This window comes from Xenopus laevis, chromosome 1L (genome assembly GCF_017654675.1).
Source record: "Xenopus laevis strain J_2021 chromosome 1L, Xenopus_laevis_v10.1, whole genome shotgun sequence".
NCBI classification, from domain to species: Eukaryota; Metazoa; Chordata; class Amphibia; order Anura; family Pipidae; genus Xenopus; species Xenopus laevis.
Window position 1 is genome coordinate 224,949,544 of NC_054371.1, and position 72,089 is coordinate 225,021,632.

The window sequence follows — 72,089 nt, forward strand, 5'->3', positions numbered from 1 at the left end:
GTGCTGGGTTTGCTGCCGGGTGCTGACTTTCCCAGGGACACTTTACTTACTGGAATGATGAGACACTTAAAGGGGACCTCATGTGTTGAAATATTTTTACCACGTCAATGTGTATATTAAATGAAGTGTATGGTCATTCTAAATGCAGTGTCTGTATGTATTTATTTTGGGCATGTTTGGGTGCCTCCATAACCCCAGGGGTCATTGCTAAATGCCAACAGTAATCCCCTTACCTGTCTTTCCTGCAGGAAAACTGGCAGGGGCAGTATGTCTTCTTTCTTCAACATGAGTGCAAAGAATAAGGCTTGTGCCGAAAATATTTTATACCTATTATTTTAGTCACCAAAAAAAAATTATTTCTTGAGCTGAATAGGGAAACGGAAGCTCCTCCATGTCAGGTCCTTGCGATGTAGATAATTAACATTCACAGCATACAAGCCCCATCCTTTCTCTTTAAAGGAAAACTATACCCCCCAAACAATGTAGGTCTCTATAAAAAGATATTGCATAAAACAACTCATGTGTAAAACCCTGCTTCATGTAAATAAACCATTTTCATAATAATATACTTTTCTAGTAGTATGTGCCATTGGGTAATCATAAATAGAAAATTGCCATTTTAAAAAATAAGGGCCGCCCCCTGGGATCGTAGGATTCACTGTACTCACAAACATACCAACAAACCATACATGTTAGGTCACATGAGCCAATTAACAGACAGAGTTGTGTCTTTTGCTTCCACACTTCTTCCTGTTACAGTTAGAGTTGAAGTATTTCTGGTCAGGTGATCTCTGAGGCAGCACAGAGACCATCACGAAATGGTGGCTCAAGGCAAGAGATGTAAAAGGGCAATATTTACTTAAATATATATTCCAGTTTGGTAAGATTCTTTAATATGCCACTTAATATGATATGAACTATCTGTTGCTTAAGTGTTTATTTTGGGGGTATAGTTTTCCTTTAATTGAGATTTGAAACTAAGACAGAGAAACTTCATAACTCAATTAAAATCGCCTCTAACATTCAGTTTACTGCACGGCTCCACTTGCCCGCAACTGAAAATTTTTATTATTAGAACCTGCACTGAACCTAGTAAGAGAAAAAAACTAAAGAAACCTATAAAACAAGTAGGTCAACTGTATATTCAGCCTTCTGATTAAGACCTCAAAAGCTAATTTCTGAATTAAACCCACCTCACTTGGTTGGAAATTCCATAGGTTTTCAGGTCTTTGGTCTCCTTCTGAACTGAAGGCCTTTCAGGTCAAAAGCTTAAATACACCCTTTTGAACTTTTTTTTTTTAATCATTTTGAGTTAAAGTCCCTTTCAGAGATCCAACCTGTAGTCAGGGCCCTGTTAACTGATAATCAGGTTTTATATATAGAGGAACACAAGGGTGTTCAGTCATTCAGCCTTAGTTCCAAGAACATCTAACAACCCAACCCTCAAGCTTCTCCAGAAGAGCAAATACCCTTTGTAGAAAAAACTCATCACAACTTGCCTTCAGGCTGAGCTTCTTTTCCAAGACCCCACCAGGAGGCACACAGTTTGGGAACTACTGATCTAAATATATAGAAATAATATTGGCTTGTTCTGATGGTGAACCCTCCTTCTCTCCAGTCTCAGTAGATAATATGTCCATCTGTCCCCTAGTCCTGTCCTACCACTGCTTAAAAATGGATATTTACACGCCTTGTATTAAATTTCTGAATTTTTCTACGTATTTAACATCCCTTTCATAAGAACCTCTTTTCTAATGTAAACAACTCATCCTGACAAGCCTTTCCTCATAGATTCAGTCATCCATTGCCCCAATTTGTTATCTTATATAAGTCTACTCTCCGCCCCTACCCCCTTCTGCTGCAAGAAACAAATTCAGGAGAATATTTTGTTTGCCAAATCTGCTGAGTGTGCAGGACTGAGAGTTCAAATAGAGATGTCCTGGTCACAGCAGTGCAACTTATAGTACAACACTTGTTTAGGGAGTTGCATAGATTTGATGTAGAACTGATAGAATTAGGCCAACGGCATGCGCTTGTTCTGCCAGTATATTTCCACCAGGTTAGAAGCAGCTGAACCAGCATATATTTATATATGTTATAGTTTATTATAGGCCACTACAGACTTATATGCTATACTTAGGGGCAAATTCACTAAGATGCGAAGTTGCGCCAGGCGCAACTTCGCCGCTCTTCGCCGCACTTCGCCAGGCGCAACTTCGCCGCTCTTCGCCGCACTTCGCCAGGCGTAGTTTCGCCAGGGCTCTGCAAATTCACTAAAATCTGAAGTTGCGCACAGGGGTAGCGTAAGGTTGCGAAGTTGCGCTAGCGTTGATTCGCTATATAAAGCGAAGTTACGCTAGCGAAGGCTAATTTGCATACGGCGCGAAATTCAAATTTCAATGGAGGAACACGTATCTGCACTACAAATGCCTAGAAAACCTTCAAATCAGCAAATAAAATTTTTATTTTGCCCTACACATGTGCCCACTGTCTAGGTAAGTTGCCATGAGTCAGGAAATGTAGGGGGGAGGAAGGGGAGCCCCAAAAAATTTTCGATCTTTTTCAGCCTATCAGCCATCATGTAGAAAACACGCCAGCGTTTTTTTGGGACTTAGAAAAAAAATTGACTTTTTTTTAAACAATCCCTATCTACTCTATTGCGCTTCGCCAGGTCTGAGGTGGCGAAGGAAGTCTAGCGTAAAAGGTAGCGTTCAGTACACTGCGCAAGTTAGTGAATTTGCGTAGTTTCGTCGCTAGCGAACATTCGCCTGGCGTAAGGTTGCGAAGTAACACTAGCGAAACTACGCCAGCGTTCGTTAGTGAATTTGCGCAGTAGCGAAAATGCCAAACGCTAGCGAATTAACGCTAGCGTTCGGCGCTTCGCGGCTTAGTGAATTTGCCCCTTAGACTTAGCTGTTAGACTATAGGAGCCCTAAAGCAGTACATGCATTTGTCAAGCCTGAAGGTCAATTATGTGTCCTATTTGGGGTAAGTCTGTATTTAAAAATTGGAATTGCCCTGCACTAAGCACAATTCAGCAGGAACAGTCCCTAAGTTTGCTCATAGTCTGTACAGAGAGATCCCATAAAACTATGGCAGCATAGGTATTCCCCTGTAGTAAGCACAATTCAGCAGGAACAGTCCCTAAGTTTGCTCATAGTCTGTACAGAGAGATCCCATAAAACTATGGCAGCATAGGTATTCCCTGTACTAAGCACAATTCTGCAGGAACAGTCCCTAAGTTTGCTCATAGTCTGTACGGAGAGATCCCATAAAACTATGGCAGCATAGGTATTCCCTGTACTAAGCACAATTCAGCAGGAACAGTCCCCTAAGTTTGCTCATAGTCTGTACAGAGAGATCCCATAAAACTATGGCAACATAGGTATTCCCTGTACTAAGCACAATTCAGCAGGAACAGTCCCCTAAGTTTGCTCATAGTCTGTACAGAGAGATTCCCTAAAACTATGGCAGCATAGGTATTCCTCTGTACTAAGCACAATTCTGCAGGAACAGTCCCTAACTTTGCTCATAGTCTGTACGGAGAGATCCCATAAAACTATGGCAGCATAGGTATTCCCCTGTACTAAGCACAATTCAGCAGGAACAACCCCTAAGTTTACTCATAGTCTGTACAGAGAGAGATCCCAGAAAACTATGGCAGCATAGGTATTCCCCTGTACTAAGCACAATTCAGCAGGAACAGTCCCTAAGTTTACTCATAGTCTGTACAGAGAGAGATCCCATAAAACTATGGCAGCATAGGTATTCCCTGTACTAAGCACAATTCAGCAGGAACAGTCCCTAAGTTTGCTCATAGTCTGTACAGAGAGATCCCATAAAACTATGGCAGCATAGGTATTCCCGTACTAAGCACAATTCAGCAGGAACAGTCCCCTAAGTTTGCTCATAGTCTGTACAGAGAGATCCCATAAAACTATGGCAGCATAGGTATTCCCGTACTAAGCACAATTCAGCAGGAACAGTCCCCTAAGTTTGCTCATAGTCTGTACAGAGAGATCCCATAAAACTATGGCAGTAAGGTATTCCCTGTACTTAGTGTAACTCAGCAGAATGTTATGTATAGTAGCCTTATAGTAAATGAGAACTGGCTTGTGCTGTATCTGGTATTTTTCCACAGTACCAGTGTTTCCCTGTAACAAAATATTTCCTTTAAATCATACCCTTTATGCCTAAACTCAGCTGCACCTTGGCCTCAAAATGAATATTTTTCTCATAGACAAGATAACTTTTTGCTTAACCCGAGGAAGAAATTCCGGAACTTCTAGTCCCTCCTTTGACTGACTGCAAAAGTCTAATAGTAAATTAAAATTTGAATATTTCCTTAAACAGAATAGAATTTATTTGATATTGTGTCAGTTCTAGACATTTCAAATTTAGTCATTCACCAGATCGGACTCCAGCATTTTCTTACTTATGCCTAGTGATATAACAGTGATAAATTCTACATTAACCTACAATTTCTATACCGTGAGTATTTCATACTAATGAAGAGAGTGTAACAAATATATCTATATTGTTTGAAAAAAAACTTAAATTCTAAATTTTTTCTACTTTAACCTTTTCAATGAGCTTAAAAAATAATACTTCTTTAATGTCTAACCTTCAGCCTAAAGTATTTTTTTTTCCACAATGAAAGCCCATATTATTTGCATTAAAATTCAGCTAAATTCCACTGTCTTGTGAGACTTCCCATCCCTAGAGTGTAGACCTTTTCTATAGACAGCAATGGTTTCTTTAATATGTAAATGTATTAAAGGGGGGGCTTGAACCAAAATAATCCAAAATCCTACTAGTTCTGGTTTCATTCCAAGCAGAGATTTCATGTGTTACAGAATGTTTAAACCATGGATACATATTTTCTATTTCCTTATCGATTTCATGTCATTCATAGAGGTCCTTCACAGAAGGTACCCCCATTATCATGCCTTATCTCATGGATGAGTTTTTTGGCTGTTCCTGTGTGCACTGATTATAGTCTTTGGAGCAAATTCCATCAGCGATTGTCCATAGTGCAAAGCAACTGCCATGTCTCTTGGGACTTCTCCTAGTAGGTTGATGGTTTGGAGTCACCAATCAAAGGACTTCGTAGAAGATGAGCCAAGTTCAAGAGTGGAAGGTTCTTCATTCTAAACCTTGGTGTCTCGAATTTCTTTCTTCTCCTTTTGCATGTTGAGATAATAGATCCTGTTTGCCTCGGGGTATGTGACTTTAGACAAGGGCAGTTTGTAAATAGCTCCATTATTTGTGGTTATTAACAAGAAAGTGAGGGCTGACAAGCAAAATGGCCAAGTGCATGAAGGCAAACAGACCTGCAAAGAAGAAATGTATATTTTTTTATGGCAGGCGGCTGATGGAATTTAGCATTTTGACTTTGGTTGGAAGCAGTTAATCCAGCACTGATCAAACCATGGAAGGACCTGATGATGGACACAAACTCCATAATGATGGACATCATCATCATCATGTTTGAGTTACTCAAACACATCAAGTGGAGGTTCCGCTGTAATGTGCTCCCTTTTTCTAATGATTTTTACTTTGATATACAACATATGTACCTGTTGGTGGGCACAAACTGCCAATTTTTTTACCCAGAATGCAGAAATTCTCCACAGATATTCCAGCATAATTGTGGCCATATTCTAAATAGCAACTACAGCCACTTGATTCCAATTAACTATGCTGAAGTCAATTGTGCCTGTTGACACCACCTACTGAAGGAACCATGGAACTAGCCCCAGCCAGGTCCAGGCTGATGTTACATCTGGGCATCAATAATAGATATATCTGTGTGTTGAGATCATCAGAAGAGTCTGAATGGGCACATTAGTGCTTGCTGCAAGTTTCTGGGTGCACATGTGGCCACATTCATTCTGAACTTGCTCTTGCATTCCTAAATAAGTCCTACAGTTTATAGTATAGAGTATAGAGTATATAGAGTTCTGGAGGTGGAAAGGTGGCCTCCGTTGGGATCCATTTAGATATAAATATGAATATTTCATGATATTATATAAAAAGAAAATCTTAACCATTTGGAACTCACACAAAAACATCTCCCCATTTAATACCATAGGGCAGGGGTCCCCAACCTTTTTTACCCGTAAGCCACATTCAAATATAAAAATAGTTGGGGAGCAACACAAACATGAAAAAGTCCCTTGGAATGCCAAATAAGGGCTGTGATTGGCTATTTGGTAGCCCCTATGTGGACTGGCAGCCTACAGGAGGCTCTACTTGGCACTATACTTAGTTTTTATTCAATTAAAAGTTGCTTTCATGCTTGGAATTAAAAAATAAGCACCTGCTTTGAGGACCCTGAGAGCAACATCCAAGGGGTTGGAGAGCAACATGTTGCTCACGAGTAGGGATGTAGCGAACTGCCGTTTATGTGTTCGCGAACGCCGTTCGCGAACACCGGCAAAAAATGCGAACAGTTCGCGAACTTCGAACATCCGCAAATCGTTCGATTCGAATGATCGAAGGATTTTAATCGTTCGATCGAAGGATTTTCGTTCGAATCGAACGATCGAAGCCATTCGATCAAATGATTTCATTCAATCCAATGGCTTCGATCGTTCGATTCGAACGAAAATCCTTCGATTTTAGCGGTCAAAGGAATCGAATGGTCGAATGGTCGAACGATTTTTGTTCGAATCGAACGCAAACGCCTATTGGCGAACGTCGCGCGACGTTCGCGAACATTCGGCGGACGCGAACAGTCAAAGTTCGCGCAAACTAGTTCGCCGGCGAACAGTTCGCTACATCCCTACTCACGAGTTACTGGTTGGGGATCACTGCCATAGGGGATAAATACAGAGTCCACCATGTGTTGTGCCTTATTGGATGATGTAGCAAGGGTTGTCTATCCTCTGATTTATCCCTGGTGATGACTTAATGAGTCAGTAAACCTTACAGATTCTGAGTAAAAGGCCCTTATGGTGTGACAGATGATAGTGTGCAAGTCATTTATAGAGCTCTTATCACTAGGATCGCCAATGAGTCCAAAGGTATCATAACATAGGAACATAATACTCAGAATTTTTGTATAACATGGAACCACTTTTTTCCATTCCCTACCGGCGCGTGCCGCTTACTTTATGCCTTGGTGCCAGTTATGTAGTATATGTTTGTAACATCCAACCCAACTTTACCCTAGTGCTATTATCATTTACAGTAGTTAATCTTCAACTGTTCATATGTTTAAGTTTATATGCAGCAAACGATGTCTTCCAGCTAGATCTGGGTCGGTTTGCCTATATAACCTCCCCTTGGTAAAGATAAGCGAGTTATCCCCGAGTTATGAAACAGCCTCAAACATTTCCCAAAGCAAAGCATTTCGTCCCTCTACTTCTAATGTAAAATACTTACCGCGCTCATCATATTGGCAATGGCCGCCCCAAGGTAGGCACAGAACAAGGCTGCAAGTGGAAGAAGGTGAGAATGGAGAAACATTGAGAATGGAGTAGATCTGCTTATTAAGGTGTCAGAGTACAATACATTACAGTTAGAGAATATGTAAAGGAATACACTGGATATACTAGAAGGTGCATATAGGGTACTATAATCACATACATTATCTTATGATAAGTAGAGTACACTTAAATATGAGCTACTTTATTGTATCTGTCCAGGGTTTAACTACAGAGGAAGTAGACCCTGCAGCTGCAGGTGTGCCCAGGAGGTATAGGGGGCCCCATGAGGCCCTAATTAATGAGCAATTTCAATATATATTGGTAAAAAAGGACAACCTTTGTATATGTTGGAGGCCCTAAAATTAATTTGCTGTGGGGCCCCGTAACATCTAGTTATGTCATTGGATCTGTCCATAGATCATTTCCTGTCCGTATTACAGATGAACAGAGGGCATTCCAGAAGCACGGGAGGATGCCATTAGCCAATCACAGCTCTCACATAGGTTATCCCACTCAAATCTACAGAGTCATTGGTTGCCCATCCATGAGGTGGAAATGTGAGGCATCCTATAGTGCACCTGCCTGCCTGAACAGCTACAATGGCTGGCTAATGACCCATTTGAGCAGGGGTGTAACTATAGAGACTGCAGGGGGCCCTGCAGGAGGCATAGGGGCCCAATGAGACTTTAATTCATATACCGATTCAATAAATAAACATTTTGGGGGCCTGAAAAATAATTTGCTGTGGGCCCAGTAATATCATTTTACTCCACTGTTTACAGGTGTAACGCAATGGCGAATGTTTGATGCTTGATACTCTAAAGGAGAACAAAACCCTATCCCTCTGTTTTAAATTGATGCTCTCCCACTGTTGAGGCCTCCCTGTCCCCAACTGAACTGCATAGTTGCCGTTACTCAAGGGTCCCTAGGCCCCTATACCGGCATTGAATCTGCAGAATTGTGCAATTAAGCTGACACCCCCCATCTAAGGTTGTGTCAGACCTGCTTTTTGCTGTCTTGATGGTGATTGCCAGTCAGGAACATGCAACAAGTCCGCTCACAGCCCACCCGTTATTTTCCTAAGCCCCAGGGTTACTAAAGTTATTGTTATTGCCCCATGGGATGTACTTTTGTATCTGATAGATTGATAATATGGAAGACAAACCACTCTTGGTGAAAACCATTTTGCCATGGGAGATACAGTATAATCATCTTTGGGTTATTGATATATTAATTCATATCATATCCATGCTGTAATTCCCTGATACTATAGAATACGTATGGAAGGCTGCAATGAGAGGTAACACTAAGGTACCTACCACAGGAGACAGCCAGTAAGTGGCTCTGCCAAGTCAGTGCATAGAACATGCCCCCGATTGCAATGCAAGCCAGAACTGAGTTGTACCCCCACAGTCCAAAGTTAATGTTCTCAAATGGCGCTGACAGACTTAGTCCTGGAAAGAAGAATGGATTTGGTTTAATTATTTGAATGTTTTTAGAACTGTTTCTTATGTTTTAGCTCAATATATATATATATATATATATATATATATATATATATATATATATATATATATATATATATATATATATAATACAGTATAACAATACGACAAAAGTGTTAGGTCCTGTGGATGTTGGACATTAGAGTGTTGGTGCGCTCGTGATTCTTGCTCATTGCAACCAGAATAAACTCCACACGCTGATAACTGTTGGTGACATCTGATCCCTTAGCTCTTAAGATACGCTCAACACAGCGACGGGAATCATAGTGCGGCCCACTCATACATACAGATGTTTATAGTGTAAAAACTAATCATGGTGCACCTTGCATTGAAATTAATATGGATCACAGAGCCCAATGAAAGAACACAGGTCAAAGAGAACCTAACTAAGCAATAATAGGGAGCTCTACCAGTATCAGACTGGGTATCTTAAAGGAGAGATAAACCCTAAAAATGAATATGGCTAAAAATGGCATATTTTATGTACTGAACTTATTGCACGAGGCTAAAGTTTGAGCTTGTCAATAGCAGCAATGATCCAGGACTTCAAACTTGTCACAGGGGGTCACCATCTTGGAAAGTGTCTGTGACACTCACATGCTCAGTGGGCTCTGATTGGCTGTTGAGAAGCTAAGCTTAGGGCTCGTCACTAATTATCCAGCAGAAAATGAGCTTCCCTGGCTGTAATATAAGCTGATGCTACAGGTTTGCTGATTATTAAATTCTGATGCTAATTGCACTGGTTTCTGTGCTGCCATGTACAGGGGTGATCCTGGCCCCTCCGCCGCCTGAGGCAGCAGCAGTTGCTGCTGCCCCCCCTCCCCAGGAAATTCGCTCTTAAAGTACTAGGAGCAGCATTTTTGCTGCCCCTGGTACCTATTGGGGCGCTGCCGCCTGAGGCGACAGCCTCAACTCGCCTCATGGGCGAAGCACCCCTGGCCATGTAGTAATTATCTGTATTAATTACTAATCAGCCTTATATTGTGACATTTCTATTCTATGTGTACTGTATATTGTGAGTGGGTCCCTAAGCTCAGTAAGTGACAGCAGCACAGAGCATGTGCAGTGAATCAGCAGAAAAGAAGATGGGGAGCTACTGGGGCATCTTTGGAGACACAGATCTTTACTGCTAAAGGGCTGTGGTTGCCTTAGGCTGGTACAGAAGCTCAAAACATAATGTACAACATTTCTAGCTACTTCTTTAGTTAAGCTTTAGTTCTCCTTTAAGGCCCACCGGAGAACTTCAGACCCATGTTCAACACCATCCGCATGCTGACATTTCTGCAATAGGAAAGTGCTGATGGGATGGTGAATCCATTGCTGGGGCCAGTAGTAATCTGGTAGGTCAGTCCAGGCCGAGGAGCTGAGTGAACCCCCCCCCCATAAACTGTAGAGAACGTTAAATTGGCAACACCAATCAAGTGCCATATGTCTGATATCTGTAATTGACTGGGTAGTCTTCTTGGGCAAGAACAGTGTCCTTACATAGTGAGAGGTTAATTTGTAGCTGCATTTATGCAGGGATCCCCAATCTTTTGTTTACCCATGAACCACATTTAAATGGGGAGCAACACAAGCATGAAAAAAACACTGGGGACAGGGTCAGACTGGGCTGGTGGGACACCGGGAAAAAACCCAGTGGGCCCACAGAGCCAGACCGAACCCCCCAGACTGCTGATCTCCCTCCCCTGATAAGCTGAAGGTAGATTTAATTTACGCACGGTCAGTGGAGGGGAAGTGGTGGCTACCCCTGTAGGGGGGTATGGGAGCATAGTGGGGCCCCACCAGTCCGACCCTGTGTGGGGGTGCCTAATAAGGGCTGTGATTGGCTATTTGGTAGCCCCTATGTGGACTGGCAGCCTACAGGAGTCTCTGTTTGGCAGTTCATCTGGTTTTTATACAACCAAAACTTGTCTCCAAGCCTGGAATTCAAAAATAAGCTCCTGCTTTGAGGCCACTGGGAGCAACATCAAAGGGGTTGGTGAGGAACGTGTTGCTCTTGAGCCACTGGTTGGGGATCACTGTTTCAATGCTTGGGGTATGGCGTAATTATAGGGGGAGGGGCTTTAATAACAACCTATCTGCTTTCCTGACACTGAACCGTTATAATCTTTAATGGTTAATTAGATGCCCCGTACATCACTCATTGAATACGAGGCACTTATGCACTTGTTATGGTTTTAATGATTATCCACAGGGATGAATATGACTGTTACCTGCCAACATCCCCACAGCCGATCCGATTGCTCCATGCAGACAAATAATGGGGGAAGACAAAAACAAAGCCACCAAGAACATTCCCCCGGTCCATGCGTTGTCACATCCATAAACCTGCCCAACGCCAACTGGAATAGACTTTAAGAGCTGCAAGAAAAATATTGGCAACACAATGTTATCTGATGCCTTTTACAATTCGGTGTCAAAGAGTGTCATTTTATAGCTTAGTACTATACAAACTCTTTCAGGAATGAACATTACACAAGAGTTCCTATAGTAAAAACCCAAACATAACATTGCTGCTAATGAAACTAGACTACACTGTACGGTAGGAATTCCTTCAATGATGGCACGTTAGAACTTCACAACCATTCCCTTAAATGAGGCCACTATGTCCCTGAACATGGCAAGTTTCTTAGAAAAGATCACAGTCTGGAGTTAATACTCTTTTTATATTTGAATGAAGCCTTTTCAAGATCAGCATTTATGATCATGGTGTGTTTTCGGCAATCTTTCTTTTTCTATTCAACCTCCCGTTTGCTCCAGTGCTAACTCACTATATATATATATATATATATATATATATATATATATATATATATATATATATATATATATATATATATTTACAGTAGTCATGGATTAGCACACTCGTTGTAGAAGTAAATAAAGTGTTTTATTATCCGACGTTTCGGTCCCACCTGGGGACCTTTCTCAAGGATGGTGGGACCGAAATGTCGGATAATAATGCTGTGTTACCAATAAAACACTTTATTTACTTCTACAACGAGTGTTCTGATCCATGACTACAGCATATTATGAATATTGATCATGCACCTCTACTCTACCTGAGATCGAGTGCGGACACCCAGAGCATTTATATATATATATTCACCCAGACACTGGTGGTGTGTGCCTCTATATATTATTATTATTATTATTCTTGTGTATTAATAAACTGCAGCAGCACGGCATGAATCAAAGGAGAAGGAAAGCTACCGAAGCAGTTTATTGCCAATAGATTAGCCACAATAGTGCAAGCTATATTTATTCTGCAGAATGCTTTACTATACCTGAGTAACAGCTCCAGACCCTGTATCTGTTTGTTTAGGATAGCAGCTGCCATATTAGCTTGGTGTGGCATCACTTCCCGTGTGAGTCTCTCCCTGCTCACCCATAGCTTTGGGCTCAGATTACAGCAGGGAGGGAAGGAGGGAGGGGAGAGGGAGAGAGGAACAAACTGAGCATGCTCAAGCCCTAGCCCTGGAGGTTTAAGCTGAAAACAGGAAGTCTGATACAGAAGCCCATGAGTACACAATAGAAGGAAAGAAATGTGGTGTTTCTTTTGACAGAGGACTCAGATCAGCATTACTTTGAGGGTTTACTAGTGTATTTATATAGACCTTTCTGATAAGGCTTACTTAATTTTAACTTTTCCTTCTCCTTTAAGGGAATGGCTATTTAGGATATGTAAAGAATTCATAGGGGTTAATTTATTAACACTGGGCAAATCTGCACCTGGGCAGTATCCCCTAAACAACCAGCAGCATCAGACTGCAGGGTCCAAGACCCACCTGGGCTTCTGCCACAGGGGCCCCTACCCCCTCCGCCCCAGCCATAACCCTCCTCCGGGCCCTCCGCCCCAGCCACAACCCCCTCCATGTACCTGTCCTCTAGTTGCGGCCACGAGTGGGGACAAGGGGGGCAGGGGCAGCATGGACCCATGTGGGCAGTAGATGGTTGCGGGTCAGCTCGGCCCACAAGGGCCGGGGCACACTGGGTTTTTAACCTGGTGTCTTGCCAGCCAAATCCAACCCTGACAACCAATCAGATTTTTGCTTTCACTGTTCTACTTGCAGCTGGCTGGAAAAAAAGCTAATCAGTGATTGGTTGTTATGGGTTACTCCAAATAATATAATAGCACTTATCTGCTGCAGTCTATAAGGCCTGTCTAAAGGGCCAAGGTTGCTGGGATATAGCCCCCAATTTGCAGGGCACATATATCAATTACAAAAATATATCCCAAAAAAACTCTACATTTAAGGTAAAAAGTTAATCTTTATTTAACATAAAGTTAAAAGAATAGGCTACAGACCAATCGGTGTCCCGCCTTACGCGTTTCATACCTATGAATAAGTCCCAGTGAGTATGAAACGCGTAAGGTGGGATACCAATTGGTCTATATGCCTATTCTTTTAACTTTATGTTAAATAAAGATTAACTTTTTAACTTAAATGTAGAGTGTTTTTTTGGGGATATATTTTTGTAAATGCTATGGTTTACTGCCCAGGTGTACATTTGCTCCAAGTTGATAAATGAACCCCACAATGTTCTGATTGCTTTGGAAGGCTGTAGCCTGCATGTGATTGGTTGCATTGGGGGGTTGACTATAGATGTTCATTAGTCTGAACAATCTCCAGAACTGGAATATAGTGGGCACTAATGAAGAATAGAGTTATGCAAGTTGTACAACAGCATGAATACCTGTAGGGTCTACAGTGAGGGACTTGTAGCCGTAGCCATTGAGCATTTTCTGATTCTTGCCCATCAACTGAACAGATATTTTAGCAGATATACATAAACCAACTCACCAAGGGTACATCAATTTCAGACCAAGTTATGTTTGGGACAGATGCAATGGGCTGAAACATCACAGTAGGAAAGAAGACGTTGTAGGGTCCTGTAGCAGCCAAATGCAGGCACACGGCAATATTAAAGGGCAGGGTAAAAACAGGCAAGTCCCATTTGCTGAAAACTGAAGCCAAGGCGCTTGACAAGACTGGGCTGGGAAAAAATTTCATGGAAAAATTAAGAAAGATCGGCCTTCAGGTAAATTATTTTCTATAAATGAACAACTGTTTAATAGGAAACACTGCACATATAAGACATGGAGGAAACCATTATAGGTATAGCTGTGCCCTATTGCTTTAACCTCAGTAATAAGCTTCTATCATCACTGTATCTGTATTTGACTGTTATACACTAATTGCTGATAAGTTTCTAAAAGATTGTGTCTGCATTTTGTTGTTTACCCCTTCATTTTGCTCTGCCACAACTGAATGGAGTAATCCTTATTTATTACATTTCACTCATGCTGGGAACTATTTATCTCGATGGGAAAGAAGATGTGACAGTACGTGCCAAGTATTATAAAGAAAACTTTGCCCTGTCATTAAAACTCCTTCCAAACAGTAGCATTGACAGTCAGATTGATATTTCAGAGTATCCTTGGAGTAGTCTTAATCAGAGAAGCACTACCCATTACTACAAGGCAGTACAATGATTAAGGATATTTAAAATGAATTTTCATTTGCACATTCTTAACCTTAGCTTTAAGGCTGGAAAGTCAAGGACCCATTGAAATGTGTTGGGAAGAACCATGAGTGTGAACTTGCTACCAGTTGATACCACTGAGATACCACTAAGTTGCTTATAGGATCAGACAGAACATTGCATTGGGTTTAAATTATTATTATTAACACATATTTGTAGAGAACCAGCATATTGCACAGCGCTGATTAGCACAAATCCATTCACGTCATATCGTATGAGGAATTATACAGTCTCCCAGGCCTAAAGTCTAGCTCCCTGAGGGCTACATCAGCATAATCCCAGGTACTGGAGTGATATAAAGTAGGTACACTTTCCCTCTATCCTCACTGTCTCTGGATAGACTGCAGGTTTCACTAGGAGGCCATCACTGCTCTCTCCAGGCATCTGACCTCTTCCTCCCACCTGGTTCACTGTGGGCCCTCCTGCCTGTCTCTAGTTCCCCATTCCCTTAGACTTAGGCTTAGACTTAGAAACTGACAGCCTTCCACCCACTTTATGCCACCCTGGTCTTCACTGACCTGCTTACACTTTGGTTGGCATAAACCACTAGGCACTTCCCTAATATCATGGACCATTGGACAAACAACTTTGTTACTATATGACTTGGGAGCAACTCCAGGTACTGGTAGCCTTCCTTCCTTAATACTGACCACCTGCCCCCCCCATCAGTACTGGTTCTGGTACTGGAGCTATATCTGGCTCACAGCTGCCATCACCCTCCCCAGTCTGAGTTGCACTGTCCACTTGGTCCCTACTCTGAGTCCTCACCACCTGCTCCCCCACACTCCTGCACTGACTCAGGAGCCTTCAAACCTCAACTAACGTCTCCCTTCTTATCCCCACCTTGGGACAATACTGATTCAGGCACTGTCTGACACTCTCTTCTGTCTCCCAGTTCTCCCTTGCAGCTAACCACTTGTCCCTCACACTCCTGCACTGACTCCTGAGTCTTGCCTATCTGCTGACCCACACCCAAGACCTTGGGCAGTTTGGGTACAGGACTAGGGATCCCATGCTAGATATCCCATGCTACATGTACACTACCAGACTGCACCAGGGAGATTCCAAGGGGAAACCTTTCCTCCCCCTCTCCCTTCCTATCACCACTTTGGGGCACCACTGGTTCAGGCATTGTTTGGCATTGGCTCCTGTCTCCTGCACTGGTGTTTTCAGAGATGGATTAATACAAAATAGAGTCCTTACCAGGTCATTGACATGACTGATACTGGAAGAAGAAGCCACCAGTACCAATCTCCTTTAGCAGAGAAGACAGCCATGAGCAAGCCCACCAAGATGCCATTATATCCATGGAGTCCGGCAGCAATGGCTGATCTGCAGTTTGGAAAAGAAAATGATGAATGTTTTTGTCTGTTCCAAATTTAAATCGTTATAAAAAGCTGTGTGAACCGCACAGTACAAAGGCAATTATATCTCAGCAGCTGAACTTTTTTACAGTTCTTTGAAAACAGAGATTAGAATGAAGTTTTCAGCAGTATCAAGGAAAGACCTGTTTGGTCTGGAAAGGCTCTAGTAAATGCCAATTTATAGATAGCTGTACATCCCTACAGTCAATGTATTTCAGTTCTAGTTAGGGATTAAAGTCTATTTAGGCTCATAATGAGGAAGAGAAGGTTTGGAATCCAAGTTCTGATCAAGCCGATACTTAATGAAATGATCTGGCTTTGAGCGGACACAACAGACAAAATGATGTCCACCCAATATGACTAGAGAAATTACCTGTCCTGACTGAGAATAAGGGCCGTGAGGGTAGATACGACGGTTCCTAGGCAGCCAGCGATGGCCCACCATGGATTCTGTAGGAAAAGCCCACCGATGATTACGAGTCCACTCAAAGGATTATTCACAAACATGACTTGGGATGTCCCACGTAAGACCCAGTCAATGACCTGGCATGGAAGAGGTTTATCTGAAAGGAAACACAACATAGCCACTTGTGATTACATTCTGTACATATAAAGCACTGAAAACATTCTCTTGGACACTACCAACTCCTTCATCCACTAAAGAAAGGCAATATAAAATGATAGGGAAGACTGTGTGACATCCTTACCTTTCATCCAGTTCCCAAACTCCGTCATCTCTCCAGAAATGCAATGTACAGCTTTGAAGAGGCCTCCTAACCCTTGAGAACATGGATTTCCACCTTCCGCACTCTTCTCTTCCACCTTTTCTGTCATATTCATGGGAATCTTACTCTCCATTGGTCCAAATTTGAAATAATCCTAGAATTCCAAAAGCAAGATTATAGTCTGCATGGGATATATTCTTTTTACGATGCTTACTGTGAAGAGGGGCGTTTGCTGAGCGAGTGTGCAGAGCCATTGCCACCCCTCCTGCATGCTCCGTGTCTCTTGGTGGCTCTATCAAGGTGTTATGGGTGCTAGAGTAGAGAGTGCAATTGTTTAACCCCATGATGCCATTTTACTTTACATAGCAACATAGTTGGAAGTTCATTTGAAGGCTCCCTATTGGTGGATGAGGACAGGGATGTCCTTCTTGCTCTCTTATAGCTGTAAGTAAACACAACTCATAGTCTTTCATAGTCCAGGGGTGCTGGGTATAGAACAATGAGCCAGAGGGCCGTTGGCTCACCATCAATGGAATACAGCATGAACATGATGAAATATCTATTCTTCCCCACAATGCAGTATGAATATCCCTGATATAAAAGAAGATTATGTTGTAAAGGGAGTAGAGTAACCAACAGTACCAATCCGATTTCTGATTCCATCATTCTAAATCTAATCTATTATTAAAATCAAATTTCTGGCTGGTTGCTTTCAGTTACTAGACTGTAAAAAAAGCTTTGCCTGATAAAATGTACCCATCAGCCGGGCCCTCTTTCCAGTTCCCCTGGGGTATTAATCATTTTGATTGGCATGGCCATCCAAATAGATTATTAAAAAAATTCTCATTAAAATAGAGCATACTTAAAGGGGTGGTTCAACTTTAAATTAACTTTTAGTATGTTATAGAATGGCTTATCTAAGCAACCTTTGAATTGTCCTTTCATAATATTTTAATTATTGCCTTCTTCTTCTGACTCTTTCCAGCTTCCAAATGGGGGGCACTGACCCCATTTAAAAAAAAAAAAAAACACATGCTCTGTAAGGCTTTTGTTATTGCTACTTTTTATTACCTATCTTTCTACCAGGTCTCTCCTATTCGTAGTCCAGTCTCTGATTAAAATCAATGCATGGTTGCTAGGGGCATTTGGACCCTAGCAACCAGATTTCTGAAATTGCAAACTTGAGAGCTGCGGAATAAAAAGCGAAATAACTCAAAAACCGTAAAAGAAAATAAAAAACGATTATTCTCAGTATCGTTCTCGAAATCATACTAAGAGTTGATTTAAAGGAGAAGAACCTCTTTGACCACCCTGCTGATCTGCCACAATCAGACCCTCTTATGCCCAAAGATGCCTGTCCTCTTTGTATCTATCCAGGTCTCCCACTACTAAGGGGACCCTGAAAGGACTCCCACCTATCCCCCCTTTGATTATATTCCTGCTACAAGTGCCACTGCTTGTTAATAAATATTCAGATCCCACCCCAACCCTGAACCCCCTATCTCTGTTCTATGTTTTCCCTGTTAATCAAGTATCATTTGCAGTGTCTGGGTCAGTAAATGAGAGTGACAAGCTATTCATTCAGGGACTGCACAGCAAGTGCTCAGCTTTATAACCAGTCCCTTTTATTCTGGCTCTGTTCTATTTCTGACCTACATTCCTGCAGACGGGAGGAGAGAATTATGTAGAATAAGGAATAATGAGACAGGGGCAGGCAGGAGGCAATAAACTCAGCTGAAAGATTTATACTGTAAGACTGGAAAGGGCAGGAAATAATGTTAATTTGCTTTTATATTGCTGCCCAATAGCTGCACCCACCCTGATGCTGGGAAATTGGTACACAGCCCCATTTTTAAGGACATTAATACTGGTCCATTAAGTTTGCTCATTTCAGCACATTTATTGGTAAAGGGAACTGTTTTTGTTTTTCTTTAAACAGGTTACTTGCATTTAATCCAATTGACAACCTCAATAACCGAGTCTTATTTTCTGCCACTAGGTGGCGCATGTAATGACAAATGACCGGAAAACGTCTGCAAAAATCTGAATTATAATCTAGTTTTTATATAATAGTTATTGTACTAGAGCTCAAGGATACTTGTGATGTAGATCAAAATGCTTTCCTAAATGCATGTATTCAAGGGATCAAGACAGTTTGTAATAAGTGGTCCTCTATTCAGAGCTGTGCCCTCCCAAACTCCACCACTTAAGACCCCATAAATGCAATTGTTTTTAGTTTGTCTGAAAATCAGCTTAGCTCAGTGTGTGATCCCATGCTCCCCTCCATACACATTGCTGCAAGGCACAGCCATTTGAGCTTCATTCTATGGGTGCAGAGAGATAGGGTGCAAGCTGCAGGGCAACATGCAAATAAACAGGGAGCTTTGCATTCATTTCTTGCACTTTATTCTTTGCCTCTGGTTTCTAAAATGATGCCTCTGGTGGAAAAAAGTAACATCTGAAGCTAAGCCTAAACCTCTTGTAACTGAGACAGAGAAATGTGTAGAACGGGCCCCTGCCAGATGTCTGTTCTCATTCTGCCATATTCCATAAGGTAACAATAGCCCCTGTGTGAGAGACTCCTATTTCTCACTAATATCCACCTGAACGATTAGCTACTTACTAACAACACTGCCCGACTGAGAAGCAAAAAACACTTCTACTTACCTCTCACTTAACCCCTGTGCATTTTGTCAGCTAAGCAGACACCAATAACGGGCTCTTATCTATATGTTCCATGGTGCTTGCCCCTACCCCACAGCATGTGCCACTGGCAGATAGTGAGAGATAGTGGGGCTTATGAGACTAAACTATAGGGCGGCTGTTTATCTGTGCCCTGGCTGCACTGTTCCACGTTTAGTTTGCTGCTCCATTAGGAATGTGTATGAATAGATGTTTCTGTGACATGAGAAATAAGGCAAGAGGGACAGCTTGGTCTATAACACCCTATGCACTAAGTGAACGAAAATGCCTCGTGCTACATGTGTGGTGTCTGGAATATACAGAGGAGACAGAAAAGGGAGGAAAGAGTAGAGGAGGAGTACAGGGGAGATACGTACAGAGGAGACAGGCAAGAGGAATGAGTAGAGAACTAATACAGGGGATATATGTACAGAGGAGACAGGCAAGGGAGGAACGAGTAGTAGTACAGGGGAGATATATACAGAGGAGACAGGCAAGGGAGGAATGAATAGAGGAGGAGTACATGGGAGATATGTGCAGAGGAGACAGGCAAGGGAGGAATGAGTAGAGGAGGAGTACATGGAGATATGTACAGAGGAGACAGGCAAGGGAGGAATGAGTAGAGGAGGAGTACAGGGGGGATATGTACAGAGGAGACAGGCAAGGGAGGAATGTGTAGAGGATGAGTACATGGGAGATATATGCAGAGGAGACAGGCAAGGGAGGAATGAGTAGAGGAGGAGTACATGGGGAGATATGTGCAGAGGAGACAGGCAAGGGAGGAATGTGTAGAGCAGTGTTCCCCAACCAGTAGCTCGGGAGCAACATGTTGCTCTCCAACCCCTTGGATGTTGCTCTCAGTGTCCTCAAAGCAGGTGCTTATTTTTGAATTCCAGGCTTGAAAGCAAGTTTTAATTGCATAAAAACTAAGTATTGGGCCAAGCAGAGCCTTTTGTAGACTGCCAGTCAACATAGGGGCTACCAAATAGACAATCTCAGCCCTTATTTGGCACCCCAAGGAACTTTTGCTTGCTTGTGTTGCTCCCCAACTCTTTTTACATTTAAATGTGGCTCACGGGTAAAAAAGGTTGGGGACCCCTGGTGTAGAGGATGAGTACATGGGAGATATATGCAGAGGAGACAGGCAAGGGAGGAATGAGTAGAGGAGGAGTACATGGGAGATATGTACAGAGGAGACAGGCAAGGGTGGAATGAGTAAAGGAGTAGTGCCAGGGAGATATGTGCAGAGGAGACAGGCGAGGGAGGAATGAGAAGAGGAGTAGTACAGGGGAGATATGTGCAGAGTAGACAGGCAATGGAGGAATGAGTAGAAGAGTAGTACATGGGAGATATGTGCAGATGAGACAGGCAAGGGTGGAATGAGTAAAGGAGTAGTGCCAGGGAGATATGTGCAGAGGAGACAGGCAAGGGATGAATGATTAGAGGAGTAGTACTGCGGAGATATGTGCAGAGTAGACAGGCAATGGAGGAATGAGTAGAAGAGTAGTACATGGGAGATATGTGCAGATGAGACAGACAAGGGAGGAATGAGTAGAGGAGGAGTACAGGGGAGATATGTGCAGAGGAGACAGGCAAGGGAGGAATGAGTAGAGGAGGAGTACATGGAGATATGTACAGAGGAGACATGCAAGGGAGGAATGAGTACAGGAGGAGTACAGGGGGGATATGTACAGAGGAGACAGGCAAAGGAGGAATGAGTAGAGAAGGAGTACAGGGGATATTTGTACAGAGGAGACAGGCAAGGGAGGAATGAGTAGAGGAGTAGTACAGGGGAGATATGTGCAGAGGAGAGAGTCAAAGGAGGAATGATTAGAGGAGGAGTACATGGGAGATATGTGCAGAGGAGACAGACAAGGAAGGAATGAGTAGAGGAGTAGTACAGGGGATATATGTGCAAAGGAGACAGGCAAGGGAGGAATGGGTAGAGGAGGAGTACATGGGAGATATGTACAGAGGAGACAGGCAAGGGAGGAATGAGTAAAGGAGTAGTACCAGGGAGATATGTGCAGAGGAGACAGGCGAGGAGGAATGAGAAGAGGAGTAGTACAGGGGAGATATGTGCAGAGGAGACAGGCAAGGGATGAATGAGTAGAGGAGTAGTACTGCGGAGATATGTGCAGAGTAGACAGGCAATGGAGGAATGAGTAGAAGAGTAGTACATGGGAGATATGTGCAGAGGAGACAGACAAGGGAGGAAGGAGTAGAGGGGGAGTACAGGGGATATATGTACAAAGAAGACAGGCAAGGAAGGAATGAGTAGAGGAGTAGTACAGGGGAGATATGTGCAAAGGAGACAGGCAAGGGAGGAATGAGTAGAGGAGGAGTACATGGGAGATATGTACAGAGGAGACAGGCAAGGGAGGAATGAGTAAAGGAGTAGTACCAGGGAGATATGTGCAGAGGAGACAGGCGAGGGAGGAATGAGAAGAGGAGTAGTACAGGGGAGATATGTGCAGAGGAGACAGGCAAGGGATGAATGAGTAGAGGAGTAGTACTGCGGAGATATGTGCAGAGTAGACAGGCAATGGAGGAATGAGTAGAGGAGTAGTACAGGGGAGATATGTGCAGAAGAGATTGACAAGGGAGGAATGAGTAAAGGAGTAGTATCGGGGAGATATGTGCAGAGGAGACTACACTGCACTGGAGCTACAGTAAGAGTAGCGGATGAGGACAGGGGAGATATGTGTGAGTATACAGAGTAGAAATAAAAGGGAGATATGAAGAGGAGACAGAGAGAAGATTTGCTGGTTGCAGCCTGAGGCTCCGCTGTGAATGAATGTAGTGAGACTGGAAAACTGGAGCAACAGATGCACTTTATTTGTAACTAGAAAAGCTGCTTGTGATGTGCGAATTTATTAGACAGGCGCAAATTTGCAAATTCGCAAATTCGCAAATTCACAACTTCGCCGCCAGCAAAAATTCACTGGCAAAAATTCGCCACTGGTGACAACTAAACGGATGCCCATTGACTTTAATGCGTCTTCCTGCATGAAGACAGAATGAAGAGAAACAGATGCTGAAAGAGGAATAGTGAAGATAAACTTGATTATTTCAGAAACACTACAGAATATTTAATTGATTGTATTTAGAAAGCTTCTTATTTCAGTATGATGCAGCTTGTATTTCATTTTTGCAGTAGTTCCCCTTTAATGATTTTACTCTTTCTATAACATATTGTGTATCAATAAGCCTATTTACATAGCAGCGAAGGCTGAAAAAAAGACACATGACTATTTTATATATAAATATATTTAGCAATGATGGTTCTGTATCTCCAACACTCTTAGGAGGGGGGAGTGGAAGTTGCAGTTAAATATAATAATATAAAAACTCACCTTTTGAAATGTTCTGATGGGGTTCCCTGAGCCTGTGGATGGGCACTTCTTGCTTGACATCAGGCTCCACTGCTGGAGACTCTTTTGTACCCCATAGAGTTTTTATATCTTTAGTAAAGCAGTGAACTGGCAGCAAGCCCCGCCCCCTCCATTGGAAATGATGTTTAACCCTAATGTCAGGAGTGCTTTCCCAGTTTGGATTGGTCTCCTGCCAGATTCTTCTATCAGTTTCCCCAGCGTATGAACTCCCAGGTACTGCTGCTGCCTCCCTGCTAAACTCTGCAGCCATGCACTGCTATCTGTATCTAGATCAGCGGGCCAGTGATTTATTACTTATAAAGCCACTTCTGAACCCAAAACGTGGGCTCAATGAAAGAAAAGGAATTCTAATTGTAAGTAATGCTGAGCAACTTCCCACTTTATAATCATTTCCATTGGGTTTATAGGTATGTGCCTGAGTTTGTCTGGTTCCGACTCATGAAACAATGTAGCAGTAGTCAGCCTTGAATGCTTCTGCCTGGGTCTGCTATGTGGAAGTCTGGTTGCAAATGAGCAAGTCAGGGCATCTCCAAGTTCCTTTGCATTGCAGTCTGCATCCCAGGATTCCCTCTGTTCCTACCGCTGCTCTGGATCTGTAAGGGTAGGACTACACGGACGATTCCGTTGCGATCCGCCGTGCTGCGCAAAATCGCAGGCATCAAGTCGGATGCGACAAAAATAAGGTAAATAATTGAATTGTCGGATCGTGTCGCATTGTTGATGTGATGTGACACTACTGTCGCATGCAGATGGTGAGCGCTGCATCTGCATCCGACAGTCGTGTTGCGTCGCTTCAACAATGCGACACGATCCGACACTGGCATTACTTACCTTATTTCCAGAAGCGTAACTAGAGGGGGTGGGCCCTGGCGCAGGACGCGCAGCCGGGCCCCCGCCCCCCTCCGTACACCCGGAACTGGCTGGGAATATGCGCCGCACAGCGGTGCGCGGACTGCCGGGGGGCCCTGAGGGGGTGCTGGCCCTGGCCCGCTCGCACCCCCTGCTCCCCCGGAAGTTCCACCACTGCTTATTTCCATCACATCCGACATGATGCCTGCGATTTTGCGCATCACGTTGGATCGCGGCGGAATCGGCCGTGTAGTCCTGCCCTAATTCATAGTGATTGTGGCTGGAGAGATTTAATTCTGAAACAATTCAATCTGCTTAAAATCTCACTTCGCCTTTCCTCCCTCCCCAAACATTGGACAGTCCTACATCTTTAAAGTGAGACTGTCATCCCCTGATTTTCTTTCATTTTGTACCCAAACTGTAACATAAAATGTTTTAAAATCTTTGCTCTTGTCCTTCCCACTTTCCTAGAAAAATCAGCCAACCCAGATAGCAGCTCTGCAAAGGTAAATTTGGCTTTTACACCAACCCTGCCACCTTTGAATTAATTTTTAGTATGTTATAGAATGGCCAATTCTAAGCAACTTTCCAATTGGTCACTGTTATGTATTTGTTATAGTTATAAAATCATTTGCCTTCTTCTTCTCACCCTTTCCAGCTTTCAAACGAGGGTCACCGATCCCATTTAAAAACTCTGTAAAGCTACAAATGTATTGTTATTGCTACTTTTTATTACTCATCTTTCTGTTCGGTCACTCTAATATTCATAGTCCAGTCTCTTATTCCAATTAATGAATGGTTGCTAGGGTCATTTGGACCCTAGCAACCAGATGGCTGATACTGTAAACTGAATAAAAAGCTAAATAAGTCAAAAACCACAAATAATAAAAAATGAAAACCAATTGCAAATTGTCTCAGAATATCACTCTCTACATCATACTAACAGTTAACTCAAAGGTGATCAACCCATTTAACAATAGCTAGAATTCCTGCCATAAAGTAAGGAAGGACTGCTGATTTTTGCTAGAAAGGAAACAAATCAAGCAGTCATGTTTTTGCTTTAGTTGTCTCACTGATTCCAGCAAAGTATTAGCCCAGTGGTGTCCTGCTCCAGCTTTGGGCTGCTCATCTCCCTTATGATCAGAGAATGACAATGTGGGGCTTAATCATATTTAACTCTAATGTGATGTGGGATGCCACCCTGGTGCTAACCCTATCTAAGGACTAATGGACATAAAGTGAGGCCATAAGGAAGTAAAACATCTGCCAGGATCTTGCTGCTGTGCAGTCCCCATCAACCTGTGCCTGGAACCCCCCAGTATAGAAATGCTTTTCCCTGCTGCTGTGCTCTGTGCCTGTCTGTTTAAAGAAATTGTTCAGTATAAAAACCGGGTAAATAGATAGTATGTGCAAAAAAAAAAAAAACTGTTTCTAATATGGTTACTAATTCATACCTCCCAACTGTCCCATTTTCAGAGGGACAGTCCCTCTTTTGTCAGCTCAACCCGCAGTCCCTCATTTGTACTGGAAAGTCCTGTTTTTCTCTGCACTGAACAGCCAGAAAAAGAAACAATGTTTCTAACTTAAGTGGCTTTTGGCAGAGAGCCCAGAACAGCCACAACAGAAGATAAGATACATTTGTAACAATTCAAATGTATCTAGGATAAGCAAATAAGTAATTGTAACAATATAAGATAACAGGTCCCTTGGGAAAAGTTTAAAGGGCAATTCACCTTCATTAGCAAAACTTTTATAACTTAATAAAAAACACAGAAATATGTTCAAACTTTTATAACCTGCCAAATTCTGTAAATTAAACATGGTAATAAGGGGGTGTGGCCACACAAATGGGCGTGATCAAAAAAATTTGCCAAGCTACGCGCAGCAACTTTTTTGTCCCTCTTTTTATTTCCAAAATGTTGGGAGGTATGCTAATATAATTATACATTAGATCAGGGGTCCCCAACCTTTTTAACCCGTGAGCTACATTCAAATGTAAAAAGAGTTGGGGAGCAACAAAAGCATGAAAAAGTCCCTTGGGTGCCAAATAAGGGCTATATGGTAGCCCTATGTGGACTGGCAGCCTACAAGAGGCTCTACTTGGGACTATAATTAGTTTTTATGCAATTAAAACTTCATTTCAAGCTTGGAATTCAAAAATAAGCCCCTTCTTTGAGGTCCCTGAGAGCAACATACAAGGGGTTGGAGAGCAACATGTTGCTCATGAGCTACTGGTTGGGGATCACTGCATTAGATATACATTACAAAAGTGTAATGTATAAAGGCTGGAGTGAGCGGATATCTAACACAACAGAACAGAAAACAATAGGGTTGCCACATTATTGCCCAGTGTAATCCGGGCAGGGGATGGGGCCGTGACGCAACAGGAGTGGGGGCATTACTCGGCGGGGCAATGACATTAGGGGCGGGGCTATGACGCACAATCGGCATTTGGTGTCAACCATAGGAAATCCTACCCGGTTTTTCTAATTTGGAAAACTGGGCAAGCAGTTTTGACCCAGGCAGCCCTTCAAAAAACTAGGCAGGTGGCAACCCTAGAGCACTACTTCCTGCTTTTCAGCTCTCTAACTCTGAGTTAGTCAGTGACTATAAGGGGGGCCACATGAGACATAACTGTTCAGTGAGTTTGCAATTAATCCTCAGCATTCAGCTCAGATTCAAAAGCAACAGTTATGACCCATTTGACCCTCCCTCAAGTCTCTGATTGGTTACTGTCTGGTAACCAATCAGTGGAAAGCAAGAGAGCTGAAAAGCAGGAAGTAGTGTTCTGGCTATTATGTTACACATCCAGTCACTCCAGCCTTTATACATTACATTTTTGGCTAACTAACTGTATTACATTTATTTTGCACAGCCTATTTATTTACCCAGTTTTTATTTTTACACGAACTGTCCCTTTAAGGGGAAATCAGTATTGTTTCAAGCAAGGTATAATCCTGTGTAAGGACACACACCTACGTTTTATCTGCAACAGAGTTGATAAGGCAGAACTCAGAGTTGAGCCTATTGATTTGCTGACACACATAAGAGCAGCGACAGATGGATCTCAGAATAAAAAAGTTTGCTTGTTGGCAGTCACTGTGCAGCAGGCAGTTTTTCCATCATGAGAGGATTCAACAGGAACAGGAACATTCTGACAGTTGGAGGGACTGAAAAGTCCTTGTCCGGCAATGCAATCACGTGACTGCCCCTAAAAAAAAAAAACTACACTTTAATTGCTCCTCACACCATTATTGGCCAATGAGTGGGCACCTTTGCTCCTTCCCTGGAGTTACACTGGTCACAGCACTAACTAAATAAACAGCCACAGACAGAAGTTGTATCATGAAACAGGGCAGCAGGATTGGGGTGAAACTTTGAGGACTTAGTAGTTGGGGGGGGGGGGGTGAGCAGGCTGAAATATTCTGGAACTACAAGGCATATAATCCATATGATATACTAAAAATATGTGTATGTAAACTCTCCAGCTATACTGAAGAGAAATGATGAATAATGTCAGTTAATGAGAGATAGAAATATAGAGGAGATGGTGTGAGTTACAGTCAGTAGGTGGCAGGAAAGAGCCAGAGATAATTATACAGTGATAATATTTCACTCCTACTTTCATTTCACTTTCATTTAATTATCCCATTACATGTTCTTAGGCAAGATTTAATCATTCTGCCTCATCTTACTTACTTATTACATAACAGTCATATAGACTACAAGTAGTAACATAGTTACAAAGACTACAGATAGTTACACAGTTATAAACACTACGAGTAGTTACATAGTCATATAGACTACGGATAGTTATGTATAGTTACTACGGATAGTTACACAGACCATGAGTAGTTACATAGTTAAATAAACTACGGATAGTTACATAGTTATAAAGACAATGAGTAGCTACATAGTTACATCGTTAGATAGACTATGTATAGTTAGACAGTTATAAAGACTACAAGTAGTTACATAGTTATACAGACTACTTATAGTTACACAGTTATAAAGACTTCAAGTAGTTACATAGTTATACAGACTACGGATAGTTACACAGTTATAAAGACTACAAGTAATTACATAGTTATATAGACTACGGATAGTTACACAGACCATGAGTAGTTACATAGTTAAATAGACTACAGATAGTTGCACAGTTATAAAGACAATGAGTAGCTACATAGTTACATAGTTAAATAGACTATGGATAGTTACATAGTGTGGTGAGGTCACTACTAGGATACCTGGGAAAGTCCAGGACGGAGCTTATTTATGCCCCAGGTTCCTAACAGAGTGGTTCCGGGACTGCTAGTCCAGCCCGGGTGTTTTGAGTTGTCCTGAGGTAACTCAGGTGGTTAATTAAACAGGCAGCTCAAGCCAGAGTGGAGAGTTCCTGGCTGGGGAAAAGACACAGGAAAGCTGCCTGTGTGAGAGGGACTGAAATCACCAAAAGAGACAATAAACTGCCAGCAAGAGACTATACTCTCATGAGTTGTGCTTGTGCCGTGGGCTGTGTTACCCCAGGAAAACTGATCCCAGCTACCCAAACTCTTACATATGGTGGAGGATGCGGGCACAAAATAAAGCAACAAAAGGCAGTATAATATTGCAGAGACTGTGAATTAAAGGGGTAGTTATCCCATAAGAACTGTGCAGCATGGAGGAGATTGTGAAACAGTTAATGCTGTCTAATGCCACCCAGCAACAGGCACAGCAGCAAGCGGAAGCCCGCCATAAGGAGCTGGTCCTACAGTTGCAGCAACAGACAATGGTTCAACAACAGGCACAGCAACAGCAGATGATGGCCATGTTTAAAAAGCTGGCAGAAGATGCAGAGGAAGACCGGCAGGTACTGACAGGATTGGTCCAACAGTTGGCACAGAGACCCCAGGAGCCACCTGCAGTAGTACATAGCAATGTACCCAAAATCAATGTAAGCCGCTTCCTCCAAAAGATGACATCAGAGGATGATCCGGAGGCATATCTCACTACATTTGAGCGGACCGCCGAAAGAGAGGGTTGGTTTAAAGAGCAGTGGGCAGGTCTTTTGGCACCCCTGCTAACCGGTGAATTGCAAAAAGCATATTTTGATCTTGACTCTGTTACTGCCAAGGATTATGAGAAACTGAAAAAAGAGATTCTGGCCCGCCTTGGCGTTACCCTGGCGCTTCGTGCCCAACGTGTATACAGCTGGGCTTATCACCCGGAGAAGCCTCCACGCTCCCAGATGTTTGACCTGATCCACCTGGTGAAAAAATGGTTGCAGCCAGAGTCCTTGACTGGACCTGAGATTATTGAGAGGGTGGTACTGGATCGCTACCTGAGGTCCCTTCCTGTTGCCCTGCGCAAATGGGTGACCCATGGAGACCCTAAAACTGCAGATGACCTTGTGGAGTTAGTGGAAAGGTACTTTGCCGCTGAGAACTTTGGCACCCCTCCCGCATCGTTCCGGGCTCCACACCTGAAAGGGAGGTACACCCTGGCAACGGGTAAGACTGTTCATGGGGACACGGGTGGTGGTAAAAGTAAATCACCCTTAAAGGGAGAGAATTTTGGCAAAAACCCGGGAGGCTGGCAATCTAAAACTGGAAAGTCTGAGACTCTTAGGTTTAATTCTGAGACTGTTAAATGTTTTCGTTGCCATGATTTTGGTCATATTGCAGCAAATTGCCCTTTGCTTGATGATCCCATGCAATGTGATTTTTCTTCCAGGAATAGACGTCAGTCCCTGTTTGCTACGGTTGCCTGCACTGCGGTGCCGGTTCAGGAAAAGCAAATGTGTAAAGTGAGTGTGAATGGGAAACAATTGCTTGCATTGCTAGACTCCGGTAGTCTAGTCACTTTGGTAAAGTTAGACTCCGTAGGCCCTGTTAAGTTCCAGTCAAAAAGGGTTGGTGTGGTTTGTATTCATGGTGACACACGGGAGTATCCTGTGGCAACCCTAAAGTTTAAAACGGGCCTTGGTACAGTGACTTACTCTGCAGGGGTAGTACCACACCTTCTGCATGATGCAATAATTGGGAGGGATTTTCCCCAGTTTTGGGATCTCTGGAATCAATCAGTTTCTCCCTGCTCTGATGCAGTGGTTGAAGGACCTGTGCCCATAGAAAATTCAGAACTAACAGGTTCAGAGGATTCTCCTCAGGAAACCCCAGCTTTCCCTTTCTCTGTATTAGCAGGAGACTTGGAGGACCCTGAAGATGGTCAAAACCCTAGTGGGGAAACCAGTGAGTCGGGTATTATTGACAGTGTTGTGGATTTCTCTGATTTGAATGTACACAAAGAGAATTTCGGTACAGAACAGTTAAAAGACCCTGACCTTATAAAAGCTAGAGAAAATGTGAAAATAATTGACGGGGAACCTATTGAGCCAGGGCTCAGGTTATCCTATCCTCACATGGCTTTAAAAGGGGATCTACTGTACCAAGTATCAAAAAAATCAAATGAGGTGATTGAACAATTAGTGGTACCCAAACCATACAGAAGAATGGTGTTGGATCTTGCCCATGGTCATGTAATGGGGGGACATTTGGGTGTGAAAAAAACTACCGAAAGAGTTTTGCAGAGATTCTTTTGGCCTGGTGTATATCAGCAGGTAAAGGATTACTGTGAGTCCTGTCCTGTTTGCCAAATTTCCACTCCAAGGCCACATTTTCGTAGTCCCTTAATCCCATTACCAATTATTGAAATACCCTTTGAGCGAATAGCCATGGATCTGGTGGGCCCTTTGTTAAAATCTGCCCGGGGTCACCAATATATCTTAGTGATCATGGACTATGCCACTCGCTATCCGGAAGCTATTCCTTTGCGCAACACTTCTGCTAAAACCATTTCCAAAGAATTGCTTCATGTGTTCAGTAGGGTTGGGATCCCTAAAGAAATCCTCACCGATCAGGGTACCCCTTTCATGTCCAGAGTAACTAAGGAACTCTGTAAATTGTTTAAAATTTCACAATTGCGAACCTCTGTCTACCACCCTCAGACAGATGGTCTTGTGGAACGTTTTAACAAGACCCTAAAAAGTATGTTGAAAAAGGTAGTGGACAAAGATGGGAAAGATTGGGATTGCCTTTTACCCTATCTTATGTTTGCTATTAGGGAAGTTCCCCAATCCTCTACAGGTTATTCTCCATTTGAGTTACTCTATGGGAGACATCCTAGGGGGCTCTTAGACATAGCTAAGGAAACCTGGGAAGGGAAGTGACACCCCACAGGAGTGTAATTGAACAGATATCACAAATGCAAGACAGAATTGCTTCAATTATGCCCATTGTAAGAGAAAACTTGGCCCAAGCCCAGGCTGCCCAACAAAGGATATACAACCGTAATGCTAAAATACGTGTCTTTTCACCTGGAGACAGAGTACTAGTTTTGGTCCCCACGGTGGAGAGTAAGTTCCTTGCAAAATGGCAGGGACCCTTTGAAATAATTGAGAGAGTTGGGGAGGTAAATTACAAGGTACACCAACCTGGCAAGAGGAAGCCAGAACAAATTTATCATGTTAATTTACTTAAACCCTGGAAAGACAGGGCATCATTAATTGCAGTACCAGCCTATGCTGTTTCTAAGGACACTCACGAGACCCATCTGGTCCCTGAGGTTACCATTGCAGAAACTTTGTCCACCTCCCAAAAACAGGAGGTAAAAGAATTCTTAATGAGGAATAGGGATACTTTCTCTGACCTCCCAGGAAAGACTCCCGTTGTTGAGCATGAGATTGTAACCGAGCCAGGAGTGCGTGTTAAACTCAAACCCTATAGGATTCCCGAAGCTAGACGAAAAGCTGTGGCTGATGAAGTGGCAAAAATGCTTGACTTAGGGGTAATTGAAGAGTCCAATAGTGACTGGTCTAGCCCGATTGTTCTTGTTCCTAAGCCAGATGGTAGCTGGCGGTTCTGTAATGATTTTCGCAAGCTTAATTCAGTATCCAAGTTTGACACTTACCCAATGCCTAGGGTAGACGAGCTCATAGACAGGCTGGGTACTGCTCGTTATCTGACAACATTGGATTTAACAAAAGGGTATTGGCAGATACCATTATCGGAACAGGCCAAGGAAAAAACTGCTTTTGTCACTCCAGGCGGTTCTTTCCAGTACAGAGTAATGCCCTTTGGCCTACAAAATGCCCCTGCCACGTTTCAAAGAGCCATGGATAGAATATTAAGACCTCACCAACAGTATGCGGCTGCATATTTAGATGATGTGGTGATACACAGTACAGATTGGGAGTCTCACCTGCACAGAGTTCAGGCTGTGTTGGATTCCCTCCGTAAAGCAGGCCTTACTGCCAACCCCAAGAAATGTGCCATTGGTTTGGAGGAGGCCAAGTATTTAGGTTACACCATTGGCAGAGGTGTGGTAAAACCCCAGGTAAATAAAACAGCAGCCATTCAACAGTGGCCACGCCCTCTTAATAAGAAGCAGGTTCGAGCTTTTCTGGGTATCACTGGCTACTACCGGAGGTTTATTCCTCATTTTGCCACCTTGGCTGCTCCCTTAACAGACTTAACAAAGGGAAAAAAACTCTGTCATGGTCAAGTGGTCCCCTGAGGCAGAAAAATCTTTTCAGGCCCTCAAAGATGCATTATGTGCACAACCAGTCTTGTATTCCCCAGATTTTTCAAATGACTTTGTGGTCCAGACAGATGCATCAGATGTGGGATTAGGGGCAGTATTATCCCAGCTTTATAACGGGGAAGAGCATCCAGTGGTGTACTTAAGCAGGAAGCTCAATGACTGTGAGAGGAAGTATGCCACAATTGAAAAGGAGTGTTTGGCCATAAAATGGGCCCTAGATGCCTTAAGGTATTACCTCTTAGGCAGAAAATTTGACCTTATTACTGACCATGCACCTCTAAAATGGATGGCCCAAAAGAAGGAGACCAATAGACGAGTGAATCGTTGGTTCCTCACGCTGCAGGACTACTGTTTCACAGTGAAACATAGGCCCGGGTCAGAAATGGGCAATGTTGATGCCCTGTCCCGGGTTCATTCCTGTTGGGCCTCAGTTGTTCCAACCATTGGGTTGAAACAAGGAGGGGGGGTATGTGGTGAGGTCACTACTAGGATACCTGGGAAAGTCCAGGACGGAGCTTATTTATGCCCCAGGTTCCTAACAGAGTGGTTCCGGGACTGCTAGTCCAGCCCGGGTGTTTTGAGTTGTCCTGAGGTAACTCAGGTGGTTAATTAAACAGGCAGCTCAAGCCAGAGTGGAGAGTTCCTGGCTGGGGAAAAGACACAGGAAAGCTGCCTGTGTGAGAGGGACTGAAATCACCAAAAGAGACAATAAACTGCCAGCAAGAGACTATACTCTCATGAGTTGTGCTTGTGCCGTGGGCTGTGTTACCCCAGGAAAACTGATCCCAGCTACCCAAACTCTTACAATAGTTATAAAGACTACAAGTAGTTACATAGTTATATAGACTACGGATAGTTACACAGTTTCAAAGACCATGAGTAGTTACATAGTTATATAGACTACGGATAGTTACACAGTTATAAAGACTACAAGTAGTTACATAATTACATAGACTAAGGATAGTTACACAGTTATAAAGACTACAAGTAGTTACATAATTACATAGACTAAGGATAGTTACACAGTTATAAAGACTACAAGTAGTTACATAATTACATAAATTAAGGATAGTTACACAGTTATAAAGACTACAAGTAGTTACATAATTACATAGACTAAGGATAGTTACACAGTTATAAAGACTACAAGTAGTTACATAATTACATAAATTAAGGATAGTTACACAGTTATAAAGACTACAAGTAGTTACATAATTACATAGACTAAGGATAGTTACACAGTTATAAAGACTACAAGTAGTTACCTAGTTATATAGACTACAGATAGTCAGGGCCGCCATCAGGGGGGCAAAGGGAGTACAAGTGTTCCATGCCCCGGCCTGAAGGGGAACCCGTCAGTGCTGAACTTTTCGAATGAGCCAGGCCCGCTTGACAGCGCCGAAGCTGCGCCGCCTCCTTCCGAAGTTCCGAACAGCTGAAACAGCCGAAGTCCAGAATCGGTGAAAAAACCCGAAGCCATGAAAACAGCCATGATTTAAGTCCTGAAGCACCGAAAAGACCTGAAGTCACGAAAGGAGGCCAAATTTAATTCCTGAAGCCATGAGTTCAATTCCTCTGAACACCAATGTGTGTTTTTTTTAATCCCCTCTATTATTTTAATAATCTATAGGCCCCTGCCTTCAATGTTTTTTGAAAAATATTCTTTGGGGCCCCAATTTTCTTTAAATTGTAAGGGGACCCTGGTGCCAATGTTTTTTTAAAACATGTTCTTTGGGGCCCCAATTTTTTTCAACTTGTAAGGGGGGCCCTGGGACCAATGCTGTTTAAAAACAACTTTTATGGGGGGCCCTGGTGCCAATATTTATTTTTAAGTTATAGGGCCCTGGTCCCCAATAGCTTTTTATAACTTGTGTGTGTGGGGGGGTTACCTTTTTTAGCTCTGATGTCTGTGTGGTCTTTTAACTGTGATGTGGAGTGGGCGGGTGTCTGGGGCGGGGCTTGGAGGGGCCTGGGTAGGCAGGGCCCAGGGGGCCCCAAAAATTTTGTTGTAAGGGGCCCCTGATTTCTAATGGCGGCCCTGCAGATAGTTACACAGTTTCAAAAACCATGAGTAGTTACATAGTTAAATAGTTATATAGACTACGGATAGCTACACAGTAGTTACACAGTTATATAGACTATGCATAGTTACACAATTATAAAGACAATGAGTAGTTACATAGTTATATAGACTATGCATAGTTACACAATTATAAAGACAATGAGTAGTTACATAGTTATATAGACTATGGATAGTTACACAATTATAAAGACCATGAGTAGTAACATAGTTACATAGTTATATAGACTACGGATAGTTACACAATTATATAGACCATGAGTAGTTACATAGTTACATAGTACTATAGACTACGGATAGCTACACAGTAGTTACATAGTTATATATACTATGGATAGTTACACAATTATAAAGACAATGAGTAGTTACATAGTTATATAGACTATGGATAGTTACACAATTAAAAAGACCATGAGTAGTTACATTGTTACATAGTTATATAGACTATGGATAGTTACACAATTATAATGACCATGAGTAGTAACATAGTTACATAGTTATATAGACTATGGATAGTTACACAATTATAAAGACCATGAGTAGTTACATAGTTATATAGACTACGGATAGCTACACAGTAGTTACATAGTTATATAGACTATGCATAGTTACACAATTATAAAGACCATGAGTAGTTACGTAGTTACATAGTTATATAGACCATGTATAGTTACACAATTATAAAGACCATGAGTAGTTACATAGTTATATAGACGACGGATAGCTACACAGTAGTTACATAGTTATATAGACTATGGATAGTTACACAATTATAAAGACCATGAGTAGTTACATACTGTAGTTACATAGTTAAATAGACTATGAATAGTTACACAATTATAAAGACCATGAGTAGTTATATAGTAACATAATTATATAGACGACGGATAGCTACACAGTAGTTACATAGTTATATAGAGAATGGATAGTTACACAATTATAAAGACCATGAGTTGTTACATAGTTACATCGTTATATAGACCATGTATAGTTACACAATTATAAAGACGATGAGTAGTTACATAGTTATATAGACTACGGATAGCTACACAGTAGTTACATAGTTATATAGACTATGGATAGTTACACAATTATTAAGACCATGAGTAGTTACATAGTTACATAGTTATATAGACTATGAATAGATACACAGTAGTTACATAGTTAAATATAGACTATGGATAGTTACACAATTATAAAGACTATGAGTAGTTACACACTTAAACTATAGATAGTTACACAGTTATAAAGACCATGAGTAGTTACATAGTTACATAGTTATATAGACTACGGATATCTACACAGTAGTTACATAGTTATATAGACTATGGATAGTTACACAATTATAAAGACCATGAGTAGTTATATAGTAACATAGTTAAATAGACTATGGATAGTTACACAATTATAAAGACCATGAGTAGTTACATAGTTATATAGACTACTGATAGCTACACAGTAGTTACATAGTTATATAGACTATGGATAGTTAAACAATTATAAAGACTTTGAGTAGTTACATAGTTACATAGTTATATAGACTATGAATAGCTACACAGTAGTTACATAATTAAATATCGACTATGGATAGTTACACAATTATAAAGGCTATGAGTAGTTACAGACTTAAATAAACTATGGATAGTTACACAGTTATAAAGACCATGAGTAGTTACATAGTTATAGACTATGGATAGTTACACAATTATTAAGACTATGAGTAGTTACATAGTTAAATAAACTATGGATAGTTACACAGTTATAAAGACCATGAGTAGTTACAAAGTTATATAGACTACGGATAGCTACACAGTTCTATGAGTAGTTACATAGTTACATAGTTAAATGGTAGTTACATAGGTATATAGACTACGGGTAGTTACATGGTTACATAGTAGATGAGGTTGAAATATTTCCTGGAATCCATACACATTCCTGCTACTAGTAATCATCTATGTGTCAGTGCACTGTGTGTGAGTCCTATATAGTTATATAGACTAGCAGCAGGTGTATCAGTTCGGGCTGCAGATTTCTCGCTCATTTCAGCCTTATTATTTCCTTCAGAAAACATTGAGGATTGGGTTTGGGTTGGAAGGTAATGTTTTAAGGGGTGGTTCACCTTTAAGTTAACTTTTAGTATGTTATAGAATGGCTAATTGTAAGCCACTTGTCAATTGGTCTTTATTATTTATTTGTTATAGTTGTTTTTAATTATTTGCCTTCTTCTTCTGACTCTTTCAAATGGGGGTCACTGACCCCATCTAAAAAACAAATGCGCTTTAAGGCTACAAATGTTTTGTTATTGCTACTTTTTTATTACTTATCTTTCTATTCAGGCCTCTCCTGTTCATATTCATGTTTCTTATTTTAATCAATGGTTGCTAGGGTAATTTGACCCTAGCAACCAGATTGCTAAAATTACAAACTGGAGAGCTGCTGAATAAAAAGCTAAATAACTCAAAAACCACCAATAATAAAAAATTAAGATAATTTGCAAATTGTCTCAGAATATCACTCCGTACATCATACTAACAGTTTAATATAAAGGTGAACAACCCCTTTAAGGCATTTAATGGGAGAATGAATTCTATTTATAAGACACCCACAGCTGCTCATTGGGAAACAGACCTTGTTAGAAAACAATGCGACTGTTCACAAAATGTATCATGTGGTTTTTGTTCCAGTGCCCATGAGGTGGGGGTTTTGAAAGACAAAAATTTGGGATCACCCTCAAGAATGTTTCTTGTTCCGAATGAATTCTTTCTGCACAAGTAACCTTAGTAGTGTCCAACAGACTCCATTTGAGATCAGATAAGGACAAAGGCTGAGGGCACAAAGGGTCCACTTCTCTCAGTCTGAATTTGCTACACAGGTGAGAGAAGAGGATCCAGTCCTGTGTGTAGCTCTGGCAGGTAACTACACGGTCAGGTCTCTGTGTAAGTCTGTCTGATACTTCCAACTTCCATCATCTCAAACCCATTCTGCACTAAACTTTTTATATGGGGGTTTATTATTGTTATTATTTGTTATATTTATATGGCCACCCTGCATAACTCAGCCTGCAGCCTTGTGTCTTAATATGGCCACAGAACCCCTCAGTGACGTCTAATATCCTTATCATTTACAGTAGGGGGGTACATTATCCCTTATAATACATGAGTGATACTCAGAGTTCCCTGTATAACTCAGCCTGCAGCCTTGTGCCTTTATATGGTCACAGAACAACCCCTCAGTGACTTCTAATATCCTTATCATTTACAGTAGGGGGGTACATTATCCCTTATAATACATGAGTGATACTCTGAGTTCCCTGTATAACTCAGCCTGCAGCCTTGTGCCTTTATATGGTCACAGAACAACAACCCCCTCGGTGACTTCTAATATCCTTATTATTTACAGTAGGGGGGTACATTATCCCTTATAATACATGAGTGATACTCAGAGTTCCCTGTATAACTCAGCCTGCAGCCTGTGCCTTTATATGGTCACAGAACAGCCCCTCAGTGACTTCTAATATCCTTATCATTTACAGTAGGGGGTACATTATCCCTTATAATACATGAGTGATACTCAGAGTTCCCTGTATAACTCAGCCTGCAACCTCGTGCCTTTATATGGTCACAGAACAACCCCTCAGTGACTTCTAATATCCTTATCATTTACAGTAGGAGGTACATTATCCCTTATAATACATGAGTGATACTCAGAGTTCCCTGTATAATTCAGCCTGCAGCCTTGTGCCTTTATATGGTCACAGAACAACAACCCCCTCGGTGACTTCTAATATCCTTATTATTTACAGTAGGGGGGTACATTATCCCTTATAATACATGAGTGATACTCAGAGTTCCCTGTATAACTCAGCCTGCAGCCTTGTGCCTTTATATGGTCACAGAACAACAACCCCCTTGGTGATATCTAATATCCTTATCATTTACAGTAGGGGGTACATTATCCCTTATAATACATGAGTGATACTCAGAGTTCCCTGTATAACTCAGCCTGCAGCCTTGTGCCTTTATATAGTCACAAAACAACCCCTCAGTGACTTATAATATCCTTATCATTTACAGTAGGGTGTACATTATCCCTTATAATACATGAGTGATAGATTGTGAGCTAAAAGGAGAGAAACAAAGGGAAAATGAAAAATCGCCGGCGCTAATCACATGCGGCGATTCGTTTTCCGAAGTCACCCGTTCTGGCGACTTCAGAAAGCGAATCGCCGCATGTGATTAGCGCCTGCGATTTTTCATTTTAAGCCAGCGCAGAGTGAGGAAAGGTGTTTGGGGAGATTGGTCGTCGCAAAGACAAGGCGATTAGTCGCCAGGCGACAAAAACTCCCCAAAACGCCCAGTGTGGCCTTACACTTAGATCAACCAGGGAGCTGTTATATTGTATAAGGGAGCTGATATCTGGTTACCTTCCCATTGTTCTGTTGTTAGGCTGCTGGGGGGGAGGGTGATATGACTCCAACTTGCAGTACAGCAGTAAAGAGTGACTAAAGTTTATCAGAGCAAAAGTCACATGACTGGGAGCAGCTGGGAAACTGACAATATGTATAGCCCCATTTTGAAAAATGGATTTTAGTGCAGAATTCTGCTGGAGCAGCACTATTAACTGATGTGTTTTTAAAAAAACATGTTTTCCCATGACAGTATCCCTTTAAGTCCGGGTAGAGCCATATGGGTATTGGACAGATGGGGTGGAAGTTCAAACTTTACCCTCCAGTTTATCCAATCCCTGTGTGGGGACTACAGGGATTTACACTTTGATGAGAAAATGGGCAATATAGAGGGCTCTGTAAGGGAAAGAAGATACAAGGACTTATATCAGTGTAAATTGCCAGTAAGGGGTGGGAATTGGGGGCACACAATATAGAGAGATTGAGAGGGACTGGAGAAAATTGGATAGAATCACGTGTGACAGGTGAGTAAATGGCACCTCCACCAGCGCAGGAAATAACATCCGTAAGATCCCCTACAGAGGTAGAATTAAGAGAGAAGCAGGACAGGCACTATCTGCCACCCAGTCAGCCAGCAACTACCCCACCCAGTTGTGCATAAAACCCCATTCATTATAGGTAGTTGCTTCAAAATGCACTCCTTGCACTTCTGTATCGTTCCAGATAAAGTACTGCTGCACCTAGTGACACCATGGAATGGAATCAATCTGAAGAATTAGCGGCACACTAATCGTTGCAAAGCATTGAACAAATTTTATTTAGTCTTCCAAAATGTAAGACAGATGTTTCGGACCACAACGGGGCCCTTTTTCAGTGTGGTCCGAAACGTCTGCCTTACATTTTGGAAGGCTAAATAAATTTGTTCACTGCTTTGCAACGATTAGTGTGCCGCTAATTCTTCAGATTGTCTATGAATACGTATCCGGTTGCAGGCTTGGGACCTATTAGTGAGCACCTATCATCACAACGGATGACTACTATACCTGTATGGGTAAGAGCACTCTAATTCTGAACCATGGAATGTAATGTCTCCAATTTGCCATCAGTAGTTACCTCCTTTAAGGTTCCCTATCCACTAAAATAGTTTTGCTGAATTTGACTTACAGTTGGGCAACTCCTCTACTGGCATAGGCTTATGGCCCTTCCCTAATTCACCCCTCAACCTAATACAACCCCATACATGGACACTATTGTAAGGGAAAAGGAAGGCATTGGCCAGACAGAGAATTAAGTACGCTGGAGGTTTAGACAAGCCGGAACCTAAAATTTGTCTCAGTAAGAGCTCAGGAAGCTAGGTATAACAAAGCAAGTTGGGAGTCAATCAAGTAACGAGTAAACCAGACCCAGATTTGACTCAATAGAACAAACCTTAGTAACAAAAGCATGACATATCTAAAGACACACAGAGCAACATTTGGGCAGGGGATCCCAGTTTCACAACATCTTTATCCACTCACATCACTTAACCCCCACATATGACATTGGAAATAGGATCTTTTGGCCTTTTTAAGGGGAACTGTCAAAAAAAGAAAATGCAATATAAGCTTCAGCATAATATAAAATAAGAAAGTTTCTAAATACAATCGATTAAATATTCTGCATCGTTTCTGAATTAATCAAGTTTATCTTCACTATTCCGCTCTCAGCATCTGTTTCTCTTTATTCTGTCTTCATGCAGCAGTTGGGTGAGCAATTGTGATTGATCCAATATATCTTATAGGGAGATTCCTTTCCTAGAAGATGTATTAGAGCTCACTCAAATAACTGATTCCAGTACAAACAAAATCTAACAAAATAACTGCCTTTTGCACAAATCCTGCATGTAGAGAGACATGATGTCTGGTGATTTTAAAAGAGTGAGCTCTAATACATCTTCTAGGCAAAAGGAGCCCCCCTATTAGATATATTGAATATAATACACAAAAGCCATGAATATCTTGTAAATTATATCCTTATAAACGGTGAGTTCTGATGTCATCAGTTATAAACGGTGAGTTCTGATGTCATTTCTGTCACATGACTCACTGAAATTTGTGTATTATAATAAATAAAGTACCCCCAGTTGTAAAATATGAGGGTATTAGAAGTTAACTCGGAGTTCCATGACCTGTATGAAAACACTCGGCCTTCGGCCTTATATTTTACAAGAGGGGGTACTTTATTCACTATATATTGAAGAGAAACAGATGCAGAGGGATGGATAGTGAAGATAAACTTGATTATTTCAGAAATGGTACAGAATTTTTAATTGATTATTTTTTCGGGATGCACCGAATCCAGGATTCGGTTCGGGATTCGGCCTTTTTCAGCAGGATTCGGATTTGGTCAAATTCTTCTACCTGGCCAAACCGAATCCTAATTTACATACGAGGAGGGAAATCGAGTGACTTTTTGTCACAAAACAAGGAAGTAATAAATGTTTTCCCCTTCCCACCCCTAATTTGCATATGCAAATTAGGATTCAGATCCATTTAGTTATTTGGCCGAATCCAAAATATTGGATTCGATGCATCCCTATTATATTTAGAAAACTTCTTATTTCAGTATGCTGAAGCTTATATTAAGTTTTCATTTCCGCGATAGTTTCCCTTTAAGCACCTGGGAATGCATATTTCAATTAAGTATTCAGAAGTCCATTCAATCGATGATTCAGCTTCTAATCATTCTGCAGTACGAGGCTACACTGAGTCATTAATAGCGATGGTTTCGCTCATAGGAAAGCTGTTTGGCCCATTCTTTCCAGTGGAATGTGGTTTGGGGGCTGCTACAAGATACATAGGGGCAAATTTACTAAAGGGACTAACACGGGTAAAAATTCGACCACGTAACGTCATTTCGGTACTTCTTAGATTTACTAACGGTCCCCGGCATAACTTTGCTAGCGAAAGAGATAGACTTCGCTCTCTAACTCCTGGCGAATCTGCGCTCTGGCGCATGGACGTAATACGCAAATTCACTAAGATGCGGATTTTACTGAACGTTACCTCTTGCGCCAGACTTGCCTTCGCCACCTCAGACCAGGCGTAATAGAGCAGTAGAGTAGATAGGAGTTCCTCAAAAAATAGTTTCTAAGTCCCAAAAAAACGCTAGCGTCTTTTCCTTTTTCAGGGTGATAGGCTGAAAAATAGCGTAAATTTTTTTTGGGGTAACCAGCTTCCCCCCTACATTTCCTAACATATGGCACATAAACTATACACTGGGCTCATGTGTAGGGCAATATAACAACTTTATTTTATTAAGGTTCCCTGGGCTTGTGTAGTGTAATGTATTTGCTACAGCAGATACGTCCATTGAACTTTAACTTCCCGCCGTATGCAAATTAGGCAACGCTAGCGCAACTTTGTTTTGCTTGGCGCAGTAACGCTAGCGCACTTTTTCCAGCGTTTCAGCAAAATTAGGATCTTAGTGAATTAGTGTGGTCCTGGTGAATTTATGCCTGGCAGAGGCGGGCCACGCTGTCCAGGCGCCCTAGGCAAGTCGGGCAGTAGCGGCGCCTGTGCGAATCTGCGCATGGAGTTTTCACGCATGCGCAGAATCGAAGAAGAAGCGATAACAACCAGACAGTCGGGAACCGGACTTTGGGTAGGCGACAGAGGAGGTACGTGCCTGGCGCCCCCCCAGCTTTGCGCCCTAGGCACGTGCCTACTCTGCCTGCCCCTAGTTCCGGCCCTGATGCCTGGGGAAGGTTGCGCTGTGAGCGAAACCGTCACTGCCGAATTTTCAGAGGTTAGTGAATTTGCCCCATACTCTTATTTGGGAATATGTTGCAGGTGAGGTTTGTTAGTATTCGTGTGCTAATCCAGAGACTCTAATTTCCCTTTGAGAGTCCCTCTCCATTCTCAGGCTAATTAAGGTGGGATTTTTTGCCGTCCTCTTGATCAACTGGAGGGTAGGTAGTATTTCCTTGGACAAAATGTTGAACCTGATACACAGGTCTTTTCAACCTCAGCTACTATGAGACGTCAGCACCACACAAAGGCAACTGGAACAAACCTATCCAACCATTTTTTTTAATTCCAAAGGAAGTAATGGATCAGAATGGGGTTCAAGGTGGATATTTTTTTGGATAGATTATTTTTTTTCCAAGGGCCCTGCCAACAGCCCAAAGGAATAATGACTTTTTTTTGTAATGAAGATCCAATGTCATCTAAATGCAGAATCAGACAGCTAAAAATATTGCCATTTAAGAGGGCAGCGGAGGAGTGGCGATTATTAATTTGATCATTCATTTTAATTTGACAGAGTCAGCATCCCTGCATTCTTTGCCTCCAGGCTTCTTACTAAGCCTCTTCATATCTCTTGGCCTGTGTATCATCTGTAACAAAGCAGTGGTTTCCCCATGGAGATGAATAACATAGAAAATGATTATATTTATCAGAATGTCAGCTCTGAACTCTTGGGGAATTGGTGGGGAGATTATTCCACCAACCGTGCACTCCATTAGATGAAAGCTTAAAGGGCAACTATTTTCTGCTCTGCACAAATCAAATTAAAGGGGTTGTTCACCTTTAAATTAACTTTTAGTATGATGTAGAAAGTGATATACTGAAACAATTTGCAATTGGTTTTGATTTTTGATTTTTTGCGATTTTTGAGTCATTTTGTTTATTATTCAGCCAGTCTCCAGTTTGTAATTTCAGCCATCTGGTAGCTAGGGTCCAAATTCCCCTAGCAACCATGCATTGATTTGAATAAGAGACGGAAATATGAATAGGAGAGGCCTGAATAGAAAGATGAGTAATAAATAATAGTGATAATAATTTTGCAGGTGTACAGGGCATTTGTTTTTAGATGGGGTCAGTGACCCACAACTGAAAGCTCGAAAGAGCCAGAAGAAGAAGGCAAATAATTAAATTTCGTGGTGGACTGGACAAAGAAGATTCTTCCCTCAATATATGATTATGAATAAGTGGTGGAAGCATTAAACAAGAGCTCAGAAGTATTAACTGGGTGAAAGAATCAGATTAAACATACCTTCCAACTGTCCAGTTTTTCTCAGGACAGTCCCGATTTTGACAGCTAAGCCCGCAGTCCCGGATTGTTACAGAAATGTCCCGACTTTCTCTTTGATCTCCTGCACTGAACAGCCAGGAAAAGATACAAAGTTTCTAAAACCTAATTGGCTTTTGGCAGAGAACCCAGAATACGTGGCAGGTGCACTTTTATAACATTTTAAGAAAAGCAAAGATGCGATTGTAACAATTTAAGATAAGCAGGTCTCTTGGGGAAACTGTGACTTGCAGCTTAAAAGGTAATTCACCTTCATTAGCAAAACTGTAGTAACTAGGGATACACATCAAATCCACTATTTTGGATTCAGCCGAACTCCTGAATCCTTCGCGAAAGATTCGGACGAATACCGAACCAATTAGGGGTGGGAAGGGGAAAACATGTTTTGTGAGATATAGTCAAGTGATTTCCCTCCCCACCCCTAATTTGCATATGGATTTGGATTCAGTTCGGCTGGGCAGAAAGATTCAGCCGAATCGAATTCTGCTGAAAAAGGCAGAATCCTGGCCGAATCCCGAACTGAATCCTGGATTCGGTGCAGCCCTAGTAATGACACATAACAGAAAAACCACAGAAATGTGTTAAAACTTTCATAACCTGACAAATTTTATAAAATGACCGTGGTAATTAGGGGGTGTGGCCACAAAAACAGGCGTGGTCAAGCAATGTTCACTCCACTCCACACAGCAAAAATCTTCTAGTCCTTCTTTCTATTTCCAAAATGTTGGGAAGTATGGAGGAAATATCTTTTCTAATCTAGATCTAAGAAAGAATACAGTGAGGAGATAACCAGGAGCCTCACCCAGTCCAGTTTCACTTTACTTCTTTATAAACTGAATTGTACCATAGAACTCTGAATTTACCACTAAGGTAGTTTTTGCCATACCAGCAGTTAACTTTGATTTATTCAGTAAAATAAACTAGAAAATGAGCTTTATATAAATGAGTGTTGCCAACATATTGCATTCATTAACACAATGGCTTGAAACCTTTACACTGGTTATGATACACACTCTTATCTCACTATGGAGAAACAACACGTTTGGCCAGATGGCTGGCGGCGTCTATGATACTGATTATATCTCCAACTGATCCAACTGTATTTGCTGTTTGTTTACTGCTCACCCTGCTGCCAGTTAAATTAAGATTCTTCTCTGTAAGAAAACTATAAAGTCCCCTATCATACAAAAATAGATTCCCTCACAGGTAGGGTTGCCACCTATATGGTCACAGAACAACCCCTCAGTGACTTCTAATATCCTTATCATTTACAGTAGGGGGGTACATTATCCCTTATAATACATGAGTGATACTCAGAGTTCCCTGTATAACTCAGCCTGCAGCCTTGTGCCTTTATATGGTCACAGAACAACCCCTCAGTGACTTCTAATATCCTTATCATTTACAGTAGGGGGTACATTATCCCTTATAATACATGAGTGATACTCAGAGTTCCCTGTATAACTCAGCCTGCAGCCTTGTGCCTTTATATGGTCACAGAACAACCCCTCAGTGACTTCTAATATCCTTATCATTTACAGTAGGGGGTACATTATCCCTTATAATACATGAGTGATACTCAGAGTTCCCTGTATAACTCAGCCTGCAGCCTTGTGCCTTTATATGGTCACAGAACAACCCCTCAGTGACTTCTAATATCCTTATCATTTACAGTAGGGGGTACATTATCCCTTATAATACATGAGTGATACTCAGAGTTCCCTGTATAACTCAGCCTGCAGCCTTGTGCCTTTATATGGCCACAGAACAACCCCTCAGTGACTTCTAATATCCTTATCATTTACAGTAGGGGGTACATTATCCCTTATAATACATGAGTGATACTCAGAGTTCCCTGTATAACTCAGCCTGCAGCCTTGTGCCTTTATATGGTCACAGAACAACCCCTCAGTGACTTCTAATATCCTTATCATTTACAGTAGGGGGTACATTATCCCTTATAATACATGAGTGATACTCAGAGTTCCCTGTATAACTCAGCCTGCAGCCTTGTGCCTTTATATGGTCACAGAACAACCCCTCAGTGACTTCTAATATCCTTATCATTTACAGTAGGGGGTACATTATCCCTTATAATACATAAGTAATACTCAGAGTTCCCTGTATAACTCAGCTTGCAGCCTTGTGTCTTTATATGGTCACAGAACAACCCCTCAGTGACTTCTAATATCCTTATCAGTTACAGTAGGGGGTACATTATCCCTTATAATACATGAGTGATACCCAGAGTTCCCTGTATAACTCAGCCTGCAGCCTTGTGCCTTTATATGGTCACAGAACAACCCCTCAGTGACTTCTAATATATTTACAGTAGGGGGTACATTATTCACTATACAGTTGATGACGTGTTGATTTATTTTTTGCTTTACACTTCTGAGCAAACATTTTTATTGTGCTATAGGTTTTTCTATTCCCTCCCAGAATCTTCCCCTTCGCTCTCTTTCTCATTTCTACCTGCAAACTTCTGTAGTTAAGTTATAAATGGTCTTTTTAGTTATTTTCTATTCTGTTTCTGCTGCTTGACGACCTTTCAAATTTACCTCAGAAGCACAGACACAAGCACTTCCTCTCTTCTCACAGGAAGCCACTCCCCCTTTCTACACATACACTGCTGGGATATTTTTCATAGAAGAAAAAACAATTTTATTTCATTTTTTTAGGGCTTAAATGAGTGCTCTGTGCAATGCCTGCTGTGTCTGGTATTACTTCAGGTGGCTGGATGAGACAGACTTATACAAACATGACAAATACTGTATATTAACATCCCAAAGCTGGACTTGTGAGGAATCCTGAGTTGCAGGGTTGCCAGGTTGGCAATTTTCCAGCCAAATTGGGCTACTAATTTAAAGCCCAGGTGGGTTTTGAAAATACACTAGCCAAGGACCGGATTTGGGCTACTTTTTGGGCTTTTGGGCTTTTGGGCTTTTGGGCTTTTGGCTGTACTTTGGAAACCAATCCAAATATTTTCTGACCCTAATGTGCCAAGCCTGTGTCTCCCAATGCATGTTGGGTAATGTTGTTTTTCTTCAATAATTTGCTAACTGCCAAGTTTGAACACATTCCTGTGGTTTTTATGTGTTATGACAGTTTTGCTAATGGATTGCCCTTTAAGCTGTAAGTCACAGTTTCCTCAAGAGACCTGCTTATCTTAAATTGTTACAATTGTTTCTTTGCTTATCTTAAATTGTTACAATTGTTTCTTTAATTTATCTTAAATTTTTACAAATGTATCTTTGCTTTTCTTAAATTGTCTAAGTTCACCTGCCACGTATTCTGGGCTCTCTGCCAAATGCCAATTATGTTTTAGAAACGTTGTATCTTTTTCTAACTGTTCAGTGCTGTAGATGAAAGATAAAGTCGGGCCATTTCAGTAACAATCCAGGACTGCGGGTTGAGCTGTCAAAATCGGGACTGTCCCATGAAAAATGGAGCAGTTGGGAGGTATGAGTTAAATGTAAGACTACAATACACAGAATGCAATGGGACTGAATTATGTAGAAGTCGGGAGTTACCAGATTTTTGGCTCTGTACCCCAGTCTCTCATCACTCTTAAGCATTCTTGCATTTTCCAGTGACTTTCCTCCATTTCAGACAATTTTGGGGCAAAAATTATGGGGCCACTATACCTCCTGGGCCCTTCTCTGTAGTTCCACCCCTGGTGACGGGGAAAAAATGCTTCATGGAAAAAATTGCGAAACAGTGAATTTAAAAAAAAACATATTCTCATTTCAATTAATGTATATTTTTAGACTTTTTTTTTACGGCACATATTGTGCTATTTTTGGGCCCCTTTTGAAGTGCATCTTGGCTAGTTCTGGGGCTGGTTAAATAAACAGCATAATGGCAGTTGATTTTATAGGTTATATATACACATATCCTGAGAATAGACTCAATTAATTGCTGTCCTCCTAAATTCTGTCTTAAATAGTATAACTGCATTTAGTAACTGCCTAACCCAGCCAACTCCTAAAAATGAGAGCTGGAAATGCATTGGCATAAAAAAGCTACATAACATGCTCTGGCACATAGAGACACGGGGAACAGTCCTCACATTAACTATGTCCCGAAGCCTTCATTTGCATCTGGGCATGTTGTCAGCGAGGAACATGAAGCGTTGAAGACCCACCTCTGTTCCTTGGCACTGACCTTATGTGAGACTGCTATGTACAAACACTGCTTTCCTTCTAGCTGGGGTGAATCATTGTCTCTGGCAGAGAAATGGAAGTGCTGAGGGTGCTTCTTCATTTGTTCTCCGGGGATAAATCAACAGCAATAGCAGGGATTGAGACCCCACCACATCCCAGGAAATAAGGGCGGCTGTAGGCACTGAGAACTAGATCATCAGAGGAACTCAGTATATGAAGTGATAGAGCAGCTGGGATTAAGAAACAAGGGGTAAAGGTTAAAGGAGAGCAAAACACAAAAATGAATGTGGCTAAAAATGCCATATTTTATATAGTGAACTTATTGCACGAGGCTAAAGTTTCAGCTTGTCAATAGCAGCAATGATCCAGGACTTCAAACTTGTCACAGGGGGTCACCATCTTGGAAAGTGTCTGTGACACTCACATGCTCAGTGGGCTCTGATTGGCTGTTGAGAAGCTAAGCTTAGGGCTCGTCACTAATTATCCAGCAGAAAATGAGCTTCCCTGGCTGTAATATAAGCTGATGCTACAGGTTTGCTGATTATTAAATTCTGATGCTAATTGCACTGGTTTCTGTGCTGCCATGTAGTAATTATGTGTATTAATTACTAATCAGCCTTATATTGTGACATTTCTATTCTATGTGTACTGTATATTGTGAGTGGCTCCCTAAGTTCAGTAAGTGACAGCAGCACAGAGCATGTGCAGTGAATCAGCAGAAAAGAAGATGGGGAGCTACTGGGGCATCTTTGGAGACACAGATCTTTACTGCTAAAGGGCTGTGGTTGCCTTGGGCTGGTACAGAAGCTAAAAACATAATGTACAACATTTCTAACTTCTTTTTTAGTTAAGCTTTAGTTCTCCTTATATATATATATATATATACATATACACAGTGCCCCCTTTGTTTGTTTATAGTCCTCATCTAGTGGTGTCGTAAATCTGTTGTAGCAAGTATTATTTCTCTGTACAGGTATGGGACCTGTTATCCAGAATGCTCAGGATCTAGAGCTTTCTGAATAACAGATCTTTCCATAATTTGGTTCTTCATACCTTAGGTTTTCTAGAAAATCATTTAAACATTAAATAAGCCCAATAAGATGGTTTTGCTTCCAATAAGGATTAATTATATCTTAGTTGGGATCAAGTACAAGCTACTGTTTCATTATTACAGAGAAAAAGGAAATAATTTAAAAAAATGTGGATTATTTGGGTGAAATGGAGTCCGTGGGAGAAGACCATTCTGTAATTCTGAGCTTTATGGATACCAGGTTTCCAGACAACAGATCCCATACCTGTACTATGCACAATGCAACAGAAACAGCCTCCTTTATAGTCAGCATGGAAAGATACAGATAAAACGAACCTGTACTGTACTGCTTAAAGGAAAACTATACCCCACAAAATGAACACTTAAGCAATAGTTTACATCTTATTAAGTGGCATATTAAATAACCTTACCAAACTGGTATATATATTTAAGTAAATATTGCCCTTTTGCATCTCTTGCATTGAACCATCATTTTGTGATGGTCTGTGTGCTGCCTCAGAGATCACCTGACCAGAAATACTACAGCTCTAACTGTGACAGGAAGAGATCACCTGACCAGAAATACTGCAGCTCTAAATGTGACAGGAAGAGATCACCTGACCAGAAATACTGCAGCTCTAAATGTAACAGGAAGAGATCACCTGACCAGAAATACTGCAGCTCTAACTGTAACAGGAAGAGATCACCTGACCAGAAATACTGCAGCTCTAACTGTAACTGGAAGAAGAGTGGAAGCAAAAGACACAACTCTGTCTGTTAATTGGCTCATGTGACCTACCATGTATGGTTTGTTTGGTGTGTTTGTGTGCACAGTGAATTCTACGATCCCTGGGGCAGCCCTTATTTTTTAAAATGGGAATTTTCTATTTATGATTACCTAGGGTTGCCACCTGCCCGGTATTTGACCGGCCTGGCCGGTTAAAACGATGCCTGGTCCCAATGTTAGTATTAGGGAAAAAAGATAAATATATAGGAAGGTCGGTATTTTTTTTGCGAAAAGGTGGCAACCCTATGATTACGCAATGGCACATACTACTAAAAAAGTATATTATTATGAAACAGGTTTATGTACATGAAGCAGGTTTTTACACATGAGCTGTTTTATGCACTATCTTTTTATAGAGACCTACATTGTTTGGGGGGGGGGGGGTATAGTTTTCCTTTAAAGGACAACTGAGAGAACAACTGAGGGTATTTGAGACCAGTTAGTGCCATAGTAAGATTTTCATTGGACACCATAAGGGTAATTTACACCTGTGCCCCAGGAGAAAGTGCAAGAGGACTAAACACCCCATAAGTCTTAAGATGCGTGCGCCTTAGCACAAAATCGTGTCCCTTTGTGTTAATTTAAAGAAACTGTCTGTTTGGGCTTGGCCGAGAGCTGCACACTGTGTCAGATAAAAAATCTTGTGCTTTATCAGTAAAATGAATGATGTTTCTGTGGAACAAGTAGCATTAGGTATAAGATTATTGAAATGGGATGAACTTTCTATGCCCTGATCCTTTTAGGTGGTTTATATAACCCAGCCAGCAGGATTGGTATTTAAAAATGATGATCAAGTACTAAGAAACCAGGTCTGGGCGTTACTCTTGTCATCTGATGACAGCAATTTATAGATACCAATGCAAATTTGCTTTGCTAAAAGCACAAGAATCTTCCTCGTCCAATGGTGTTAAGACAATATGGACAATGGAACGCTGCACTTGGAGATGGTCATGAAATTTGCATGTGGCCCATATATCTTCACCCTTTTTGGCTCTGTCTGTATTTGCAAGTACAGGACAATTTTTGTACAGGTATAGGACCTGTTATCCAGAATGTTCAGGACCGTTTCTGTCTAACATATCTTTCCATAATTTGGATCTTCATACCTTAAGTATACTATAAAAACATGTAAACATTAAATAAACCCAATAGGCTGGTTTTGCTTCCAATAAGGATTAAGGGTCTGGCCAGTTAGAGTTAGGTTTAGTGTATTAGGGTTAGAGTTAGGGTTAGGGTTAGTGTATTAGGGGTAGGGTTAGTGTATTAGGGTTAGTGTATTAGGGTTAGGGTTAGGGTTAGTGTATTAAGGTTAGGGTTAGATTTAGAGTTAGGGTTAGTGTATTAAGTGTAACGTCACTCGTCCAAACGGTGCCGTCTCGGGGGGTTTAGGTAGATTGCAGGGATCGGATTGGTCTCAGAAAACCACAGTTCACACTCAGCATTGAGTTTTAGGCTGACCGCAATCAGCTTTATTCACATATAACCGGCACACAGGAGCATATTGGAAAACAAAACATAAAAAGAAATCCTAGCCTGTCCGGCTCTAACTAACATACAGTCGCTCCCTCTCTATACAATAGAGAGGATCTAGCATCCAACTCTACAAAAAACAGTTGTTTGTTTGGTTACTCACTGTGTCCGGCTCTCCCCTTACTGCATGCAGGCAGTTCCCCAGGAAGAGAGAGAGAGAGTAACTTTGAGACACACTGTTTAAAGGGGTTTCCCCTGAAGTCTAACGAGGCCACTAATTAGCCAGGCTTCACCAAAACCTGGATAGCCTGGTGAATGGAAGTCCCACCCGCTCACTTCCATTCACTCCAGGGCCCTTTTTACCGGCTTTTCCAAAAGCCAAATGCAGTGAAAGAACACTCTTTCACTGCTGACATACTTTCCCTGGAGCTTAGTATATATAAGAGAGAAATCTGGGAGAAATATAAACACCTTCCACCTCTAATCCAGCATTTCTCTCACACACCCTCCCCCTCTGTTTCGACGTAGGGGTCGGAACACAATTAGCCTCAAGACAGTGTACCCGGGATAAGGCATCTGCATTTCCCAGCTGGGACCCCGGTCTATGCTCCACTGTGAACTTGTAGTTCTGAAGGGCCAGGAACCATCTTGTCACCCTTCTATTCTTTTCACGATTTTCACACATCCATTTAAGGGGGGCGTGGTCAGTAATTAATGTAAACTGGCGGCCTAACAGATAGTATCTAAGCTCCTCCAGAGCCCACTTCACTGCTAAGCATTCCTTCTCTACTGTAGCATAGTTTCTCTCATGGATGTTCAACTTTTTACTCAGGAAAACTATAGGATGCTCTGCACCTTCTCTGATTTGGGATAGTACTGCTCCGACCCCCACATCGGATGCATCAGTCTGTACAATAAATGTCTGTGTGAAGTCTGGGGTTATCAGTACTGGTTGGCTACATAAGGCTTTTTTCAGGGTCTGAAAGGCCTGCTCTGCCTCAGAGTTCCACTTGATCATTATGGACTTGGTCCCTTTTGTAAGGTCAGTCAGAGGGACAGCTATAGTAGCAAAGTTAGCTATGAACCGTCTATAGTAACCAGTGATCCCCAAAAAAGCTCGAACCTGTTTTTTTGTGACTGGCCTAGGCCATTCTTGAATGGCCTGCACCTTGTTAAGCTGAGGCTTAACTAGCCCTCTACCAATGTTATACCCCAAATACTTGGCTTCTTCCAGGCCTATGCTACATTTTTTTGGGTTAGCCGTCAAACCGGCCATTCGTATGGAATCAAGCACGGCCTGTACCCTAGGTAGATGGGATTGCCAATCCGAGCTATGGATAACGACGTCATCAAGGTACGCTGCTGCGTAGTGCCTATGGGGCCTTAAGATTTGGTCCATGGTACGTTGGAAGGTTGCCGGGGCTCCATGTAACCCAAACGGCAACACTACATACTGGAACAGACCTTCAGGAGTACTAAAAGCAGTTTTCTCTTTGGCTTGATCCGTCAGGGGAATCTGCCAATAGCCCTTGGTCAAATCTAAGGTTGTCAGGTATCTAGCCGTCCCTAATCTCTCAATTAACTCGTCCACACGAGGCATAGGGTAGGCATCAAATTTGGAGACCGTATTTAATTTTCGAAAGTCGTTACAGAAGCGCCAGCTCCCATCCGGTTTAGGTATTAAAACAATGGGACTGGACCACTCGCTATGCGACTCCTCAATGACTCCCAACTCTAACATCTTTTTAACTTCCTGAGATATGGCTTCTCGTCTAGCTTCAGGCACCCTATAAGGTTTTACGTTAACCTTTACCCCAGGTTCAGTTATGATGTCATGCTTTACCAAAGAGGTTCGTCCAGGTTTCTCAGAAAAAACATCCCTATTCTGGGTTACAAAGGTCTGTACTTCTTTCCTCTGAGTGTCTGACAAGGAGTCTGATACGTTAACCTCTGGCACTAAGGGTTCTGCCCTTAGAGATGAAGTAGGTTTGGTGAACAATGACATTCTTTCTTTCCAGGGTTTTATAAGATTGACATGGTAAATTTGCTCGGGTTTTCTTTTACCTGGTTGGCGAACCTTATAATTTACTTCACCAATCTTTTCAAGGATCTCAAAGGGTCCTTGCCACTTTGCCAAAAATTTGCTTTCTACCGTGGGTATTAACACAAGTACACGATCACCAGGGGAAAAATTGCGTACTCTGGCACCCCTATTATACACCCTCTGTTGAGCTTCTTGCGCCTGCTCCATGTGCTCTCTTACTATGGGCATCACCGCGGTGATCCTGTCCTGCATTTGGCATACATGCTCAATGACACTTTTAAAGGGGGTGGGTTGTCCCTCCCAAGTCTCCTTTGCTATGTCCAACAAGCCCCTAGGGTGCCTACCATATAGCAACTCAAACGGTGAGTATCCCGTAGAGGATTGAGGGACCTCCCTTATGGCAAACATCAAATAGGGTAACAGGTAATCCCAATTTTTCCCATCCTTGTCTACCACCTTCTTAAGCATATTTTTGAGCGTTTTATTGAACCTTTCCACTAATCCATCAGTCTGGGGGTGGTATACTGAAGTGCGAAGTTGGACTACTTTAAACAGCTTGCACAGATCCTTCATGACCCGGGACATAAACGGGGTGCCTTGGTCAGTGAGTATTTCCTTTGGGATTCCTACCCTGCTAAAGACATGTACCAACTCTCTAGCAATGGATTTAGAGGAGGTATTACGTAGAGGAATGGCCTCGGGGGTATCGGGTAGCATAATCCATTATTACTAATATATGTTGGTGTCCCCGTGCAGACTTTACTATTGGGCCCACCAAATCCATGGCTATCCTCTCAAATGGTGTCTCTATCACAGGGAGAGGGACCAAAGGGCTCCGAAAATGCGGCTTAGGAGCCGAATACTGACAGTCTGGACAGGAACTACAGTATTGCTCGACTTCACCATGTATTCCTGGCCAGAAAAACCGTTGCAAAATTCGCTCTTTGGTCTTCTCTACACCTAAATGTCCGCCCATCACATGTTTATGTGCGAGGTCAAGTACCATACGCCGGTATGGTTTTGGGACAAGCAGCTGCTCTACCCGGTCATTTCCCTTTTCTACTACCTGATATAGTAGGTCATTTTGGAGGGCTAAGTAGGGACAAGAGGGTCTAGAGTCAGAATCTATAGATTTCCCATCTATCATTTTTACATTGGCCCTTGCTCTAGACAGTGTGGGATCCTTTAACTGCTCTGAAGCAAAATTATCCCTCCTAATCTCCAAGTCAGGCATGTCATTGTCTTCCTCCAACGGGTCTACCTCATCAGATTCCCCTGCTAATACAGAAAAGGGAAAATCTGTAGTAACCTCACCCTCCGGTACACCCTCAGACACTTTATTACCGGAATCAGGGCGGCTTCCCTTTGAGTAGGATTGGTCCATAACCTTGTCAGTTTCCCACAATTTCCAGAAATGTGGGAAGTTCCTCCCCAAAATTATGTCATGTGGTAAAGTGGGAACCAACCCTACGGGGTACCTTAATGTCCCGTAGGCAGTTTTGATTTCCACTTCAGCCATAGCATACTCGCGAGTATCCCCATGAATACATGTGACCCCTACCGTCTCAGGCCCATACTGAGGCGTTTCAATCAACAAAGATTTCATCAGGGTAACCTGGCTACCAGAATCTAATAATGCATTTACTAGCTTTCCTTCCACAACAACATCACACAGGTACTTATCCTTCCCTGTCTTTGGAAGGGCAGTACATAAAACCTGAGCATACATTGACATACGTCTCTTTGTTAAGGCAGTATCACACTGCATAGGCTCATCAGTTAGGCTGCAGTCGGCAGCAAAGTGTCCCAGCATATGGCACCGGTAACACCGCACCAAGTCTTTATTGGGTCCTCTGCGAGGAGGGGTCCCTCCTGGCACATTTTGGTAGTCTCTGGGTCTAGTGCCTGTAGATTCTCCACGTTGGAGCATGCTCTTCTCGGTCGTAGGTCCCTTTTTCCATGCAGGGAGTTTGCTGGATATGCCAGGAAGTTTCCCTTTGGGAGCTAGGGTGTGCTCCACTTGTTGAAAACTGAGTAGCTCTTCGGCAGAAAGGTACCTCTCTACCATTTCCACAAGCTGGTCTGCAGTTGTTGGGTCTGCATGGCTTACCCATTTGCGCAAAGGTGAAGGCAGAGACCTAAGGTACCGGTCCATCACTATCCGCTCCACGATCTGTGGCCCTGTTAGGGTCTCTGGCTGCAACCACTTTTTAGTTAGATGAATTAGGTCATGCATCTGGGAGCGTGGAGGCTTTTCTGCCATAAACATCCACTGATGAACCCGCTGGGCACGGACCGAGAGGGTGACCCCCAGCCGGGCCAAAATCTCAGCTTTTAGTTTGTCATAATCTTTAGCGGCAACATGATCCAGATCAAAATAGGCTTTTTGTGGTTCCGCAGAGAGAAAGGGTGCCACCAGGCCTGCCCACTGCTCTTTAGGCCAGTCCTCTCGCTCTGCTGTCCTCTCAAATGTGGAAAGGTAAGCTTCAACATCATCACTTGTTGTCAGCTTTTGCAGATAGTAGCTAGCCCGTATAGCAGTTGGTTTAGCAGTTTCTGTAGGGGGTGCTGCAGCACTCCTTGCAGCTAGCTGCTGCACTACCTCTTTGAGGAGCTCCCGGTCTTGTCGCTGCTCCTCTCGGTTTGCGATCAGCTGTTGCTGCTGGACTCTGGTGGCCTCTTGCTGAGCAGCCGTAGCCTGTATCAGGGCCTTGAGAACGTCGTCCATAATGCCTTGCAGCAAAACACTTTATAATGCACAGCTGGAACTGGGTTTCTGGCCCTTTAAATCTTCAAAAAAAAAAAAACCAAACAAAAAAAAAATATATATTTTTTTTTTTAAATTGCCAAAGCCTCCTCCACCATATGTAACGTCACTCGTCCAAACGGTGCCGTCTCGGGGGGTTTAGGTAGATTGCAGGGATCGGATTGGTCTCAGAAAACCACAGTTCACACTCAGCATTGAGTTTTAGGCTGACCGCAATCAGCTTTATTCACATATAACCGGCACACAGGAGCATATTGGAAAACAAAACATAAAAAGAAATCCTAGCCTGTCCGGCTCTAACTAACATACAGTCGCTCCCTCTCTATACAATAGAGAGGATCTAGCATCCAACTCTACAAAAAACAGTTGTTTGTTTGGTTACTCACTGTGTCCGGCTCTCCCCTTACTGCATGCAGGCAGTTCCCCAGGAAGAGAGAGAGAGAGTAACTTTGAGACACACTGTTTAAAGGGGTTTCCCCTGAAGTCTAACGAGGCCACTAATTAGCCAGGCTTCACCAAAACCTGGATAGCCTGGTGAATGGAAGTCCCACCCGCTCACTTCCATTCACTCCAGGGCCCTTTTTACCGGCTTTTCCAAAAGCCAAATGCAGTGAAAGAACACTCTTTCACTGCTGACATACTTTCCCTGGAGCTTAGTATATATAAGAGAGAAATCTGGGAGAAATATAAACACCTTCCACCTCTAATCCAGCATTTCTCTCACATAAGGATAGGGTGTATTAGGGTTAGGGTGTATTAGGGTTAGGGTGTATTAGGATTAGGGTTAAGAGGACAGGGGGAAGGCAGTTTGGGGGTATTGTCGCCCCGAAGAATAGGAGATTTGTCGCTGTGACTAATCTCCCCAGATCTGCTCGTGCGGCCAGACCCTAAAGAAGAATGAAAGCTAAAACATAAGTGAAACTGTTAGACAAATCACTTACAGCAGTGGTCCCCAACCAGTAGCTCGTGAGCAACATGTTGCTCTCCAACCCTTTGAATGTTGCTCCCAGTGGCCTCAAAGCAGGAGCTTATGTTTGAATTCCAGGCTTGGAGGGAAGTTTTGGTTGTATAAAAATGTACAGATGTACTGCCAAACAGAGTTTCGATGTATCTTGGCAATCCAAATAGGGGCTACCAAATGTCCAATCACAGCACTTATTTGGCACCCCAAGAACATTTTTCATGCAAGTGTTGCTCCCCAACTCCTTTTTCTTCTGAATGTTGCTCACGGGCTCAAAAGGTTGGGGATCCCTGACTTACAGAATGGAGTTCCTGCTGTGTCCCTGGTGTCTAGTAGTAGGAATGGCGTTCTGACGAGAATGCAGCCTAGGACTACAGTGACGTTGCTGATTTTTGAGCCAGCTTCCTCCCTGCTGACCGAGGCAGCCTTGAGTCGCAAGGGCCAATGATATCCTATTGCGCATGTTTCAGAGGTACAGCTTTCCTCCCTTCTATGATGACGCGCATGCAAATTCAGCGCATGCAAATCCGGAGCGGTCTGACTGTTAGTACTGAGCGCAACGTCATTTATGACACGCTCCTGGGGCCAGGAGGAATGTTTTTCGCACATGCACAATACGGAGGAAGAAGAAAAGAAAGCGTGTAATCCTTTATCAAGATGGCGGTGGAATTTTACTGAAGGAGAGCTGAACATGATGCATTATTTTCTGCTTTTATATTTACATAGGTGAGCTAAAAATTTAGTTTTAGTAAATCATTGTTAAGATCAAGTAGAAGGTACAATGTTATTACTACACGGAAAAAGGAAATCATTTGGATTATTTGGATAAAATGGAGTCTATGGGAGACAGCCTTTCTGTAATCCAGAACTTTCTGGATAATGGGTTTCCTGCACGATAGAACCCATACCCTTATTTTATAAAGCTGAAGAATAGAGAAACAAGACCTAGATGTTGTGCTTATGGACAACAAGTCTACTCTCTAGGCAACGTCAACTTCATCACCAACAAGAAGAGTATAGACCTTTGGAATCAGAATGATGTTATGTTTGTATGTTTATGTTGGATAAAGGAAACATTTAAGGCAGTTAGAAAAGGAACAATGTTTTATTAAAGAAGACAATACGTTGGTAATAATGCAACACTGCCCAAAATAAAATCCATGAAATGATGGGGTAGTATCTGTTTAAAGAAAACATAGTACTTCAGTACTGCAAAATTAAAAATATGTGACTAGATAATATGCAATGTGAAGGTAGACAATGTCAGCAGTGGGCCCTTATGCAGAAACAGTGTTAGGGTCTCATGGTTCATCAGTCATCAAAACAGGGTTGGACTGGGCCGGTGGGACACTGAGAAAAAAATGGTGGGCTTTGGTCCTCCTGGGTACACCACCTGATAATTGTGGAAAATGCCCCAGGGTTGGTGTGGGGGCCCTGGACTTAAGGTGGCCAAACGAGCGGATCTCTCTCCTATATGCCCACCTTGAGGTGGGCAATATCGGGCTGATCCTAACAAATGGAAACGGGCGGTCGGATCGCGGGACCACATCAACGAACAGATGCGGCCGCGATCCGACGGGATTTTTTGTCCCATCCGATCGAGATCTGGCTGACTTTCGGCCAGATCTCGATCGGGGAAGCCCGTCGGGGGGCTCCATACACGGGCCAATAAGCTGCCAACTTGGTCTGTCTGTAGCTTTTATCGTCTCGTGTATGGCCACCTTTACTCAATCTCAATCACGGCTGTAACACAGAAAGGTATGTGTGGGGGAGGGTGGGGGTGCAGTGGGGCCCCGGTGGGCCCTGGACCCCCCAGTTCGACTCTACATCAAAATAGGTTGCTAACACAAAGCTGTAGGGAGACATGGTGAGCAGCAGTTATAAATGATTGCACAGAACATCACAGGTAACTTTCTCTAAACTCCTGTGACCATAATGTGTAATTAAGTCCTATAAAGATGTGCCATTATTAATTGCCATTCTCTAGTTACTCAATATTACCTAAGATGTGGCTCCGAACCGGCCAGAACTGGATACACTCTTGGGAGCATGTCCAACAGAAATTTTATTTTTGATGATCTATGTATGATTTATAGATATATAATTGCAGCCTGGATTGGATTTGCATGCAATCATTTATTCATTTAAATTACAGTATCGCTGGGATGCAAGCTTGTTCAAATACCATTCAAAATCCACCCATTTTCTTCTAGGAATTCTATCAGAGTTATTCCTGGTCATGGACTGACTTTCGCTGTACGTCCCAGAAGAACTTGGAATTAGATAATAATAAATAAGATTCCCTCCTTTTTTTGACAGCCAAAGAGAGACAAATATCCATTAACAAACTTGAAATGAAGTAATTAACTATATGAAGTGATAGAGCAGCTGGGATTAAGAAACAAGGGGTAAAGGTTAAAGGAGAGCAAAACACAAAAATGAATGTGGCTAAAAATGCCATATTTTATATAGTGAACTTATTACACCAGCCTCAGGTTTCAACTTGTCAATAGCAGCAATGATCCAGGACTTCAAACTTGTCACAGGGGGTCACCATCTTGGAAAGTGTCTGTGACACTCACATGCTCAGTGGGCTCTGATTGGCTGTTGAGAAGCTAAGCTTAGGGCTCGTCACTTATTATCCAGCAGAAAATGAGCTTCCCTGGCTGTAATATAAGCTGATGCTACAGGTTTGCTGATTATTAAATTCTGATGCTAATTGCACTGGTTTCTGTGCTGCCATGTAGTAATTATCTGTATTAATTACTAATCAGCCTTATATTGTGACATTTCTATTCTATGTGTACTGTATATTGTGAGTGGGTCCCTAAGCTCAGTAAGTGACAGCAGCACAGAACATGTGCAGTGAATCAGCAGAAAAGAAGATGGGGAGCTACTGGGGCATCTTTGGAGACACAGATCTTTACTGCTAAAGGGCTGTGGTTGCCTTGGGCTGGTACAGAAGCTAAAAGCATAATGTACAACATTTCTAACTTCTTTTTTAGTTAAGCTTTAGTTCTCCTTTAAATAGTGCCCCCTTTGTTTGTTTATAGTCCTCATCTAGTGGTGTCGTAAATCTGTTGTAGCAAGTATTATTTCTCTGTACAGGTATGGGACCTGTTATCCAGAATGGATCTAGAGCTTTCTGAATAACAGATCTTTCCATAATTTGGTTCTTCATACCTTAAGTTTTCTAGAAAATCATATAAACATTAAATAAGCCCAATAAGATGGTTTTGCTTCCAATAAGGATTAATTATATCTTAGTTGGGATCAAGTACAAGCTACTGTTTCATTATAAATTTTTCAAATAAGCGTACATCTGCTGTTAGTAAACATATAATGTGCAGACATGGGGGTGATTATTCACACATCAAATTTCAGGGCATAGAACATGTCAAATTGGGACCACGTGGAGGTGATATTAAGAAAATAATTGATCAAAGGGAAATCTTTTGGATCTTCACTTTAAAGACTAGGCATCCACATGGTCTCAACAATGACTGGGAAGTAACATGCTTTTTTCAGCCATAATGCTTTTTTTAGCCATAATGTGTGAATAGTAACCCAATAATATGATATTATAATGATGTATGAGTGAATAACATCGCTGTTAGATAAGTGTAAAACCAATGTGTTGCTTATATTACATTATGATAATATTGGCTGTGACCTATATGACTTGTAACAAACGAAAAATCTTTTTATTTTTTTGTTTGTTTTGTTTTATATTTGAGATTTTTTTTAATGAACACAGGTATATAAGGCACAGGATATCCTGTGACCTCACCTCTGATGAAGTGCCAGAAGGGGGCATGAAACGCGTCAGGTGATTCAACATGTCATAGGGTAGGAGTACAACTGCTAAAGATGCCTGTCTGTTGTTTTAATTTTTTCAATAAAGCTGGACAGTGATTTTTATCCAAAGTGTGTGGATTGGCTTTCTCACCCACCAAACCCCCTACAACTGTTTCATTATTACAGAGAAAAAGGAAATCATTTAAAAAAATGTGGATTATTTGGATGAAATGGAGTCCGTGGGAGAAGACCATTCTGTAATTCTGAGCTTTATGGATACCAGGTTTCCAGACGACAGATCCCATACCTGTACTATGCACAATGCAACAGAAACAGCCTCCTTTATACTAGTCAGCATGGCAAGATACTGAAAAACAAACCTGTACTGTACTGCTTAAAGGAAAACTATACCCCACAAAATGAACACTTAAGCAATAGTTTACATCTTATTAAGTAGCATATTAAATAACCTTACCAAACTGGTATATATATTTAAGTAAATATTGCCCTTTTACATCTCTTGCATTGAACCATCGTTTTGTGATGGTCTGTGTGCTGCCTCATAGATCACCTGACCAGAAATACTGCAGCTCTAACTGTGACAGGAAGAGATCACCTGACCAGAAATACTGCAGCTCTAACTGTAACTGGAAGAAGAGTGGAAGCAAAAGACAGAACTCTGTCTGTTTATTGGCTCATGTGACCTAACATGTATGGTTTGTTTGGTGTCTTCGTGTGCACCGTGAATCCCTGGGGCGGCCCTTATTTTTTTAAAATGGAAGTTTTCTATTTATGATTACCCAATGGCACATACTACTAAAAAAGTATATTATTATGAAACTGGTTTATTTACATGAAGCAGGGTTTTACACATGAGCTGTTTTATGCAATATCTTTTTATAGAGACCTACATTGTTTGGGGGGTATAGTTTATCAGTAAAATGAATGATGTTTCTGTGGAAAAAGTAGCATTAGGTATAAGATTATTGAAATGGGATGGACTTTCTATGCCCTGATCCTGTTAGGTGGTTTATATAACCCAGCCAGCAGGATTGGTATTTAAAAATGATGATCAAGCACTTAGAAACCAGGTCTGGGTGTTACTCTTGTCATCTGATGACAGCAATTTATAGATACCAATGCAAATTTGCTTTGCTAAAAGCACAAGAATCTTCCTCGTCCAATGGTGTTAAGACAATATGGACAATGGAACGCTGCACTTGGAGATGGTCATGAAATTTGCATGTGGCCCATTTATCTTCACCCTTTTTGGCTCTGTCTGTATTTGCAAGTACAGGCCAATTTTTGTACAGGTATAGGACCTCTTATCCAGAATCCTCAGGACCGTTTCTGTCTAACATATCTTTCCATAATGTGGATCTTCATACCTTAAGTCTACTATAAAAACATGGAAACATTAAATAAACCCAATAGGCTGGTTTTGCTTCCAATAAGGATTAAGGGTCTGGCCTCACGATTCGGGGAGATTAGTCATCCCCAGCGTTAGGGTTAGAGTTAGGTTTAGGTTTAGTGTATTAGGGTTAGAGTTAGGGTTAGTTTATTAGGGTTAGTGTATTAGGGTTAGAGTTAGATTTATAGTTAGGGTTAGTGTATTAGGGTTAGGGTATATTAGGGTTAGGGTGTATTAGGGTTAGGGTGTATAAGGGTTAGGGTTAGGAATGACAGGGGGAAGGCAGTTTGGGGGGATTGCCGCTCCGAAGAAGAGGAGATTTGTCGCTGGGGCGACTAATCTCCCCAAATCTGCTTGTGCGGCCAGACCCTAAAGAAGAATGAAAGCTAAAACATAAGTGAAACTGTTAGACAAATCACTTACAGAATGGAGTTCCTGCTGTGTCCCTGGTGTCTAGTAGTAGGAATGGCGTTCTGACGAGAATGCAGCCTAGGACTACAGTGACGTTGCTGATTTTTGAGCCAGCTTCCTCCCTGCTGACCGAGGCAGCCTTGAGTCGCAAGGGCCAATGATATCCTATTGCGCATGTTTCCGAGGTACAGCTTTCCTCCCTTCTATGATGACGCGCATGCAAATTCAGCGCATGCAAATCCGAAGCGGTCTGACTGTTAGTATTGAGCGCAACATCATTTATGACACGCTCCTGGGGCCAGGAGGAATGTTTTTCGCACATGCACAATACGGAGGAAGAAGAAAAGAAAGCGTGTAATCCTTTATCAAGATGGCGGTGGAATTTTACCGAAGGAGAGCTGAACATGATGCATTATTTTCTGCTTTTATATTTACATAGGTGAGCTAAAAATGTAGTCTTAGTTAATTTTAGTTAAGATCAAGTAGAAAGTACAATGTTATTACTACAGGGAAAAAGGGAATCATTTTTTTTTCTTTTTTTTTTTATAACTTGTTTTTATTGCAAAAGATAAAGTAAAATCACAGTAAACAATTGGAAATTGTTCAGTAAGGTAAACAACTCAGTGATTACAATATCAAATATAAACAGTCAAACAATTTTTCAAAAACAGTCAGCTCAATTACAAGAAATGACATGGGAAATGGATCCTATGGGGGGGGGTTTAGGTAGGAGGTCAATAGTCTGTTGATCTGATGATTCCTGGGAGGCACTGCATCAGGGTGCAACTGATCATGTTGCAGATTTGCAAGATATCGGGATGATTCCATGATCAAAGGGTGATTCGTTAAAGATTCCATATCATACCATGATGTGTGTCTGAAAGTGTAGATTGTAAGACATCTGATATGCTGCGGGAGGTGTGTAATGTAGGTCGACCAAACCGTGAAAATTTTTTGGGTATTATGTTCTTTCCTGGTCATAGTTTCCAGCCAGTCCATGTGAAAGGTATGGTGCAATTTTTGTTTCACCAACGACAATGGGGGGGGGGTCAGTGCTTAACCATTGTTGCAGAATAGTTTTCCTGGCTCCCGCAGCCAGTCTACCCAATAAGTGTTTGTCAGGTTTCGTGAGTTGAGTAAATGATGTGGTGTTGCTGAACAAAGCCCATTCCATGTGTGTTTGGAGAGGTTTCCCTACCATCTGTGCACCATATGAAATAACTTCGTCCCAAAAGGGTTGTATCGAGGAACACGACCATATAGTATGCAATAAGTTCGCTTTAGGGGAGTGGCATCGCAAACATTGGTCTGAGGAGAGAGTACCCATTTTAAATCGTCTAGCTGGGGTAAGGTACGAATTATGTAGAATTTGCAGTGACATTTCTTGATACCTGCTCGCTGGAAGCAGTCTCATAAGTTTGCTATGTTGTTTCAGAACATCTGATTCCGTGACATTAGGTATGTCTGCAATCCAGGTAAAGTTGGGTTTATCCTCGTGATCTAGGTCAATTAATGGTTTAATAGTTTGGTAAATATGCGAGGTTGTGAGTTTCTTATTTCTGTACTTCCAAAGTTGATTAAATATGTTATTTTTGTCGTTGGGTGTCAGAAGTCGTAGCGATGTAGTCGTAAAGTGGATGATCTGCAAACTCAGGTACATATGAGTAAGTGTAAATGGAAATTTTTCCGTTAGTTTATTTAGAGAGAGTATTGAATAGGTGTTATCGAGTAGATCGTGGATGTTATGTAAGCCGTTTGCACTCCATTGGTATAGAACGGGATTTCGTTTATGCCCGGTAGAAAATTGTTGTTATCTATCCATGATAAATAAGGGGAAACATACGGTGAGAGATTATGTCGTTTCCGGACCGAGTGCCATGCTTTGTAAGTGTCCAGGAATAATGGATTATCCCTGATTCGAAGTGGAATATTATGAAAAGATGTGTGTAGTAAATGGTTGAGGGAACAGTTATCCGATTGATATTGATCTAGAGAGAGTGTCGTGTAGAGGTCTCTATTAAGTATCCAGTCCCCTGCGTAACGAAGAAGGGCTGCTTCGTTGTAGGCTTTAATGTCGGGGAAGTTAAGACCTCCCAGATGTTTGGGTTGCTGTAGTTTAAAGAGACTAATATGTGGGCGTTTTTTATTCCATATGAAAGATCGGAATATTTGGTTCAGTCGCTTTTGATCTGTGGGTTTAATATAGTAAGGCAGCATCTGCAGTGGGTATAGAAGCTTAGGGAATAGGATCATTTTAATAAAATGTATTCTGCCCAGGAAAGATAAATTAACATGTTTCCATTGTAATGTCTCCTGTTGTATATCGTCAATTATCTTTCTTATGTTTAATGAGTAAATATCTTTGTAGTGGGAGGGGATTCTGATCCCCAAATATTTAATGTTTTGTTTAGTTTTCTTGAAAGGGAAGTGTGACGGCCAATCCGTGTGTTTTGTATGGTGTAGTTGGAGAGCTGCTGACTTGTCTAGATTTATTCGAAAGCCTGCAATATCACCAAATCTCTGTATAAGTTTCAAAAGAACGGGAACTTCCGTTTTTGGGCGATTGAGAAAAAGCAGAATATCATCAGCAAAGGCCGTTACTTTAAGATTCATATGGCCAATTCGTATCCCCTGTAGTTGTTGGTCATTCAAGATATGACGTAGTAATGGGTCAATGGCGATGTTAAAGAAAAGGGGCGAGAGCGGGCAGCCCTGGCGGTTGCCCCTGCCAATAACAAATCTATCACAGTTAGTGTTATTGACTGTTAGGAATGTAACAGGTGATAAGTACAATGTTTTATATAAATTAAATGTCTGAATGCCGAAATGTTGGAACTTAAGCAGGCGACGTATATGTGCATGTGATATCCTATCGAAAGCCTTATCTGCATCTAGGTTTATTAACATTCCGTGTTTTCTTTTTTCTAGGTTGCTATGGTAAATCACTGTTATTAATTTCCTAATTGCCTGGACTGGATGACGGTGTCTGATGAAGCCTACTTGATGTTCGGTAAGTATGGAAGGCAATATCTGTTGTAATCTATCCGCCATAATTTTGGTTAATATTTTGAGATCCTGGTTGAGCAACGATATTGGTCGATATGAGGTAGGATCAGTCAGATCTCTGCCTTCTTTGGGAATCAATATTATTCTGGCTACATTGACTTCATGCCAGAGGGGAGTGCCTTGCAAAGTGTCATTATACAACTTAGACAAAATGGATGTTATGTCCGGTGAAAGATGTTTATAGAATTCTGCTGAGAAGCCGTCAGGACCTGGTGTTTTCCCATTTTTTAATTGCGAAATTACATGCGATATTTCACCTTCTGTTATAGGGGCATCTAATAGTTCGCGGTCCTGAACCGACAATTTATGGAGACCAGCTTCCTGCAGAAACCGTACACCATCTACCGGATCATCTGGAGAGGACTCGTAAAATTTTTTAAAGTGGTCTGCCATTATGTTTCTTATCTTTTTTGTGTCATGTGTCCATCCAGTATTAGTTCTAAGTTTATGTATATATGCATTATGAATTCGTCTTTTAGCAATCTGCGCTAGCAGTTTCCCTGGTATATTACCGTATCAATAAAATTTGTTAGCAGTATGGCAAATCGATTTATGAGCTTTCTCTGTCAATAAAACATCAAAAAGTTCTTTTGTTTCTTTGTATTTATTTTTATCTTCTTGGGTATTAGTCCTCTTAAAAGTTTTGTAATGAGTGGTGAGTTGTTTCTGCAAAAAGTTATATTTTACATTATAATTTTGCCTTTGTTTAATCAGGTAAGAGATAATCTGTCCCCTTAATACTGGCTTCGCCGCTGCCCTTAAAAGCTGTGGGTTGTCCCAATGAAGGGAATCATTTTTAAAAATTTGGATTATTTGGATAAAATGGAGTCTATGGGAGACAGCCTTTCTGTAATCCAGAACTTTCTGGATAATGGGTTTCCTGCATGATAGAACCCATACCCTTATTTTACAAGGCTGAAGAATAGAGAAACAAGACCTAGATGTCGTGCTTATGGAAAACAAGACTACTCTCTAGGCAACGTCAACTTCCTCACCATCAAGAAGAGTATAGACCTTTGGAATCAGAATGATGTTCTGTTTGTATGTTTATGTTGGATAAAGGAAACATTTAACGCAGTTAGAAAAGGAACAATGTTTTATTAAAGAAGACAATACGTTGGTAATAATGCAAAAAAATAAAAATAAAATCCATGAAATGATGGGCTAGTATCTGTTTAAAGGAAACATAGTACTTCAGTACTGCAAAATTAAAAATATGTGACTAGATAATATGCAATGTGAAGGTAGACAATGTCAGCAGTGGGCCCTTATGCAGAAACAGTGTTAGGGTCCCATGGTTCATCAGTCATCAAAACAGGGTTGGACTGGGCCGGTGGGACACTGAGAAAAAAATGGTGGGCTTTGGTCCTCCTGGGTACACCACCTGATAATTGTGGAAAATGCCCCAGGGTTGGTGTGGGGGCCCTGGACTTAAGGTGGCCAAACGAGCGGATCTCTCTTCTATATGCCCACCTTGAGGTGGGCAATATCGGGCTGATCCTAACAAATGGAAACGGGCGGTCGGATCGCGGGACCACATCAACGAACAGATGCGGCCGCGATCCGATTGAGATCTGGCTGACTTTCGGCCAGATCTCGATCGGGGAAGCCCGTCGGGGGGCTCCATACACGGGCCAATAAGCTGCCAACTCGGTCTGTCGGCAGCTTTTATCGGCCCGTGTATGGCCACCTTTACTCAGGCCCGGATTTGTGGGAAGGCCACCTAGGCCCGGGCCTAGGGTGGCAGGATTTTAGGGGGGCGGCATGCTGCCCAACCACACCCAAATTGGTTCAAAAACACTGGGGATGCACAGGAGATACAATCTCCATGAAAATTTGCACGAATAAAGGGGAGGGGACAGGGGCGACAAACGGCAGTGGGCCTAGGGGCGTCCGCTATGTAAATCCGGCCCTGCCTTTACTCAATCTCAATCACGGCTGTAACACAGAAAGGTATGTGTGGGGGAGGGTGGGGGTGCAGTGGGGCCCCGGTGGGCAGTGGGGCCCCCAGTTCGACTCTACATCAAAATAGGTTGCTAACACAAAGCTGTAGGGAGACATGGTGAGCAGCAGTTATAAATGATTGCACAGAACATCACAGGTAACTTTCTCTAAACTCCTGTGACCATAATGTGTAATTAAGTCCTATAAAGATGTGCCATTATTAATTGCCATTCTCTAGTTACTCAATATTACCTAAGATGTGGCTCCGAACCGGTCAGAACTGGATACACTCTTGGGAGCATGTCCAACAGAAATTTTATTTTTTTTGATGATCTATGTATGATTTATAGACATATAATTGCAGCCTGGATTGGATTTGCATGCAATCATTTATTCATTTAAATTACAGTATCGCTGGGATGCAAGCTTGTTCAAATACCATTCAAAATCCACCCATTTTCTTCTAGGAATTCTATCAGAGTTATTCCTGGTCATGGACTGACTTTCGCTGTACGTCCCAGAAGAACTTGGAATTAGATAATAATAAATAAGATTCCCTCCTTTTTTTGACAGCCAAAGAGAGACAAATATCCATTAACAAACTTGAAATGAAGTAATTAACTAGATTTATTAGTTACCGACCTACTTTTTTTTGCGACATAACGAGATCAAGTTTTTTCAATTTGTTTTTTTTGTAAATATGTTAGTACTTGAGTAAAAAATTGCCACTGCAAATAAAATTTATTGAGTTTAATAAACTTTCAGTCTCCCTGTGTTATATTTGCATTAAGACTGTGATGGCTCCCATACTTAGTAAGTCATTTTGGATTGTAAAAATATCCAAGCCACCCTAATGGGACTGCACTAGGCAAATCCATTATGGAAAAGGACCTTGGAGTCCTTGTAGATGATAAACTTGTCTGTAGCAAGCAATGCCAGTCAGCAGCATCAAGGGCAAATAAGGTCTTGAGTTGTATTAAATGGGGCAGAGATTCACAGGAGGAGGGGGTCATTCTTCCACTGTATAGAGCACTGGTAAGGCCCCATCTAGAATATGCCGTACAGTTTTGGTCTCTATCACTCAAACAAGACATTATTGTATTAGAGAGGGTACAGAGAAGGGCAACTAAGCTGGTAAAAGGTATGGAAAATCTTAGCGATGAGGAAAGCCTGGGTGATCATCACTATGTATAAATATATAATATATAATAATCTCTCTAATGCTTTATTTACCAGTAGGTCTTTCCAGCTGACACAAGGTCACCCATTCCGATTAGAAGAAAAGAGGTTCTGGCTAAATTTTGGGAAGGGGTTTGTTACAGTGAGAGCTGTGAAGATGTGGAATTGTCTCCCTGAATCAGTGGTACAGGCTGATACATTAGATAGGTATAAGAAGGGGTTGGATGGTGTTTAGCAAGTGAGGGAATACAGGGATATGGGAGATAGCTCATAGTACAAGTTGATCCAGGGACTGGTCCCATTGCATTTTGGAGTCAGGAAGGAATTTCCCCCTCTGAGGCAAATTGGAGAGGCTTCAGATGGGTTTTTTTGCCTTCCTCTGGATCAACTGACAGTTAGACAGGTTAAAATAGAGTTAAAACTTGATGGACCTGTATATTTTTTCAACCTAACTTACTATGTTACTATGTTTTATTTGTATACTCTAAGTTCAATATTAATAATGATTTTTTCTGACAAAAAATGTTAAAATGTCTTAGTCTTCTTTCTACAGGTTAAACCTCAAGTCTGAACATCTGCTACCACCCACTCCTATTGAACTAGTACTACTCCTCTTGCACATTTCCCAAAATAGTTTCTTTATCCACCCATAGGAAACAATAGGATTTCTTGCTAAATAGGGTGAAGTGGTTAAATAAATGTTGAATTTAAAATTGTGCCATAGTTATATTGGAGCACAGATTTCCATGAAAGTTGTATACAATGATACAATTGGAAAAATATGCAATATTCTCAGTGGAGTGAGATATCACAAGAGGAGGTGCTTGAAATGCCCATCAGGATTGTATGGTAAGAAATGTATAATTCCATGAGGAGCCTGAGTGGGGTTAGTACCATGTGACTAAACCAAATTTGGATTGATCTGCTCCTCATTAAAGGTTGTTAAATTGATATACAGATATTTATTTTTTGAAAACTGCTCCAGTTATCCTTGGTTTAAAAGCTGCCTACTCCCAACTGTAGTTTCAGATCTCAATTACTCAATGAATGCTCTAATTTTACTGGGACCTCAACAATCCTCATCCCACTGCAGTCCTGACTGTAGAGATGATGTAATTTAGTTTGAAGGCTTCATTTTCCTCCTGTAAGGAGATGTTGCCATTTACCAAAAAGCTTTAATTTCTTCTTATCTGCCCACAGGACATACTCCCAGAAGGATTTTGGTTTGTTCAGGATTGTTTTAAGGTGGCCATAAACGGCGAGATCCGCTCGTTTGGCGATGACGCCAAACGAGCGGATCTCTCTCCGATATCCCCTGATCCGATCGTGGGTCCTAGGGCCCAACGATCAGATCCTAACGCATGGGAAACGGGGGTCGGATCGCGGGACCACATCAATGAACAGATGCGGCCGCAATCCGACGGGATTTTTAGTCCCATCCGATCAAGATCTGGCCGACTTTCAGCCAGATCTCGATCGGGGAAGCCTGTCGGGGGGCCCCATACACGGGCCAATAAGCTGCCGACTTGGTCTGTCGGCAGCTTTTATCGGCCCATGTATGGCCACCTTTAGACTCTAGTTGGGTTTTGTTACATTGCTATTTCATCAGTGGGGACTTCCTGTGTTTCCTACCACTTTAATTGAGTTGGTGATGGATGGTGTGAGTTGAACCTTTTGTTTCGAAAAGACCCAAAGTCACGAAAACAGCCGAAATTGAAGTCCTGAAGTGGCGAAAAAACCCAAAGTCATGAAAACAGCCGAAATTGAAGTCCTGAAGCTCTGAAAAGACCCAAAGTCATGATAGGAGGCGAAATTTAAGTCCTGAAGCGGCGAAAAGACCCAAAGTCATGAAAACAGCTGAAACTAAAGTCCTAAAGTTATGAAAAAAGGTGAAATTAAAGTCCTGAAGTGGCGAAAAGACCCAAAGTCATGAAAACGGACGAAATTAAAGTCATGAAGCGGTGAAAAGACCCGAAGTCACGAAAACAGCCGAAATTAAAGTCCTGAAGCGGCGAAAAGACTCGAAGTCACAAAAACAGCCCAAATTGAAGTCCTGAAGAAGCAAAAAGACCCGAAGTCATGAAAGGAGGCCACAAGTTCAATTCTACTGAACACCAATGTCTGTTTTTTTTTTTTTTTTTAATCTCCTAGCCACCAATGTAATATTTTAATAATACATATAAGCCCTGCACCAATGTTTTTTTTAAATATTCTCTGGGGCCCCAGTTTGTTTTTTAACTTGTAAGGGGGGCCCTGGCACCAATGTTTTTTAAAAAAAATATTCTCTGGGGCCCCAATTTTTTTTTACTTGTAAGGGGGGCCCTGGAACCAATGTTTTTTTTTTTACAATCAAATTTAACTTTATTTAACTTTTAAATTTTGTTGTACAGGGCCCCATGATTTCTAATGGTGGCCCTGTGGACAGTAACCTTGAGAATGTCCATTTTCTCTTACAGTTTCACATCTCACAGTTTTCTGCTTTAATTAACGCCTATTTTGGTCATTGTCTGGAAGCAAGTCTAAAATGATAGCTTACTGTATCGGATGTTGACATTCCAAAAAAATATTAAATTCTGAGTTTTTGTGTTGGGATATTTACATTTTTATTTAACCCGATGGTAAAACTGGGCATTATCAAGAAGTAGATCCCAATGATGAAGCATATTCCTTGTTGATTGCAACCCTGTTGTCAAGAATGAATGTAGCTTATTACAGAGACTTAAATATTGCTGAATAGACATTGTCATTAAAGAAATGTACCTGCCTCTTGTCTAAAACAAGAATTTTGGAATCCATGTATTGTTTTTTGGATCTCCTCCAGCATCCTGAGGAATGGTAGCCATGGCCCATGTCCAGTTGGAGAAAGAAGAGCCAGGCATGCAGATATTTTGAATAGCAACCTGATCATCCTGAGACAGCTCCCATCTGATTATATATTCAGTCATCTTGAGCCGCTGAGCCTTTGTGCAGGTATAACCTTAATTAGATGCATTTCCTATATTAACTTTTAATCATCGGTTATTATGTGTAATGATGAATGACAATCAATCAGGGTAAAAGTAACAATGAAAGATTGCACTGCTGTGATAATGCAGAGATCTATGGCTTATATGAGATCTATCAGGAGGAAATTGTGTGTAAAATAGGTTTTTTTTTTATCAATATTGATATCTAATTACATGCTAAATGTGAATTCTCAATTTAGTAATACGTGTTTACTTTATACGTTGTCATTACGTGGGCCTTCATAGCTGGAGGGAAATGGACTCTTCCAAAGTCAGGCAGAATGTATAAGGCAGCTCTCATTAATTCTTTTCAACAGTGGGGTAACTAGAATGCACTCGGCCCTCCTGCACAAAAATTGTACCGCCAGCCCACTCCCCGCCCCATGTCCGCCCACGCCCCGCCCCATACCCC

General features: G+C 41.8%; 1 protein-coding gene across 3 annotated transcripts; it reads right to left on the minus strand.

Annotated features, from left to right (window-relative positions):
* Positions 1-4,340: 4,340 nt before the first annotated feature.
* Positions 4,341-51,296, minus strand: slc14a2.L (solute carrier family 14 (urea transporter), member 2 L homeolog). Of its 3 annotated transcripts, XM_041570274.1 has the most exons (10): positions 51,255-51,296; positions 47,806-48,034; positions 16,560-16,731; positions 16,226-16,415; positions 15,692-15,820; positions 13,747-13,939; positions 11,155-11,302; positions 8,753-8,887; positions 7,390-7,439; positions 4,341-5,333 (listed from the first exon to the last, which is right to left on the minus strand). In XM_041570274.1, the coding sequence occupies exons 2-10, from the start codon at positions 47,902-47,904 to the stop codon at positions 5,151-5,153; spliced, it is 1,299 nt and encodes a 432-aa protein (XP_041426208.1). In that variant the 5' UTR covers positions 47,905-48,034; positions 51,255-51,296; the 3' UTR covers positions 4,341-5,150. The 3 variants fall into 3 exon arrangements, with proteins under 3 accessions (XP_041426208.1, XP_041426209.1, XP_041426210.1); XM_041570275.1 differs by lacking the exons at positions 47,806-48,034; positions 51,255-51,296 and adding an exon at positions 22,616-22,721; XM_041570276.1 differs by lacking the exons at positions 47,806-48,034; positions 51,255-51,296 and adding an exon at positions 19,245-19,699.
* Between the last annotated feature and the right edge of the window lie 20,793 nt (positions 51,297-72,089).

Bases quoted from the DNA above. Each gene is read 5' to 3' on its own strand.
- slc14a2.L (XM_041570274.1), bottom strand. From the start codon at position 47,904: ATGAAGAAGCACCCTCAGCACTTCCATTTCTCTGCCAGAGACAATGAT. The intron at 13,940-15,691 runs GTAAGGACTCTA...ATTTTTTCCCAG, and splicing joins TCAGTCATGTCAATGACCTG to CCCAGTCTTGTCAAGCGCCT. The intron at 11,303-13,746 runs GTGAGTTGGTTT...TTTTTCTTGCAG, and splicing joins CTGAAATTGATGTACCCTTG to CTCTTAAAGTCTATTCCAGT.